Raw genomic sequence first — 70,305 nt, forward strand, 5'->3', positions numbered from 1 at the left:
GAACCAGTGAGGCCATTGTGACCCTGGAGGTCACCAAAGAACCAGGAGAATCATTGTGATACTGTGGGGCCTCATGAAAACAAGAGGCCTTTGTGACACTGCAGGGCTGCCTGGAACCAAAGGTCCAGTGTGACATTGCAGGCCCTCATGTCATCAATGGTCCATTGTGACACTGTTGAGCCAAAGGAGACCATTGTGACACGGCAAACCCTCGGGGTCCTAAGGTCCATTGTGACATTGCAGACCTCATGGAACAGTGGAGTCACGCAACATTGTGGGGCCTGGGGAACCACGGAGAGCACTGTGACACTGCAAGGCCTCATGGAATCAGTGGGAGAATTGTGACACTGCAAGGCCTCAAGGCCTCATGGAATCAGTGGGACCATTGTGACACTGCAAAGCCTCATGGAATCAGTGGGACCATTGTGAGACTTCAGGGCCTTGAGGAGCCAAGGGGACATTGTGACACTGCTGGACCCCATGGAAACAAGACACCAATATGTCACTGATATTTTTTCATAAAAGTCCTTTCTTTGCATTTTTCCTCTTCTGGGAAGCTGAGGCCCCAGAAGAAGAATGTAAACAATTGTTATATGCTGCTGTGGAATGTAGCAGGTGCACCTATGATTGGCCCATGGTCCATGTTTACAATTAAGGGCCAATCAGGACCAAGCTTTCTGGGACAGATTCACAGAGAGCTCTCTTTTTTATTGCTATTCCTATTCTTTTCTTAGCTTAGCAGCTTCTGAACTTTTCTCTCTATTCCTTTCAGTATAGTCATAATGTATTATATATCATGAAGTAATAAATCCAGCCTTCTGATCATGAAGCCAAGATTCTCGTCCATCTCTTCACCCCTGAGGAACCCTTGCAAAGCCATGTAACACCATTATGGCACTGTGGGGCGTCATCCAAGGCACCATTGTGACACCATGGGGCCCCACAAAACCAGGGGAAGATGGAACAGATCTTGCTGGTTTGGCCTCCCAGGGGCCGCCTGACTGGTCCAGCTGACCTTGGAATATTAAGACTCTTTTGTCATCTGCTTCTGAAACACTGGTACTCCGTGCTTTCCTTCCCAATGGAAAAGAACTGTTCTTTTCCGCCAGGCACCCATGGCCAGAATTGGGATTTCACCTCCAAATTTCCCTATATCCAGAGATTGTTCCAGTAGGAATATTGCCAGGACAAGTCTATCTGCCAGTGGTTTCATGAGGGTCACTTCCCATCTGTCCCCAAAATACTGGGGAAGGCTCCATGCTTTCCTTCCTGTGGAAAGAACTGTCCTGCTTCTCCAGGTGCCCATGGCCAAGACTGGCCTTCCACCTCCAAAATTCCTTCAATTCAAAGAATGCTCCCAGACAAAATCTGCCCTTATTGACAAGTCGTCCAGGCCTTGGCCTTGTGAGGCTCTCAGCTGCCTTCCAAACACTGGAGCCCTGTGTTTTCCTTCCTATGGAATAGAACTTTCCTTCTCCTCCAGGCATTGGGAATTCACCTCCAACATTCCCTGTTGTGAGAGACTGGAGGAGACTGTTGGCTCAAACCATTTTTGCACAGGGGAGGAAGGGCAGGTCCAGCCTTCCCCTGCCCTGGAACTCCAATGCTGCTGTGCCCTGGAACCCCAATCCCCCCAGAGCCTCTATCCCAGCCCAGCAGTGTCTGCCAGTCCCTGGCACAGCACAGGCAATGCTCCACAGCCACCTCTGCAGCCCCAGCCCAGCTCCTGAGGGACCAAATGAGCCCAAGTCCCACCTGGGGGAAGGGCCCAGGGAAACCAAGGGGTATTGAAGGCTGACCACAAGGCAAGCACACATCTTGACCCTGCCTCCTCTTGGAATTTCCATCTAAACACTCCTGGAATCCAGGACTTGGTAGCAGGGTGGGTGCTTCTGTATATGATTTTTGTTTTTCTCTTTCTGTGTATATTTCTTCTATTTCTGTTCTCTTGCAAATCTTGAGTAACTTAAAACTGCACAGGCTTAGAGTTTGTGAAGGTGAATGGTCCAATTTAAAGCTTTGATAAGTGGGTTTGGTTTTTTTTCCACTGAATGTCATATTAAACCATTTGCCAAGTTTCCATAATTTTCTAATATAACTAGTAAAAGCTGTCTTGTTCTTTTGAGCTCCTGATGATCTCTTGTCAGAATTTCTGCACTGCGTCCAACTCAGAGGAAACAAACAATTGCAATTCCTTTTAAATCTCTCATTGAGAAAGTTTTTTACTAGATAGGAGTCAGGGCTTGTGTGTCCTGCTTGGCCCAGGCCAGGCAGGGCTTTCCCAGCCACATTCCACACTCCATTTCCCAGCTGGAGCCGCTGCTGCCTCTGAGTTGTGCTGCCCCAGCCCCAGGGACGCTCTTCTTGTCTGCCCATTCCCCCACGGTCTCTGGGCAGGGATGGCCTCAGTGGGGGCTGCTGACATCCTCAGCACCTTGGAGGCTGCTGCTGAATTTTCCTGCTCCAGAGGCTTGTTCAGCCTTCAGCTCTTCAGTGCAGGAATTCAGTGTCCCAGGGCTCAATAACACTCCAACACCTTACAAGCCAAGCCTCTGCGAAATAATTTTATTTCAGTTTCCAAATAATTTGTAGTTACCTAGATCCCAGTAGTGTATTCAAAGTGAATACATGATATTTTAAAAGACAGTGAGAAAACATTTTTTTAGGTCCAATTTAGTTTTGTTTTCCTGTTAATTCATTGATATATGCAATCTCCAATTGACATTGAATCCAAGTACCTCCTCAGGCAGTTTGTATAGAGATGAAAATCAAGACCCTTCATGGCTGACAATCAATCAGACTCTGTCCCTACCCCCACCCCACCATTTCCCCCATTCAAGCCCTGGCACGCAGAGCGGCCTTGTGCAAATCTGAGCTCCCTCCAGCCCAGGCTGCACCTGCAGCTTTCAGCTCCTTGGCTCCAGCTCCCACCTGCTTTCCTTGGAGAAGGAGCTGCCCAAGACACAGAGGGATGTTCATTTCTTGTCAGCCAACAAAGCCAAGGGAAAGCACAGCTCCATCAATGCAAAAGTCATTACTCTGTGGGATATTGAATCCACTTTCCACAGCAGACAGTCTCAGAGCAATGGAAAACCTTCTGAACCCAGCACAGATCCCAAGGTCCCCCCAAACCCTCCCTGCCCCGATTCTGCCCAGATTTGCTCTTTGCACACATGAGTCACACGCTGAAGCCAGGAGCTCCCTCCATGCCCAGAGGGAGCAAAAGAGAGAAAGGGGATGAAGAGCTCTCCTGTGCAGAGCCAAGGTCCACGTGCAGCCCCTGCAGTGGGAACCACAACTCATCAGGTTTGTGTCCTTTGGGCTCAGGGCCTGGTGACACTCAGAGGCACAGAAAGGTTTCTTGCCAACAAACACACGTTGAACGCAGTCTCACTTCCACAGCCACTGGAGCTGACCGGCTGGCTAGCCGCTCCTGGAGTGACCGGTGGAGACTATGAATCCCACCACTCCCAGGTTCTCGGCAAGAACCCCTGAGTAGTGACTCCGTCTGCCGTGTGGTGATGCAGGCGAGAGCAGGACTGCGAAGAACTGAGGTAATGGAATGAAGGAGTGGACAAGTGTGTGGATGCCAAGGCGCCTTTTTAGCCCGGGTGGGACCAGTGACGGTGTCAGGTAAAAACTGTTAGGGAGGCACTTAAAAAGGGGATGGGGGCAACAGAAGAGACACGAGGGGCCAATGAGCAAAACCCAGGAGAGCAGCGAGGGACACAACTGAACCAATAGGAAGGGCCCAGAGGAGAGAAAAGGCTGAAGGGAAAAATCATATTCTAGGTGAGGGATGATTGACATAGAAGATTCTTGACATGAGAGGTGACAGTTACAATGATTGACAGGCAACAGGTGGGAGAAACAAACCATTAGGAGGGAGAACATGGAGGGAACTGAGGGTCAAATCAAATTATTAACTTATAAAAAAGAACCAACTTTACAATAAACCCATATAAAACACACACAATGCTACAGTCGAACATTTGAACAGTTTAATATTCCTCACAGCTCTTTCCTCAGCTCTCTGTGATGTACCAGCAGCATCTGAAATGTCCCCCATCCCCAAGGGATTTCTGTACATAACAGTTTTAGGCAAAGACATAGGAAAAATTAAGTGATAGATATAAACACAATTAAGATGTTGACTAACATGATATTTATTTGAACTTCAGAAATATGGGGCAACTCTCTGCAACTAAAAGCATGAAACCAGTCATTTGACAGGCACTTAAAAGACCAGAGAGCATCTGGAGGAGGAAATCAAAAACCAACAAGGTGGGCATCGATCCAGCTGCTCTAGTGAAGGGGCATCCTTAGACATGGCCATCTAACCACGAGAGCTGGAAACACATGAAGGAAGATTGAGAGGAAGTAATACACTGGATATTGGTGACACAAGTCCACAGGAAGATCAGTACTTGTTCTTCTGCCATCATTACACTTCCAGGAAGTTCCTGTTCCTGGTGGGAAAAATTTGTCATGGCTTAAAAGTACTCAAATGACCCAGGTAACAAAGATCCATTTGTATATTAGGAAACTAACAGGTATTAAAACCTGTGCCACTTTCCAGACAGACATCAGCTGTGTGCCCATGAACAGGCAGTGCCACTTGTGCCCTGAGGTGCCCAGCTGGAACTGGATCTCTCTGAGAGCACGTGAGGGAGAGCAGAGCACCTTGCAGGCTGCAGGTCCCTGACAGCCCCGCAGGGCTCCTGTCCCATCAACATCTGCTCTGCTCCAGTCTGAAAGAGGGCCCAGAATGGTGCCAGGATTGCCAGAGAGCTGAGGTGTGTGCTGGAATTCAATGCCCTCCCCATCCCGCAGCAGCCCTGCATTTCCCTCCTGCAGCCTTGGTCTCCAGCACAGCCATGGAGGTTCTTTGGGCTCTGGAATGTTCCTGCAGCCCCCAAGGGCAGCTGAGCTCTGCCTTTGGCACAGTCAGGTCTGGCCAGTGCAGGCCATGCTCAGCAATTCCCTCTGTGTGCCTGGCCTTGCTGTCAGCCCCGGCAGCGGCTGCGTGGCCCCTTTGTGGCCCTGTGCTGGCCCAGCCATGGTGGCCCAGCCCCTGTGCAGGCCCAGCCCAGGCCAGGAGCATTGCGGCTGGGAACGGCCCCTGTGCCGTGGTGCCCACAGCAGCCTTGGGGCTCTGTGCCCCATGGCCTCCCTGCTGGGCAGCCTCTGCCAGCTCCTGCAGAGCCCGTGGCACCTGTGAGGCTGCACAGACCGCCCTGCCCCGGGCTCTGCCGGCCTCTGGGCCAACAGAGAGGCAGCCAGGGCTGGCCATGGCCGGGAACAGGCCCTGAGCCCCACAGGAGGATGGAGCTGGGCCACAGCCAAACTCAGCCTAGGCCAAAGCTGGGCTCAGCAGCCAGGCCTGCCAATGCATGGGCAGAGAGGCTGGTGCTGGCAAATGTCCTGGGCCGCCTCTCTGCTCTGTCCATGCCACCAAGGGCGCAGAGCAGCCTCCTCTCTGGGCCACTTGCCTGTTTGCAATGCCTTGCACAGGCGCTGGCCCTGTCCCATAAGGCATGGCCTGAGTCCTGCCCCTCTACGCTCAGCCAGGCTGAGATGGACACTGATGGTTTCTGGGACAGGCTCTCTGAGCCCAGCTCAGCTCTCTGCAAGCTCTGCCAGCTGCCCTGAGCTCTGGGCAGCACCAAGGGCCTCTCCCCAGCCCATCCCAGCTGGCTCTGGCCCCACAGCTCTGCTCAGGCCAGGCTGCTCTGGGCACTGCCCCACAGCCTCAGCCCCTGGCAAGGGCACAGCACAGCTGCAGCTGCCACAGGACTCAGCCCCAGCCATGGGGGAAGGTGCTTGCCCGAGGCCAAAGGAGCCTCCCTGGCTGCCCTGCTCCCCTCGGGCTGAGGTGCTGAGAGCTCTGCAGCCCCTGCTGCCATCCCATCTGCCCAGGGCAGCACAAGAGCCCCGGCCTTGGGGCCCTCAAGAGCTGCTCCTGCTCCAGGCCCAGGGCCCATGCCAAAGCTGTGACAGCCAAAAAGCTGTGCCCATTTCTGTTCATTGCTGCTCTGTTGGCGATGGGTTCTCAGCCACTTGGAGGTTGATGATGAATTTTATTTCTCCAGAGGCCTCTTTTTTCTTGAGGTCTTCCGTTCAGAAATTCAATGTAAAAGGTTAATAAATATTTGTTCCAAACACACCTGAACAAGAAAAACCCTTGGGAATAATCTAAGTTTTCAAGTGTTCTTTGGGTAATTAGGCAGATTTCAGAAGTCTATTTAAAGTGAATATACTGTATTTAAAACAATGCAGAGAGAATTGTTTTTTCCTGTTTTCTTATTTTGTTCATAGATTGATAACAGCTATGTCCAATTGATATTGAACCCCAGCACCTCTTCATGCAGTCTGAACAGATATGAAAATCCAGACCCTTCATGGCTGACAATCAATCACACTTTGTCTCTATCTCCTCCCCACCCTTTCCCTCATCCAACCCCTGGCACTCAGAGCAGCTGAGGAATGGAGTCACATCCAGGGGTGTCCCAAGGGCTCAGAACTGGGGCTAGGTCTGTTCAATCTCTTTATTGCTGATCTGGATGAGGCCATCGAGAGTACCCTCAGTCAGTTCCCAGGTGAGCCCAAGCTGGGTGGCAGTGTGGCTGTGCTGGAGGGCAGGAAGCTCTGCAGATAGATCTGGACAGGATGGAGCCATGGGCCCAGGACAATTGGATGAGGTTCACCAAGGCCAATGGCCGGGTCCTACCCTGCGCTTACAACCACCCTAAATCCCTGGCCCTACCTTGTCCCTGATCCCCACATCCTGTCCTGTTTTCTTCACCCCTGCATTGCCAGGGACTTTGTGGGATAAGGGAGCTCTGCTCTGGCTATGGAGGGAGGTCCAAGTTCCACCACTGGAGTGGGAACCACAACTCACTATGTTTGTGTCTTTTGGGGGGTGTGGAACTGGTGTCACTCAGAGGCACAGAAAATTTCTCTTCATGGCAAACAGGCCCCAGTTGAACAGGACACCATTTCATAACAATCACAATCCTCCCTCAGATATGTGCAACATCCCAGCAGCATCTGATGAGTCCACCATTCACAGGTGATTTCCATACTAAAATTAATTTCAAACAAAAGAACAATTAAGTTATTGTATCAGGATGCTTGTCCTGGAGTGGGTGCAAAACAGCTCCAACAATTCCTGATTTGCAAAGCTGTCAGTGGTGGATGGATATGGGAGGTCAGGCTGCTCTTGGTGTTGAGGAAATGCTGAAAGCAGCCTGACTCATTTCATCTCCTCCTGTCCTGGCTGATGTCTCCTCTTTCCCCTTCCACCCATTGGCTTTTGTCTCCCCCCAGCCCCCTGTGACGAGCCTGGCTCTGTGTTCTCCATCCCCTCCTCGCTGGCACAGCCAGGCTGGGATGAGGAGCCCCTCAGCCTTCCCTGCTCCGGGATGGACAAGCCCAGCTCCTTCAGCCTCTGCTCACAGCCCAAGGGCTCCAGCCCCACCTTGGAGGCCCTTCCCAGACCCTGCTCCAGCTGCCAGACATCTTTCCTGCCATGGGCAACCCAATCCAGGCCACAGTGACCTGGATAATCCATGTCCTTGATGTCCTGGTCACACAGCCCTAACCCCTTGTCCCCATGTCAGGCTCTTGGGTGGATCCTGTGGAACATCCTTTGGTGGACTCTGTGGCTCCAGGTGGGTTGGGGGGATCCCGGGGGACAGGGACCCTGCGGGGCATGAACAGCATTGGACTTGTTGGGAGAAACTGTGAGGGGGAGCTGGGGCAGAGTGACCAACCCGGTGACCTCACACAGCCCTGCCAGGATGTCACACAGCCCCTCTGGGATGTCACAGCCTGCTCTGTGATATCACAGCCCATTCTCCAATGTCACACAGCTGATCTCTGATGGTTGGTCACAGCTGGTCACAGCCAACTCTGTGATGTCACAGTCTGCTCTGTGATGTCAGACATCTGCCCTCTGATGTCACAGCTGGTTCTGTGATGTCACAGGGGCAGTATATGATGTCATAGCTGCTCAAACACCTCACATAACCCACTCTGTGATGTCATAGCCTCATCTGTGACCTCATGTTACCAGATGATAAATTGTCTCCACCAGCTGAGCTGACACCTGGACCTTGTTCTCCAAAACCCCAGGCTTATGGAAGCCACACAATGCCCATTGTGTGAGAAGGGGAACTGGAAGTTCAGCAGCCTCAGTGTCCTGCCAGCTCAGCCAGGCCCTCTGGAACATTGGGGTCCATGACTACCAGGGACCACCAGAGAGACCCCAAGACAGAACAACACATGGGTGAAGGGGAGGCGAAATAGGTGAATGATTTTAGGGAAACCATTATCATATTTATGTTTAGTCTGGGACAATCAATGAATATGTGCGCAATATACAGAATATAAAGAGAAACTTTCCTTTACTCAGCCTGCAGGGCTTTGGGAGGAGCTGTCCCCCGTGCATCCCCCTGAATAAATAATGCTGCTTTTTAATGCTGCATTGGTGTAAAGGAGTTCTCTATTTTACTGAATTTTTGGTAACACTCCCACTGCCAAGGCAAGTTCTGTCTGCTGCTGTTCACAAACAGAGAAGGGCTGGTGGCAGATGTGGGGCTTGGAGGTTGCCTGGGGCACAGTGACCATGAAATAATTAAGTTTTCAATGTTCTGGAAAAGAAGCGGGGGCAGCAACAAAACTTCTACAATGGAATTAGGAAGAGCAGACTTTGGCCTGTTTAGGATGATGATTTTGGGAGTACCAAATCAGGTCCTGATTTTTTTTAAGGAAAACATCCCTTAAAAACAAAGAGGTCCAGGAAGGATGGACACACTTCAAGGAAGTAATCTTAAGGGGGAAGGAGCAGCCTGTCTCAATGTGGCAAAAGATGAGCTAGTGCGGAAAATTACTGGCCTGGCTGGCCATGGAGATTTTGTGAGAACTCAAGGGTAACAAGAGGAGCATCAACTTTGGAGAGAAGGTCAAGCAGCTTAGGAAATGTTTAAGGATGTTGTGAAGTCGTGCAGAAAAAAAGTCAAGAGGTGAAAGCTCAATTAGAGTTTAACCTGACCACTTCTGTGAAAAAAAATAGACAATGTTTCCACAATTAAATTAATAGCAAAACATGGGGTAAGGAAAACCTCTACTCTTTATTGGATGCAGTGGGGAATAGAGTAACTAAAGATAAGGAGAAGGCAGAGCTACTTAACATCTCGTTTCTCTCAATTTTCGATATTAGGGCAGGCTGTCCTCAGGACAAGTGCTCTGCTGAGCTGGTAGATGGGCACATGGAGCAGAACAGCCCCTGGAATCCAGGAGGAAGGAGCTGGTGACCTGCTTAGCCACTCAGATGCTCACAGCTGTGTGGGATCAGATGGGATCCATCCCAGGGGGATGAGGGAGCTGGTGGATGAGCTCCCCAAGCTGCTCTCCATCATTTACCATCAGTGCTGGCTCACCAGGGAGGTCCCAGAGGACTGGAGGTGCCAGTGTGAGCCCATCCCCAAGAAGGGCTGAAAGGAGGAGCTGGGGAACTCCAGGCCTGTCAGCCTGACCTGGGTGCCCAGCAAGGTTATGGAACAGATCACCCTGAGTGCCATCACAGGGCACCCACAGGATGGCCGAGGGGTCAGAGCCAGCCAGCGTGGATTCCAATGTCTGCATGGAATGGTCTGGATGAGAGGATTGTGTCCAATATCAGCAAATCTGCAGATGACACCAAACTGGGTGTGAGTTTGGATCTGATAGAGGATGGAAGTAGGAGGGCTCTGCACAGGGCCCTGGACAGGCTGGATCCAGGGCCCAAATCCAACAAGGTGAGGTTTAACAAGTCCAAGTGCCAGGTCCTGCAATTTGGCCACAACAACCCCTGCAGCGCTACAGGCTGGGGACAGAGTGGCTGGAGAGCAGCCAGGCAGAAAAGGACCTGCAGGGACTGATGGACAGCAGGCTGGACATGAGCCAGCAGTGTGCCCAGGTGGGCAAGAAGGCCAATGGCTCCTGGCCTGGATCAGGAATGGTGTGGCCAGCAGGAGCAGGGCAGGGATTCTTTCCCTGTGCTGGGCACTGGTTGGGCAGCACCTCGAGTGCTGTGTCTAGTTCTGGGTCCCCTGGGGTGGGGAATTAGAAGAAATTTGTATCAGGAAGAGTAAAGAAAGCCAAGGTGAAGCAAGGGAAATGCTCAGGGCATTTTGGGAGTGGCTGCCAGGAAGCCCTGGCTCTGAGCAACAGCGTCTGCAGTGGGACAGGAAACTCCCAGCTGATGGGAGCAAACTTTCTGGCTGACTGCAGAGGCCAGGACAAAGCTGAGTGGTTTCCCTGCTGTCCCCCAGCCCTTGCTGGCCCCAGGGGCTGATGGCATTTGTGCTCCCTCAGGTTCATGTCCCCACAGCAACAGCATGGTTGTGCTGCCCCTGCTGTGTGCAATGCAAACAGGGGCTGCTGAGCCAGTGCTGCCGTGTCTGTGCCTGCAAGGATGGGGCACCTGTGTGAGCTGGGGGAGAGGCCAGGGCTGCAGAGGGGGGATGTTGTTGGCAGCTCCATCAGGATGCTCTGGGATGCTGCCCTAAGCTGTGCAGGGCACTGGGGATGGATCAGCCCCTGCTCTGCTGCTCCTTCCCGTCTGCCCCAGGGCCCTTGCAGAGCCCCAGCTGTTGCTGCCCGCAGCTGCCATGGCAACCCTCAGGACAAAGAGGTGCCAGGGCTGTTCCAGGTACAATTGCAGTGACACTCGTTGGTGCCACCAGGTGCCATGGCAACAGCCACGGGGACTGGTCCTTGGTTTGGTGCCATGGCAACCAATGCCCGGAGCCGTTGTGATGGTTGGTGGCCATGGAAAGCTGCCCTGGCCCCGTGCTCAGGGCTGGTGTCAGTGCCCAGAGCCAGAGGGGATCCCTTGCTGGGGGCTGTGCCATGGCCACCTGCCCTGTGCCGCGCTGGCCGCTCAGGCACCAGGAACCAGCAGCCACCGGCACTGCCAGGGCCAAAGGCCAGGTCAGCCAGACAGAAAGGGGCAGGGCTGGGCACTGTTTCCATGGCAACCGGCACTGGGGGGACACCTGGGTCACCTGGCCTGGCAGTTTCCATGGAAACCCCTGGCAGGGACTGAGGGCACAGCCCCTGGCACTGAGACACTGCTGGGCCGGGTGCTGAGCACAGGGCTGGGCACGCAGAGATGGTTTTGCTCTTGCTGAGCTGCAGCACAGCCAAGGCCTGTCCTGCCCCTCGTCCAGCCACGCTGGGGAGGCGCTGGGGCTGCGGGGGAGCTGGGCAGGGGACACAGCCAGGACAGGGGACCCCAACTGACCCCCGGCATAGCCCAGACCAGAGCACATCATGCTCAGGGTGTAAAGGGGGGAACAGGGAGGAAGGGGGGAATTTTGGAGGGAGGGCTTTTGCCTTCCCAGGGAACATTTAGGCAAGAGGGGGCCCTGTTTCACCCGTGGGCAGGGTCACTACCAAAGACACAGACACCAACTTAAGGAATTGTGTCATTTATATCATGCACAGCTGCAGAGATTTACAAAAGGATATGCTCAGCAAAGCACATCATCATTAGCAAAGAATTACAAAAGAAGCTCAGCAATACATCATAACCCATCATTACATTTTGATGACCAATCCCTTGGTGAAACACTAGAGGGTGTTTGTGGCAGACAAAGATTCTGGCTGATTATAAACGTACACCTTACAGACATCAGTAGTACTTTAGTGACACCGTTCTTCATTCTTATTTTTTTAATCTCATTCGAGTTAGGAACAAGAATTCTGTTGTCCCTGGAGCTGGCACCTTTTTAATTCCAGAATAATGCCCCCAGGCCCTTTGCTGTTCAGCTTTCCCATGCTGTCTGTGGCTAACAAGGCTTGGGGGGCCCTTTCCCCTCTGGCTGGAAGGGGCCGGGTCCCAGTCCCTGAGGGGCACCCAGGCTCCTGGATGGAATTCCTGTGCAAGTCCCCCAGTGTCACAGCAGCTTTCCCATGGAGCCGGGTGGATCAGAGCATGTTGCAAAGGGGCCCTTGGGGCAAACAGGGAGATCTGGTCTGGCAGGATGTGTAAAACCATATCCTGGCAGATCTACTTGTTCTCACACAGAATCCTTGGCTGCAGGGACACATTCCCATTGTTCCTGCCCAGGTTTCAGGACTCAGAGTTGTCTTTCCTAGGAGCTGTTCCTTCAGCTGCCTCGGGAGGGCCTTTTGGCCTCTGGACCCACACTCTGGCTCCATTATTAGGGCTGCTGCCCCCAAACCCTTTATCTCCACAAATGGTGGTGACTGGAGGTGGATCTCCTGTTTTCACAATCGTTCTTAAAATTGCAAAATCAGTAATTGTGCTACCCTGTCATGGGGTTGAACAATCCAATCTTGTTTGTTATTGTTTACAGAATTACTGTAATTTCTCCTTGATATTCTGCATCATTTCCTCCTGACATGACAGGAACACTTTGCAAGGCCAAGCTCCAAGGGAGCAGTTACCAAATCAAAGTGTCCTGGAGGAATCTGAATTCCTGTTTCAGGATTGATAGCTCTCATTTGCTTTGAATTTTTCCTAATGAATTCCAATGCATGAAGGCCCAGCCCTGCAGCCTCTGGGCTGGCCCTGCCAGGGGCCATCACAGCCAGAACAATTTCCCAGGCAGCCCAAGTCTCACTGCCCATGGCTGGATTTGCAAACTGGGGGCAGCCGTGCACAGCCAGGGGGTTTCCATTTCCCCTGTGGGCCATTGTGAAGGGCATGGAGCACATCTGGGAGATGGGTTCTCCATGGGCAAAGGTTCCCATCTCCTCATTTTTCCAACTGCTCTTTTAACAACCCCTTCACCCTTTCAACCAATCCTGCAGCTTGTGCATAATCTGGTACATGAAAAACCCTGCAGGCAAAATCACTGTATTTTTCACAGGAACAGACAAAGCACTCTGCATCACAGTATCAGCAAACCCTGCAAAAATAGCCAATTTCCTCCCTTTCTCCCTTTTTCATTGTATACAATCTCAAAAAGTTGACCACTGACATTAGGGCCCTGGCGAATCCTGTTCTGTAGAGTATTTAGTGTTACATCCCTGAGCAGCCAAAGCTACCAAATTAGTATTGTCAGCACTATTTCACATTATTATATAATTTTATACATAGATAGTGATATAGAAATATAGATAGATACAGACATAAATAAATATATATAAATAGATATATTGAAGTCTTATTATACTATAAATACATATATAATTATTATGTATATAGATATTTCACTTGCACAAATGCATCTGAGCTCAAGACTAAAACCTTCTTCTCTTGCTCCATGTGGGAGCATTCCAACCATAACTGTTTCTTCTGATGGTGCTGTTTCCTATGTACTCTTTCCTTTTCCATGTGCAATTACTGGATGCATTTGAAGCCATCCAGGGGTGCAGCTTCTTTTACCCGACTGCCCCACTACTCCCACAGGGCTCCAACCTCAGACCACTCCACAGTCAGGGAACTCCAGGGAAGGGCTTCCCAGCTGGGTATTTCTGATGGGACTGATTCCTCACATTTACACTGAACAAGTGACATTTTATTGGGATCTGGCCAGACTGTGCCAGTTTTGTTTTACCAGTGGCCAAAGTCAGCACCAAAGACACAGACTCCAACTGAAGGAATCAGTGTCATTTCCTGCAGCTCAGAGCAGCAAAGAATCACAAAAGGAGCAGCTCAGCAATGCACCCAACCATCCCCACCAAAGATTGCCTGCAGTGATTAAGAAAGATCCAGCAGCATTTACCCTCAGCCTTTACCATCCCCGAGACCCACAGAGCAGCTGGGGAAGCTGTCACAGCCAAGGGCTGCAGAGCCACTCCTGGGCACTGGGAATTCCTGCAGGTGCCTCCAGCCCCAGGTGAGGCTCCAACCCCGCTGGGAGAGGGCCCAGCTCTGACAGTGCTGAATGAACAAACTGACAGCACTGCTAGTGTGGCAACATCTGCTTTCATCCTCCTCTTGGGTCCCTCCCAAAGCCTGGCCAGGGCTCAAGGAGGAACCAAGGGAGCTGACTTTGACCATACAGCCCCAAACAAGGCCAGATGTCAGATTTCATGGCCTTGTCTGGCTTCTAAATACACAAAGGTCAATCCATGTTTCACTAAGGAGTGGCTACATCTATCACAGTGCTAATGACCATGCATATTTCATTAGGGAGCAGATACAAAGATAACCTTTGGTTGGAAGGTTCATCCAGAGGCCACCTTTGGCTCAGGGCCTGCTGTCCAGGCCTCACTCAGGGCTGGTGTCCAGGCCTTGGCACTTCAGGGACGTGGTTTAGTGCTGGGCTTGGCACTGCTGGGTGAGCGGCTGCACTGGGTGAGCTCAGAGGGCTTTTCCAACAGAAAGGATTCTGTGATTCCATGATTATATCCACTGCATTCAGCTGGGTCTATTTTAGCAGCATTACTTTGCTCCAAAAGCTCCCTCTTGCCCAGCTCCTGTGGCCTGAGGCTTCAGCTCCTTCAGCTCCTTGTGCTGAGCTGCTCATGCTGAACGCAATGACTCGGAGAGAAGAACACAGTCCATGCAATTCCTTCTGGGACACGGAGAGGGGAGGCTGTGCAAACAGGAGCATTGTTTGCTGTGGCCTCTCTCTGCCCTTCACGCCTTTCAGCGCTTTGAACCAGCCAAGAGCTTTCTCCAAGAGTGCAATGGAGCAGCTGTTCCTGCTCCCGGGCCTGGCTCTCTCCAGTCTCTGCCCTTGCCTGGTTCTTTCCCTCTTGCTGTGCCCTCTGTTCCCACAGGGCTCGCTGGCTGCTGCCCAGGACTGTGGCACTGGCACAGATCCAGTGCTCCAGAGCCTCCTTTCTGTGCCCTTGCAGCTGCCTGGGCACAGCAGCCTTTTCCATCTGGAAGCTCCCCATGGACAGGGAGTGCCCAGCTCCGTTCCTTGCACAGCCTCCAGGAGCCCAGGGCTGCCATCTCCAGTCCCTGCTGGCACTGGGGGCTCCCAGGTGCCTCAGGCTGCTGTGACACCGCTGCACATGGGAGGGAAGAGGGGCAGAGGCTGTGCTGACAGTCAGCTCCATGTGCTGCTGCTGCTGCTGCTGCTGCTGTGGAGTCATTTGTGCAGCCCTGGCCCAGAGTCAGGGATCAGATCCTGCCAGTCTCTTCCAGCCCTGGCTGCTCAGAGTTTGGGCCTTGGAGCCTCAGGTGGCCAAAGGCAGCTGCTGCTGGTCCCTCTGTGTGTGCCCGTGTTCAGCAGTGCTGCTCCATCAGTCTGTGCCGAGCAACGGGGAAAAGCCTCAGCCCTGCAGGGCCAGGAGCTGCCGGGCTCTGCCTGAGCAGCTCAGTCAGCAGGAAGGGAGCTGCTCCACACGGGAACCAGGAGCAAAGAACATTCCTTTTGTAGGACATGTTTTCTATTTAGAGGGGAAAAAAAGGAAAAAGGAAAAAAATAGGTAAATTGTAAAAGATAAGAATAAAATCCAAGTGTTAGTGAAAAAACCAAAACATAAATGCAAAGATACATTCTTTGCATTAAGAGGTAAATGATCTTTTTCAACAGAGAACTCAGTCCTTTACATTGTAAATGTGCTGATGGCATGGATTCATCTTACTGACCTCAGCAGCCTCTTAAAAGATTTTGGGCTTTGTTCCCAACACTGGTATTTGAAATTGTGCTCGAAGCAAGAGGAAATTGCTTTGTGCCCTTCCAGCTCCAAGCAGGACTGGGAATGGAAACTCTGTCAAAGCCCAAATCCTTTAGAAGATGATCTTCCTTCTCACCCTGCGAATGAGCTGCACATTCCCTTTGAAACTGCCAGGAGTTTCTTAGAGTCACAAAGTCCCACTTACAGCTTTTTGCTCTGGTTTGGAAGTGCAGAAGGGCAATTCTCCATCCACCTGCTCCAGACTGCACTGCCTCAGGAGCACGGCCCACTCGCCAGCTTTGGCCCACTCGTGGCACTGCTAGAGGAGGAACAAAGTGCAACTGCACAATTCCAGCCAATCAAGAAGGAAGAATGGGACACACAAAACACCCTGTACAGATCCAGGCGTTCAGCCGGGACTGTGGAGAGTTTGGGTCCTTGCCAGTTGGATGTGTGTCCCCAGCTGCAATCTCTGGGCCTGCAGCAGAGTCTCACTCACCTGCCAAAGCAGAAAGCTCAGGCGCTGTGCTCACAACGGGCTCGTCTGATGCAGAGCTGTCAGAGCAATGTGAGGGCAGAGCCAGCCCAGCTGGGCCCAGGGCTGAGCCCAGCAGAGCCCTGGCAGAGCCCAGAGCAGCCTCAGCACCCGCAGAGCCCGGCTGCAAGGAGAGAAAGCAGAATGTGCCCGTCAGCTGAGGGCTCCTGTGCCCTTTTCCAAGGCCTGCGGTGCCTAGGCCATGCTGGCTGTGCCCAGAGCTGTGCCCAGAGCTGCCCATCCCTGCTGCCTTTGGCAGCAGAGCAGGAAGGCAGCACATGTGCTCAGCCTGCAGCCAGCCAGGGCACATCCAGCCCTCAGCAGCTGCCCAGAGCAGGATGCTCCTGTGCTCGCTGCCAGCTCCCAAAAGCTCTGATCCCACCCTGCCAAGCACACAGGGACCCACCTCACACCAGCCACGGCTGCAAGAAAAGCTGCTCCTAAACCATGGCCTCAGCCTTCTCCAAGGGCATGGCCCATCCACGCCACAGCTGCTCCCCAGCACTTCCCCATCCACACTGGACCACCTCGAATGCTTCCTCTGGAATAACAAACAACACAATATTGAAAAGAGTTTAGAGACAAAAAGGGAAAAAAAGAAAAACGGTAATAACTCTTATCTCTGTCAGGCCATTGAGGAAGGCCCAACCCTTACATGGTAGGGAAAAACCCAGCCATGGCTGTGAGAAACCCACACTTTCTGTCTTCCCCCCTGCACTGCCCCCCAAAATCACAGTGACCCCAAAGCAAACAAGGGCAGTGGAGCAGCCCAGCCCTTCCTTGCCTGCACAGCAAAGCAGCTGTGCACAGGTTCTGGAGCCCCACCTCTGCTCCCACCATGGGGTTTGTTTGTGTCGGGCTGGCTGCACCAGCCCCAGCCCGGGGCACGGTGGGTGCTGGGGGCTGTTGGCAGGGTCAGGAGCCCACTCCCATTTCGTACCCACCCCAGCCCATGCCCCAGCCCTGCCAAAAGCAGCAGGGCAGCCACTGAAGAATGAGTTGCATCTGCCCCAGCAAAGGGGGAGCCTTTGGTTCCCCGCCATGCTGGGCAATGCCCAAATCTGGCAGAATTTCCCTGGGTGGGGACTCACCTGCAAATTCCCTGTGGAGTTTGGCTTTGAAGAAGGTGCCAGAATCAAAGTCCATCACCTTCAGCCTCCCGCGGCCAGGCTGAGGAAGAGCTTGTCATTACTGATGTCACCCTTGCTGTCTCCAGCAGCAGCAGCAGCAGCAGCAGCAGCATCCCCACCCGGTACAGCTTCTCCAGGGGCTTCTTCTCCTTCCCTGGGGGCAGACCAGGCTCTCAGCTTTCAGGGAACCAGGACAAGCAAAACCAGCTGGGATGGTGGCCACCAGTGCTGGGCAGAGCAGCTCAGCTCCAGCACAAGGGCTGCGTGTTCCCATCCCATGGCCCCGGTGCAGTGACACAGGCAGCACAAAAAGGGCTGGGTTCCTTTGCTTCTGACTGCCAAGGCATATGTGGAGTAGGAACTTACCAGGGCTCTGGATCAAAGTGTGCCTGTGGCTCTCTCCCTTCTTCTATGGCAGAGGAATATCCCACATCCAAGGATCACAGAACAGGTCTTCCAGTGTGGGTCTGTCCAAAGAGTTCACGGATAAACACCACCTGATCAGGTCTTTGCACTCTGGGGAGAGAAAGCAGAAACTGAAGGTCAGCCAGAGCAGGCTCCTGTCTGCTTTGCCCCACTATTCCCATTCCCCGGCCATGCTGGATGTGCTCAGAGCTGGGCCTAAACTTTCCCATCAATTCCCTTTTTTGGAGGAGAGCAGGACATGTGCCACCTCCTCAGCAGCTGCCAGAGCGGGATGCCCACGAGCCCGCTGCTGGCTCCCAGCACTGGGATTCCCCCCGTGCCCAGAGAAGAGGATCCACCTTGAGAGAGCCTTTGTGGCAGCGGGAGCTGGCCCCAGCTGAGGTTCTGGCCCCTCCTGAAAGGGTGCTCCCCGCAGACCATCTGGTGCAGCAGGATGCCCAGGGACCAGACTGTTGCTGGCTCACCATGGTACCAGCCAAAGTCGTTCCATTCCGGGGGGCTGTAGGACAGTGTTCCTATGGAATACAGATGGAGTTCATCAGGGGGATGCTGCTGCTCCCAGAGCCTGGCCCCAGCATCCCTGCACCTGCAGGGGCTGCATCAGGGGCACACAGGGTGACCACTGCCCTCTCGCCAGCACCTGGGACTTGTGCACAAAGTTAGGGTTGGAAAAGAAGCCTCTGGTGCTGGAAGAGGGGAGCCCTGGCTAAGCCCGACCATGACATGCAAAGGAAAAACCCACTCCATGCTGGGGAAAAAACCTGCCCATATCCTCCCTGCCTGCATTGCCCCAAAAATATTATGAAGCCAAGGGAAACAGGGCGAGTGGAGCAGTCCAAGCCCTTCCTCTCGTCTGCACACCAAAGTGGCTGGGGCACAGGTTCCGCCCTCCCTCTCTGCTACCCCCACCCACGGGGGTTTGGTCGGGCTGGCTGCCCCAGCCCTGTCCCAGTCCTGGGCAGAGTGGCTGGCAGAGGCTGCCAGCAGGGCTGGAAGATGGCTGCCCACCCAGCCCGGCTCTAAAGTAACTCAGCTGAAGATTCAGTGCCCTGACTGGCAGCAAAAGGGAGAATCCCCGCTGCCACAGCCAGCTTGGGCTGGGAGATGTTGGGCCATGAGATGTCAGCAGCAGGAGCACAGCCCTGGGTAGGCTCACCTGCAAAGTGAGTGTAGACTGTGTCCTGCAGGTAGGTGCCACAGCCAAAGTCAATCAGTTTGGCCTGCCCGGTGTCCAGGTCAACCAGGATGTTCCCTGGTTTGATGTCCCTGTGCAGGACCCCGCAGCTGGTGCAGTGCCGCACAGCCTCCAGCACCTGGTGGAACAGCCCCCGCGCCTCCTCCTCGGGCAGGAACCGCCGTGCCCGAATGAAACGCTGCAGGTCCTGACACTGCTCTGGCCGCTCCAGCACCATCACGATGCAGTTGGGGAGCTCGAGCCACTCCAGCAGCTGGACCACACCGGGGAAGCCAGTGGACACCTTGGCCAGCAGCACAACCTCCAGGGGTGCGCTGGTGCCGTCGGGCTGCGGAAGGAGCACGACGCCGTCAGTGGGGCTGATGCCGTGCCAGGCCTGGGGAAGCCCTCAGCCAGCCCGGGATGCTCTGCGCCCTGCGCTGGCCCCACGCCCACTCTCCCTCGGGGCGTCCTGGCGGCTCCCACCCTGCCGGGCCTCGGCTCATCCCCGGCCGGCAGCCCCGGCTGCTGGCCCCGCTCACTCACCAGCTCGCCCCAGTGCCGGACGCGGTTCCGTGGCACCCTTTTGATGGCCACCTGCAAGCCAAGGGCAGCAGCGGGGTGAGCTCGCTGCCCGCACTGCGAGCCCCATCCTCCGCCCTCCGCCCTCCTCCTCCTCCATCCCCTCCTCCTGCGCCCGCCGCCGGCCCCGCCGCTCACCGGGGCGCCGTCCGAGAGCCGCGTGGCCGCGAAGACTCTTCCGAAGCCGCCGCGCCCCAGCAGCGATCCCAGCCGGTGCCGCTCCTGCAGGGCCTCCTGCGCCGTCCCTGCGGGCGGGACGCGGCGGTCAGCGCTCGGCCCGGGGCCAGCAACGGCCCCCGAGAGCCCCTCACCCGCCCCGGGCCGGCCATGCCCAGGCGTTCGCTCCCGGGAACGCGGCACGGGAGGCTCGGGGCCGGCGGCCGCGTTGCCGAGCGACGGAGCTCGGGCCGGGGAAGCCGCAGCGCAGGCGGCGGGAGCGGCCGCGCCGCCTGTGTGCTCCGCAGGCCCCGGGAGGAGCCGGGGCCGGCGCCGGGGCTGTGGCCGGGGGCGGGGCCGAGGTCGGGTCCGGGGCCGGGCTCGGGCCAGGCGGAGGCAAACGGGGAGGATGCCGCCCCAGCCCCAGGCACTGATGCCCGCCCAGCAGCGCCACCGCCAGTACACCCAGAGCCGGGCGGAGGCGAGACCGCGGCGGGACGGCCGGGGCCGGGCACGGGGCAGCCCCGCCTGGGGCCGGGGGCGGGCCGGGGGCATGGCCCGGCCCTGCAGGGGGGAGGGAGGAGGGGAGAGGAGAGGGACGCCGGGCAAGGGACCCCGAGAGAAGGGTGCCCGACAGCGGAAAAGGGAGAGAAAGAGAAAGAAGAAGAGAAAGAAAAAGAGAAATAGAAAGAGTGTTTAAAACTATCTGTTTGCTGCTGCTGCTGCCGCTGCTGCTGCCGCTGCTGCTGCCGCTGCTGCAACTGAAGCACCGGGGCCGTTCGTCCCCGTGTCCGTTCCCCGCTCGCCCCACGAGCCCCACGTTCGAGCCCCGCGCGCCCCGGGGACAGCCCCTCCGTCTGCCCAAACACGGGAACTTTTCAGCCTTGAGCCCGGATGCAGAGCCCTGACTCCTGCACTCTGGCACAGCGATCCCCCCCCCCGCTCACTGCTGGGCGTTGTCCTTGCTGAGGGTCAAACACTGTCGGGGCACCTTCCCTTGGGGTAGGATTCCTACCTGAGCCCAGCACTGCACTTACATCTCCAGTGTTGCTTTGCAGTAAAAACAGGGGAAGGAAAACTGTGTGTGGCTCATGGTATTTTAGTGTCTAAAAATCACTACGTCATCAATCTTAGAGATGAGATGCATCTGGAATTACTGGGATGCAACATGAAAATGGGGAGCATAGAAATAGGTAAGGGAAAACATCTTAGATTGTTTCTTTCATTTTCATTTTACTTCTGGAAAGCTGTTTCAGTTTTCCAGGAATCTTCTCCTGTCTGTTCTCCCCAAGAACCTCTCATGGAGAACGAGGTCAAGTTTCTGTTGCAAGATTTTCCATCAGGGTATTATGCCACATGTGAAGTTTTCATTGTGACTGTTCTGGTTTAGGGCAAATTTTGGGAGGAAATCTCCAAAAGGGGTCCATCTAGAAAGCAAGTTCAAGCGTCCCCTCCCCGACTAGTTCAGGAAAAGACTTCCCTTGAGAAAAGTGAAAAACCCCAGTTTGTTTAACAAGTAAAGTATTCACAAGCATGAAAAATGAATAATATTAAATAAAACCTCTGACAGTGCTGAAGAGATGGCACATTCAGAAAGTCCTTTTTGTGGGTTGTAGTTGGCTCCCTCGGTCTCTTCTAAGTCCCTCTGGTTCTGGAATGCAGCATCCCAGAGCTCAGGGGGCCACAGGTGTGAGCTGCTGCCAGTGTTTGTCTGGGTTTTCAGTCCAGAGCAGGTTTAAACAATTCCAAGAAAAAGGAAAGTCACAGTCCAAGGAACTTCCCTGCTCCAGCTAGCTAAAAAACAATTGCTAGACATGGGCTGTGAAGGCATCAGGAAGTTTCCAAGTCTGAGCACTGGCGGTCTCAGCTAACACCAGAGCTGGATGGTGCTGGAGCCAGAACCTGCAGATTTCCAAATTTTGGCTTTCTGTGCCAGCAAATCGCTGGACTTGGGCTGTGCCAGCACTAGGAAGTTTTCAGATCTGGACACTGGCACTGCCAGCAAACACCAGATCTAGGTGATGTCGTTGCCAGTGATAGAAATCTGCTGGATTTGTGCTCTGCTGGCACTGAGAAATTTCCAAATCTGGGTTCTGGTTACATGAAACACAAGATGTGGGTGGAGCCAGACCCAGTAGCAGGAAGCTGCCATGGGTTTTGGATTTCTGTGCCAGCAAATTGCTGCACTTGGGCTGTGCCAGAATAGGGAAATTTCCAGATCTGGGCACTGGCAGTGGCAGCAAACAGCCCATTTCAGGCTCCAGGCTCCAGGAAGGACTGGGTCTGAATGCCTTCCTCTTTGTCTTCCTTCTTTCCTTCCTTATTTCTTGGGATCCTGCGGCCAGCAAACTCCAGATTGTGCAGTGCTGGCAAGGGGAAATTGACAGGTTTTAGCTTACTTTGCCAGCAAATTCTGGACATGGGTGGTGCCAGAAGAGGGAAATTGCCAGATGTGGGCACTGGCAGTGCCAGCGCACACCAGATCTGGGTGGGGAATGTGCCAGCACCAGGAAATTGCCAAATGCTAACTTTCAGTGCCAGCATATTGCTGGAATTATGCTGTGCAGGAAACCTGAAAAATTCTGGATCTGGGCACTTGTGGTGTCAGCAAACACAAGACTGGGTTGCTGTAGGTACCAGGTATTTGCAAGGTTTTGGCTTTCTTTGCCAGAAATTACTAGACTTGGGCTGTGCTGGCACCGGGAAATTCCCGCATCTGGGCACTGGTGGTGCCAGCAAACACCAGATCTTGGCATTGCCAATGACAGTAGCAGGGAATTGCCACATTTTGGCTTTCTTTACCAGAAAATGGCTGGACTTGGCTCTGCCAGAACAGGGAAATATCCAGATGTGAGCACTGGCAGTGGCAGCAAACACCAGGTCTGGGTGCCTGTATTGGCATCAGGAGATTGCCGGATTTTGGCTTTCTGTGCCAGCAAATTGCTGGACTTGGGCTGTGCCAGGACTGGGAAATTTCAAGATCGGGGTGCTTGTGCAGCAAACACCAGATCTGGGTGGTGCTGGTGGCAGCACTGGGAAGCTGCTGGGATCTGGCTTTCTTTGCCAGAAAACTGCTGCATTTAGGTTTTGCTGGCACTGAGAAATTTCCAGATGCTAATTTTCTGTGCCAGCAAACTGCTGGAATTAGGCTGTGCAGGCATCTGAAACATTCCCAATCTGGGTACTGGGGGTGTCAGCAAACCCGAGATCGGGTTGCTGTAGGTACCAGGTCTTTGCTTGGTTTTGGATTTCTTTGCCAGCAAATTGCTGGACTTGGGCTGTACCAGAATAGGGAAATATCAAGATCTGGGAACTGGCAGTGCCAGCAAACACCACATTTCAGGAAGGATTGGATCTGGACCCGTTCCCTCCCTGCCTCCCTCCTTTAGCAAGGTGCCAGAGTGGCTGGACAGCAGCCAGGCAGAAAGGGACCTGCAGGGACTGAGGGACAGCAGGCTGGACATGAGCCAGCAGTGTGCCCAGGTGGGCAAGGAGGCCAATGGCTCCTGGCCTGCATCAGGAATGGTGTGGCCAGCAGGAGCAGGGCAAGGATTCTTTCCCTGTGCTCAGCACTGCTTGGGCAGCACCTTGAGTGCTGTGTCCAGTTCTGGGCCCCCAATTTAGGACATGGAGGGGCTGGAGCGTGTCCAGAGAAGGGTAGCAAGGCTGGGGAGGGGTCTGGAGCACAAGTCCTGTGAGGAGCAGCTGAGGGAGCTGGGGTTGTTTATCCTGGAGGAGAGGAGGCCCAGGGGAGACAAGGCGGTTTCAGGGCACAGGGTAGACTTGATGATCTCCAAGATCTTTTCCAACCTTGCTAATTCTGGGATTCTCTGAAAGAATACTTGGAGCAGTTGCAGGAGGAGCTCTAGGCCTCCTCTTCAGAAGCTCCAGCAGCCCAGGTCCCTCAGCTTCTCCTGCCAGCCCCAAAGCCCATCCTGTCAGTCCTGCAGAGCCTCTGCAGCTCCTCCTCACTGCCCAGAACAGGGAGCCCCAGAGGCAGACACAGCAGCCCAGATGTGCCCCCCTGCCCTGGGGTGCCTCTGGCAAGGGAGCAGCACCAGGCACTGCAGCAGCCTGCAGACAATTGATCTGAAGGCCAAAGCTCCTTAGCTCCTTCTGAAAGAGCAGGAACAGTTCCTCATTCCAGTGTGGTGGAATGCTGGGCACCAGAGCTCCAGGTGAGGACTGGACACAAGTTTGCTTCCACTGAGTGCTGTGATGGGTTCTGCAGGAGCTCTGGGCTCCTGTGCTTGCCAGGCACAATGAGGAGAGAAGGAGCCAAGTGCACTGATGTGGGAAATGGATTTGTAGAAAGTTTTTAGAGCCTAATAGAAGGCCCACAAAGTATGAATCTGTATATAAATCTTGAGACAAGAAATGCTAACTTTAAAATTTCCATGGAATAGGACAGATATTGTTGAGAGAGAAATGCAGCTGGAAAAAAGTTTCAAAAGATGGCCTTGCAAATAAGATTTTGGAAAAACAGAGCTATGAAAGATGCATTGTAGTGGGACCCACAAAGAGTAGTTTTAAATAATTGGCTTTAAGGCATCTACAACATGGCATGGCAAAAGGCTGATAGACCAAGAAACGCTTATAATGTATTATAATTAGGAAGTAGTTGGCTTCTGATTGTGATGGCGCGTATTATAACATCTGTATTGTCTCACCCTTCTCATGAGACTGAAAATGGAACAGAAGTTTTTAAAACACCTTTCAGTTGCCCCATCTCTAGGTCAAGAAAAGAGTATTATCCAACACACTGACACACCTTTGCCTCAAGCATAGCCCAGCCTGGACCAAACACACTGAAAGGTTTCCCCTCTGGCCCATGTCTTGAAACATCAGGTATGCTGTTTGACAATTCAGGTTGGTTTGGTGTCAAGGAGTTTCTCTCAGAAATACTGGGTTTGTCTTCCTCTGTGCCTTCTCCTCAGCAGCCTTGTGGATGCTCCTGTGTGAAGCCATCTGTCTCACACAGTTTGAGACAACTTCAAACAGGATATTGTGCAAGAAGTCGTCTCCTCTAAAGGGTTCCAACAACCCCTTTCCAGCAATAGGGAATTATTACTGATAGATGAAAGTGGAAAACCCCCAACAGTTTATTATCAAACAGAATCCCCCCATGACACGCGTTCCAAGAAGGCGCCGGGGTCTCTCTCGGAAGAACAGGAGCTGTCACGGAGCAGTTCCAGCAGCTGATGGAAGCTCGGGGACTCATCCGGTGTCGGCTTTCTCCCACGGCAGAGCTCCATGGAGCGGGCAGGGCAGTGAAGCAGCTGGGCTGGAGCCCCTCGCTGCCTTGTCTCCCCGGCGTGGCTCAGCTCACAGACTCTCGGGCTGGGAGCGGGGCCGCTCCGCTCCTGCCGGCACCGTGTCCCTGGGCTTGGACAAACAGTTTCCTGCCAGGAGAGCCCTGCACACTGCTCCACAGATCTTTCATAAAGGCCCAAACCAACTCCAAACACTCTGTCTGCAGCAGCTTTGCACAAAGGGCTGCAGCAATCCAGGACAGCTGCAAGTGAGTGTCGGAAGGCTCTTGTCTTGTTCCTGTCAGCAGAATTCTTGATGATCTGATGCAATTTTATTCAGATGTAACATGAGAGCTGTTTTTTTTTTTTTTGTTAAAATATTTCATGATGAGTAACAAGCCTTGGATGCATGAGGTACAGGACTGACATGCCAAAGCATGAGCATATCCTCCAAAGTGGCCAGTTTAATTGCCCATTTTATTACTCTTGTATTTACTCCACACTAATAAGGAAAACCAAGCTTTGCTTGGAGGCAAAACAGGCATGGGATACACTACAGTCCCTCGCAGGCTCAGCAGGGCTGGCAGTGACACAGCAGGCAGTCTGCTACATTGTGAACCACTACAGAGCTGCATTCCAATCTGGTTTAAGTAGCATGGTATTATTAAGAGCTCCTTTTCTGCATGAGACATAAAAAAGAGATCCCAAATGATCTTCATGCAAGCATGCAGTAAAGAACTGCTCCTGCTATCCTAACAAAGCGTTTGCTCTGGCAATTACACTCTTCACATTCATCTTTTGATGCAGACACTTCAGGTTTTTCCCCCACACCCCTGCAAGGCTGGCAGTCGCTGTTTCCCATTTCCTGTTCTTCCCTAGAGATGGTGCAGTGGCTGCTTTGAAACAAAAAGCCCTGGGATCTGGGCAGCTTGAAGGAGCATGAAATGCTAATTAAGTGCTCATATTGGTAATACCCAGGCCTGCACTGTCCAGTCCTCTGCAGCAGCAGCAGCAGGACCATGCATCATTCCTGTTGGTGGATGTTCATGTTTCTGATGTGCAAGAGCAATGACTTTGAGGAGGGACAAAAATGCCCCTATTCAAACAGTGGGTGTGCAAGGAGATGTGAAGTTTCACAGCCTTTTCCAGGATATTTTAGAAAGATCTAAGAGAATATTGTGGCATGGAGTAGGTCCCTAATTTTGTCTCCAGAGGAATCCCCAAAGGGCACATTGACTCTGCTGCTGATGGCAACCCCAGAAGCTCATGGACCAATTTTCCCTGCAATGTGCCACCCTGCCTGGGCTTTACTAGGCTAGGATAGACCCAGAGCTAAGCAAACACATGCAGCCAGGTGACATTGTGTGACATCAGAAGCTGGCAACCGTGAGGACTTTGCTGTCGAAAGGTTTAAGTTTGCACCGGGCCCAGAAGTGTTTTTCCCTAAGGTAAATCACATTGAAATGTGAAGTTTAAAAGCTTCAAATTACTATGAAAGGAAACTGCAGAATAATTTCTGGAAGGGCAGCATTGTCAATGATCATGCAGCCTACCAACAGCTGGAGCTAAATCCAGATTTGCTTCTTCCAGCTGTGTAGGAATTCATTCCACTGGCAAGCACTGGTCCCTGGGAACAAATGATCCCCTAGCTCTGGGCTGAATGGCAGCCAGGATGCAGTGCAGATTTGAGGAACCCTTGCCACTTGTTATTGGCCTCCCAGGGCACTCATCCTTCTGCAAACAAGGTGCAAACAACACAGCTGCACTGCTGTCCCGGGTAAATATACATACAGGTGACTTTGCCAAAGCAGTGCATCATTTCCCAGTGAAATCCATGACCTCGTCTTACCTATGGAATTGTGATTGAAGACACCTGTGAGCCAGATCTGTGGGAGATTGCAAAGGAGCAAAGCTTTGGGATTTGGGCACACTTCTCTTGGTTTCTTTGCTCAGGCCTTTAGTGAGCACAGAACACACCTAGGTAGGAAACCTTTGACTAGACAGGATCTTTTGGATCCATTGTCCCCCAAACATGTCAATGTGTGGCCCTGTTACAATGACAAGTTTAAAACGGCAGCACAAATGACACAATGAAAAAATGGCCAAAGAGGAAGAGGAGAGGCCCAATGAGGAAAGGATGTGGTGAGACACTGGCACACTGAGTGAGCTGCACTCCCATAATCTCTAGGCTAGCAGGTCCTGGTCTCACATTCTCCTCTTGGTTTATTTAAATGTTACTTATTTTTTACTTTTTTTTCATCATCAAAATAAAATATATACAATTAAAAGTGTGTCATCAAATTTTAAAGATACAATCAAAACACAGTAATTCAATCTACATCTAAAGATCAGAACATATGTACAGCTGTAACTATGAAGCCTAATGCATCAATCCTATTCTTCAAACACTCTCCATACAGGCGGCAGCTTCTTCCTGAGCTTGGAGGAAAGAGAGCTCTTCTGGACGGGAGGCGAGGACTTTGTGGGTGAGGGAACATCAGAAGTGTCCAGAGAAAACTTTTCGGTAAGACTGTAACCAGTCAGATCTGCAAAATGGAGACACAAAGTTTAACAGAGGCCTCCATGCAAACCTAAAGCATCTGAAGCTCCCCATTTCCTGGGACACATTTCCTGGAAATGTCCAAACAGCTGCACAGGGAAACATGCTCCTGCTGGCAGACACTGAGGCAGGCCAGGGCAAACCCTGAGCCACTTGCCCAGAGCTGGCACAGGCACAGCCAGGCCTCTGGGCTGCCCTGGGACAGCAGGGAGCCCAGAGCCCTGTGCTCCCCAGGAATGGCTCAGCTGCACATGCACCCTCCTGCTCCTCTGCCTGCCCCACAGCTCAGCAGCCCCACAGCTCCAGGGGCACTGGCAGCAGCACAGCTCATCGCAGGGGCACGTGCAGGGCACAGCTGTTCCCTGGCAATGTGCACAGCCTCTCTGGGCTGCCACAAGACCCTTCCTCCCAGCAGAGATTGGCCCAGCTCCCCCCTCACCTCTGTGTGAGGCTGAGCCATGATTGCCTTCACCTTGTCCTCCGTCTGGAGCTGCTTCAGGCCCCCCATGCCATGACTAGGAAGAACAATGGAGAGAGTAGGGGCAGATGCACACCACAGAGACCTGCAGCAGGATTGAGGCTCTTTTCACCCATGTATCCCAAAATCTGCAGAACTCTGGAAAACAACAAATGCAGGTAAAACATGTTGTGGGCTGTGAAGTTGCAGAATATCCAGCAATGCAGCCTATTTCTTCTGTGGGGCTTGGCAATGGATCCATCTGAATGTTTTACCCCATTGCAAAGCTGAGGAAAGGGTGGCAGGCAGTTTAGCCAGGCTGTCCTGTTCTAGAGAGTGTCTCTTGGGAACTATCAGGCCCAGCACCAACATTTAAGGCAGCATTTGCTTCAGCTGTCCCATGGCTGTCAGCCTGTGGAGGTGCCTGTAGAGTGATTCATCTTCTCAAGGCTAACATGGAACATCAGTTTGCATAGAAAGTAGAGCTCTAAGCCAGGACAGTCATACAAGACTCCTTTGGCAGGAGCTGCACCTGCTGTGCAGGCTGTGCCACACCCAGCAGATTGTCCCCCATGTGCTCCACGCCCCAGCAAGGACCCTCCTCATTTCCCAAGTCAGTGGCATCATGAGGAGACATGGTTTTCCCAGGGCCTCTGTGGTTAGCACTGTGAAATACCAAACACTGCTCACAGCTGCAATTGCAATTGCCCCTCTGCCCACAAAAGCACAAGGCTCTATCCTCAGCATTTGCAGGCACTTTCACTTCCCCATCAGTCACCACATCTAGGAAAATCTGACAGACTGGGAGAACTCCAGGAAGCAGCAGGAAACTGAGTCAGAGGAGCTTTAGTCTGGATATCAGGAAAAAGGGTTTTTCACCCAGAGGGTGGTTGGGCACTGGAACAGGCTGCCCAGGGCAGTGGTCACAGCACCAAGCCTGACAGGGCTGAAGGAGCATTTGGAGAAAAATCTCAGGCACTTGGTGTGACCCTTGGGCTGTTCTGGGCAAGGCCAGGAGCTGGACTCCATGGTCCTGATGGGCCCATTCAACTCCCCATATTCTACACTTCTGTGATTCTGAGAACTGATGGGCTGCAGGAGGGCAGAAATAGGTGACGAGAGGACAGAAGTGAGGTTGGTTGGAGAATCAAGTCACTGAGTTCATAGAAGATGCAGGATATAGGACCCTTCCCTCCAACCATTCCCATTCTCTGTCTCATCCCTTCTCCCTCCCACACACATGAAGGCGAAGAATATCACTAAAAGAAGAAGAACCTACTTGACTCCCATGTCCATGAGAGCAGTCATTGCTCGTGCAGGAGTCACATTCTCCACCAGGATCCCCAGGGTCTGACTGGCTGCTTTCTGAACAAATTCTGGGGAGCTGGACACCATCTGGAGAAGGACCCGAGCAACCTCATCCACCTCAGAGTCCATGTCTTTCTTCAAGGTCACAGAGAGCTCTCCCAGAGTGACAATGGCAGAGCAGGACACCTTGGAACGGAGGTTGGTCACCTGGGGAAGCCATGAGGGGAAACATAAGAATCACCTGGAAAAGAAAACCAGTTGCCTTCAACAGAAGTCCCAGGAAATGACAACACATCCCACTGTGTCCAGAGGAACACACAAGTACAAGAATAGCAGGAGAGCACAAGCACAGAAAGGCGCTTACTCTGGCACCAATTTCTGGCTTCTATGCCAGGAAACAGAAAACACAGGCTCAGGTCTACAGAATAATTTGCAGCGTTGAATTATAGCTTGGGCAGAGACTGGAACACTGGCAAATAACATCATTAGTGTCTTAGTTTCTGCATTTGCACATTGCATTATGAAGGCACCACAGTCAAAGATGAATGTCAGATACCCAACCTGCCAGTAAATACAGCTGCATGTACCTACAGATCCTACAGCCAGCTGACAGACATTAGAAATGTCAGGTCTAAAACCAGAAATGAAGGCAGACCCTGAGCACACATGGAGATGAACAAGCACATACCTACTCTACACACCGTGTATGAAGTATGGGGGACAACTCAGAACAATGTTCTCACCTCGCTGGTAACTGCCAAGCAAACTTCACCAAGTCTTCAAAGCAGGACCTCTGAATGGGACCCAGCCAGGTGTTGGATGGTGAAGAGTCCCTTCTCGTTCAGCTCCCTGAAAGGCAGAAGATTGATTTTTCTCTCCACCAAGGCAGCACCCTCTGAAATGACCAGGCTGGCAGCTCAGATGAACAATGGGAGGTGCTTTTCAAGGAGTGCTTAATGAAATCGTGGAACGCGTTACCCCAGGATGCTGTGGCTGTCAAAAGCATTCACAATCCCAAGAAGCAAAGAGAGGGGTTTTAGAGTGGCTATTTGAGAAGACAGCCTTTCTGAAACCTCTGGCACATGAGGCCCCTCTGTCACTGCTTCCTAGAGGCTGTGAGACCGGGCCATGCTGCTGTTTGTTGTCACCTCCCTGTACCTGTCCCTGAGACACAGTGCCACCGGGCTGTTATTGGGGCATTTTCCTTCTTTGCCAGCCCCAGCAGGCATTCAGCAGGGAGAGTCTGCACTGCCACTCTGGAGCTGAGTTTCCACTCTATGATCTCGGCCTCTCTGTCACCCTCTCCACTCGCCGTCACACATTCCCCAAAAATGCAGCAGGATATCTGCTGGCACCACCTCAGCCTGCAGGAAGGCCAAGTGCACAGCTTTCTTTCATCCCAGCATGGAAATATAAAAACTGTAGGATCACATCACACAGAGGGCCAGGAGCTTTTTATTTTGGCTGCAAGTGTCCACAGGGCTTTGGGGAAGAGGAGAAGAAGAGTGTTTTGCAGCAAGCAACCCGGCTGCTCAGGCAGGATGGTAGGAAAAGTGTCTGGAAGCTGCTTTTTAGGACTTTGGTTGTTCTGCTGAAGCTTCTGACAGAGCTAATGGGCAGATCCCAGAGCTGGGGAGAGTTCCTGGGAAATTTGTCCTTGGATATGTCTACGAATGCTCTCCCAGCCATGAACTGCCATCTGTGTCCTGTCCATATGTTATTGCCTTGACTGTTGAGTGTCTGAGGTGCCTCTTGAGGCTGCCATGGACCTCCTTCACCAAGGAATGCATTGTGATACAACATCCCTTCCTGCTTCTATTTGGGCATTGACAGAGTCTGGACCACTCTGGCTTGAGCTTGGGCTCTGGCCAAGCAAGATTGCTGATGAGAGCAGCTCAAGGTCCTCAGCTCTTCCCCGCTACTGGGACAGACAGACATGGCCATGGGGACAGAATGGAGCTGCCCCATCTGCCAGGTCACTAAGAAGGATGTGAATTCTTCTCTGCCCTGTCACCACCAATTCTGCCTGGGCTGCATCCTGCAGTGGGAAAAGAGAAATCCAGCATGCCCACTCTGCAGAAGAATGATAGAAGCTGTCAGGTTTTCTGAGTAGGATGAACAGGACTACATACAATGTGCCATCAGCTCCCCCAAACAATTGCTAGAGTCCAGCAGGGAGAGAGCCTGGCCACCTTGCTGAAAGCAGCCCCCAAGACCCTGTGATGGCTGCTCCATCTTCCCCACAGGGAGCACTGTCCCCAGCTGAGCAGGGGCTGCAGGACCAGAGCCTGTGGATGGCCTCCTGCCCAAGGTATGGGCTGAATTTTTCAAATAACAATGTCATCTGCTGGCCCAAAGGTGGCCCTGGCTGCAGCAGAAGCTGGAGGGAATATGCCAGCACCAGAGATGGCTGGTTAAGGAATTCACAGAGCAGCATCCTGCACGCCCTCTGTGCCTGTGGTCAAGTTGCCAACTCTTGGTGCCAGTACTGCAGCTTCTCCTCTGTAGCAGTCTGAATTGCTGCTAGCATAGTCCAGGGTAAAGAAGCAAAAAGGACCTTTGCATGATCTCCACAGATGTTTTATTCAGCTGTGCAGGGAGATGTTCAGCTCCCAGCACCCACACACAGAGGGTCTCACTTTGTCTCCACAGGGGCCTGGGGGCTGACCCTGATCTCGGGGCAGTACAAAGATGAGGGGGCCAATCAGGGAATAGGGAAGGTGTGGCTCAGGAACACAGGAACAGACATAGGAACAGGGCAAGGAGCCAATGGGGTCTAACAGCTTTTTGAGGGGAGCTTCTTGTGTCTCCCTAGACCAGGGAATGCCCCCCCAGGGTCTCCACAATTCCTCCTGTTTTATATTATTAGGAAAGCTTCTCTGAAGGATCAACTGAATCAACACAAAATGACAAAAACCATCAAAAGCGCTCCTAGGACAATTGTTCAAAATTCAAACAATTCTGAGTTCCCAATGTGCCAACAGATTTCTTGGAGTGTCTTAGATCTGGCAGGAGGGATGCAGAGTTTTCTTAGCACAGTTTATCAGGAAACTGAGTCACGCATACTGAACCTCTGGTCCATGGCCTCCTCAGTGCCATGGTGCAGCAAGGAGGCCCAGAGGCTGCTGTGCTCTGGGCCTGTCAGGGATGAGCACAGCGGCTCTGTGGCCAGTGTCAGCTCCAGCTCCAGCAGCTCACAAGAGGAGGCTCCTTCCAGAAGCTCTGCTGGCTCAGTGTGGCAGACCAGCAGAGCCCACTGGAAGCCCCCCTCCATTGCAGCCACCCCCAGCTGCACCCATCATCACTGCAGAGCAGGAGCTGCCCCAGAGGAGCTGCGGCAGGAGCTCGTGGCAGTGGCAGGTCCCTGTGCCCAGGGCAGAGCCACAGAACCTCTGCTCCTGCCTGGGACAGGGGCTGCTCACCCTGGTGTCCCACCGAGAGCAGGGATCCTGGGCCCCAAACTCTGCCCAGCCCTGCAAAAGGCCACCCCGCCAGCAGTGCCAGCAAGGCTCCTGCAGCCATTCAGCCAAATCAGAGGAAACAAATGTCTCTGTAGCTGACACAGTCTCTGCACACAGCTTTCTCCCCCTTCTCCTGGTGCCTTTCCCTGACTCCAGGAAGAGCTGCAGGAAATGCTGTGTGAGCCATGATGATGGAAGAGCTACTGATAAAAACAGTGGGGTGATGCTTTCAGGGGAGTCATGAATGGAAGATTGACCAACTTTCCAGCCAATGGTGTGCCGAAAGTTTCCATTCTTGAAAAAATTGACTGCAATAAATTAGTAAAAAGAAAGATATGGAAACTAGTTAAATCTCCCAAGGCTGCTGGCTTTCCTCAGGCCCCATGGTCTATGTATTGCTAGACTCACTTCATTTAGGCAGAATATTAACTGCCCTGACTTGCTGGAGACAGACCACAAGGTCTCATCTGTGGTGAGCAGTCACTAAAATTAGCTCAGCAGAGGCATCTTCAGCTGTCCAAGTGTAGCAGAAATACATATTCTTACCTTCATGGCTGTGTGGCAGCAGCTGCTGGTGTGGGTTTGTCAGCGTTGCTTCATGGATTACCCCTGGGAAGGAATTGTGTGCACAGGCACAGTGTGATGGCTTCAATCTCCTCTAATTACTCCAATCGGATGATGGCCAGAACTTTTAGGCAAAAAGCATCATGACAGAATAATTTACAATATTCTCCAAACTACTCCTGTGGTTTTGATTTTCTTACTGATTAGGTTCAGTGTCTGGCCTCAAGAAATCAGTCCAGAAAGAACAGGCAAACCTCAGCTTGCAATTTAGGGTGCAAGTCTTTAATCTGCCATTTTTGCAGCCAGTACAAACAACTTTTCAACATATTTGTGAAAAAATTTCTTTGTTCTTGCTATACCTATCCATAACCTGACCCTCTCCTCGTTTTATTTTGATTTGAAATCCAAGCATGATTTTTGTCTGGACAGGGAAGTAAGAACGAGCTGCAAATACAGACTACAAGTGTGAATCTGTACTGCAGGAACTGAGCTGTAGCTTGGAATTAAAGGCAAGAAGGGATGCCATGGTAAATGTGAACGTTTAGTGCTGGCATAGGAGCCTTCTGCAATGCTCCACCAACCCATGGTTCACATTGCTACAAACTCTCTTTCTGATGTTACAAAGAGTGTTGAAGAGCTGTCTGTAAGTAAAAAAATAGCCAGAATGTTAATTTTTGTTAATATGGTGGTAATTAGATATGACTATCTAATAATTCAGAGCTCATAGAAGTGAGTATTCAGATTTCCACTTAGTATGTGCTGGCAGTTTTAATTTGAAATCAACAGGTTTATCCAAATCAAGTTATCCATAGGAATTAATTTGCTCTATGATCTACCTAAAAATGCCTCATTGTCTGATAAGTTTAGTAGAAATTTGCAAAGTCAACAGTCCACAGATTTTCATTTCTTGTTTAGTGGCTATTCTGCAGGAAAGCTTTCACAGACTAATCAGTTTGCTTGTAATTAAAATGCCAGTACATTTCATCTGGCCATTTTGGTATTAGAACAAAACCATATGACTGCACAGCCTTTTAAAAAATATTTTAAAATAAATTTTCAAATCAACAGTCTGAGTAGGACTCAGAATAAAAACTCTACCAAACTTCAACTCCATTGGAAGATTCCCTTGTCACCCTGTGAATGAACTCTACATTCAGAAGATTAAAAATCCCAATTATGGTGGTTTTGGTATGGTTAGGAATTGGGGAAGGGTCTTCTTCCTTCTCAGCTCCATGCTGCAGTGCCTTTGGGATGTGGCCTGCTGGCCGTTGTTTGTGCAGCCCTGGTGTTTCTCCATGAGGCAGAAAGTGCAATTGCATTTCCAGCCCAAAGCTCATGAGGAGTGGGGCGTGCAGAGCTGTGCCAGACCCAGGCCAGCAGCTGTGCCCCAGAGGGTTTTGGTTCCTGCCCAGGGCAGCTGGTGCATCTCTGCCGTGAGTGCCTCCCCTTCCAGGTGACCATGGACAGCAGGTGCAGGGTTCTGCAAGGGGCATGGAACAGGGTGGGGGTGTCTGCTGGCAACAGAGTGCAGCGGAGAGCAAACAGTCCAGGATGGTCCTGGAGTGTGTGACAGAGAACTCCTGACACAGCTGGGGACTGAGCCAGTGAGGGAAGGCACTGCTGGGCCTGCTGTTTGTGAGGAGAGAAGGGCTGCTGGGTGACAGGAGGGTTGGAGGCGGCCTTGGGCTCAGTGATCACAAAATGCTTGTGTTTGATTCCCAGAGAAGGAACGAGAGATGTTGGGGAAGTGTTGACGTGCAACAAATTGTGAATTTGTTAAGCTTTAACAGGCAGTGCTTAGTTGTACCTTCCCTCATGCCAGTGGTTAATGTGTGCAAGTTGATGTCAGCCTTGAGAATAAAGACAGTGGGCCTACTGAGGAGGTAGCTGCAATGCATTCAAGGAGAAGAAGGCTCTTAACCATGGAAGGAGAATTTGAGGAACAGGATATTCACCACATGACTACCAGAGACCCTCAAGAGACCCCTACTCTAAATGTCAGTAATTTTGGGGAAGTGATTTAAACATGTCAAATACTTTGTGAGATGTTTAGCCTGTGAGTTTCAGCAAAGTAATGAATAAAAGTAATGAAGGTAATGTCTTAGTTCCATGGATACTAACGCGTGGGTGTGCATGTTTCAGGGAAGTGATTCCTCACACACCCAGCACTGAAATAAAGTAATGCCTCTTTTCTCACACTGAGCTGGCAGTGTGGATTGGGCCCTGCTTGGTAGCTTTCATTTTGGTCATTTCTATTGAAGCATAAAGAATGGTTGAAATGAAATATTCTCCACCTGTTTCCCTTTGGTTTACCAGTTTGAGGGTTAAAATTGTGTGCTGCAGGTGTGCTGGGTGTGTGCAGAGCAGTGCAGCCCCAGAAACGCCTTGGCTTGCCCACAAGTTGTCATGCCTTGCTGCCAGGTGTGCCCAGCTGTGGCAGGAGAAGGAGCCTGCAGCGCAGTGGGCACCGTGCCCTGCCCAGCCGGGGCTCTCTGGCACAGAGCAGCAGCAGCGCCAGCACCGTTCAACCCGCTCCTGCCTTGGCTTCCCCTGGCACACAGAAGCCTCTGGAAATCAGCACCGCCAGTGGCGTTCCCAGCTGGGAGCAGCTGCTGCTGGCGGGCAGATGCTGCCAGTTCAACTGCTGCCAAAGGGGAAGAAAGGCAGAGATGTACACGCACCGGAGCCCTGGGCATGTCCAATAAAGGTGCAAATATGTGGGGAGATTTGTTAGGAAGCATTTCAGCTGTGATGCCAACAGTGGCTTCTCTCCTGGTTCTGTGTGTTCTAGACGAATAATGCAATGGTTGGCTCTGACAATTAAGAAGTAGATGCTATGTGGATGTTCAAATGTGTAGTGATGGTAATGTAATATATCCTCCCATAGTCCTCTTTCCCGTCCCCCTTGAAACTCTTGGAGTTCCTCTTGGATCCCTGAACAACAGGGTTTGGCCCATGAAGGGAATTTGTGCTGCTTTGTGACAGAGAAGAACTTCCCAGGCTCTTTTGTGTTTGCTGTAGGGAAGGTTGGTTATTGCTTGGCATAAATTCACAGACTGACATGGAATGTTTGCTTTGTGATGTCAGGGCATGGTTGCCACATTGTCGTAGTGACATCAGAAGGTGGCCTTGGTGCACGGAAGGCCTGAGTGTCAGAGCAGCCCTAGTGCTTGCTCGTATCAGGAGAACCCTCCTGGTTGGGGAATTTGTCAGTGGGTAGCTGCCCACTGACAAGAGCCTTGTGTTTTCTAGTGTTGTGGTGAACTCTCACAACACTGCTACCATGCTTCACCATCTGGCCACGGCAGCTTTTGCTGCTTATGGTGTTTGTTTTTCCGCCTATTACGTGACACACTTTGTTTGTAAGTAGCGTTTTCTATTCTACTTAGGTTAGGGTGTATCCTAACCTTGCTTTTGTATGTCTCCTTGCTCTTTCTTGGTGGCTGAGTTACTGATTTTGAAAGAGAAAGAGCATTAGGATGCCACTGGTTTGGTCAAGCTCCTGTTGAGAGGTTCAGCTAAAAAGGGGGTGTCTGTAGCCACAGGGGCAGCATTTGCAGGGGAACCTGCAGGGCTTCCGTTCCCTCTGCGGGAGAGTCTGTGGCAGCAGTGTCTGTCATTTCCCCAGGTTTCTGGGACAGGCAAGACACCTTTGAAAATGTAGAACTGGCAGAGCTTCTTGGAAGGCCTTCTAAAAACTCTGCAGTTGTTCCCAGAATCCAGAGAAAGCTTATTTCTTTTTAAATTTTGTCATGAAAGGATTTGACTGTCTAACTTGACCTTTTACTGAGTGCTAAAATAGTGATTCCCTTTGAAAGAAAGGAAGTGCAAACTCTAAAAGCAGTGAGTGTCTGCCACAGCTCAGGGGAATTTTGGGAAGCTTTTCTGAGCAACTGTTTCCTGCAAGTTAATGAGAATTGGTGCGTGTAACTGATTAAAAATAAAAAGGACCTGAAGGAGAGGATTTCAGAAGCTGTTTTATGTCTTTGGTAGAACAGGAGCATTGAGTGTTAAAGAACAATTTGCATTTTCTTGATCATATTTGTATTCATTTACTGGCTACACAGGCCGAAGTGTAGGCACAGCCAAGAATATCGCCGTGATTCCTTGCTGGCTGTGTGAATGAAATGTGTCTGCTGGAGGGAAGCTGTGAAATGGGAAATCGTCTCTGGTTGCGTTGACTTGTTCTGTGGGATTCAGAGGCCCAGGCAGTTTTCTGACAGCATCTGGTTCATTTTCCCTTCCCGCTACAGGTCACCTGAAGTGCATATTCAGCAGTGCTGAAGATCCTGACGTGAGTGTGTTACCTTCTCAAGGCGTGGCGACCTGGTTCTTAGTCCAGCATGGTGGCCCTAACCCCAGGGTCACTCAGTCTATATGCTCCTGACACCAATGTGGTGGACAGCAAATTACGTTTATTGAGGGGTCACAAGGGTTTTTATAGCTTGGGCAGTCAGTGTCATTTCCTTCTGCTCACGTCCGGCTGGGTGTGGCCAGGTACGGAGCAAAGGTCTGACTGCAGGGGGGGGATGTCCTGACTGACCGTACAGCCCGATTTCTTCCGCATGCATATCCCTAACTGTCCACATTTCCTCCCTCCCTCATGATTAGTAAAAATTGCATAAAATTATAAAATGTAGAGGTTACAAAATTTCATGGTTAGTAAAATTAGTATAAAATTGTAAGTGTGTTAGTAACTGGCACGCCTTAAAGTAATTGTTGGCGCTCGACAAACATAATATTAACCATTTCTAAATGCTTTTTAATGAATAGCACCCAGTTTGTTTAATTTGCAAGGCCCGAAGATTAGGGTTAGTAAGATTATAGTGAGTGGGCCTATTAGGGTAGAAATCACGGTGGTGAGCCATGGGGACCAGTTGAACCACGACTCGAACCAGCCTTGTTGAGCTTCTCTGTCCATTTTTCTTAGGTTTAGTCGGTTTCTCAGTTCAGCCATGGAGTCTCTAACGACTCTGGTGTGGTCCACATAAAAGCAGCATTCCTCTTTCAAGGCAGCACACAGGCCTCCTTGCTGCATGAAAAAAAGGTCCAGTCCTCGCCTGTTTTGGAGGACAAGCTCTGAGAGCGAGGAAAGGGATTTTTCTAGGGAAGGAATGGATTTCTCGATCCTCTGCAAGTCCTCGTCGACAGTCATCTGCAGTTGTGCCAGTCCTTGATGTTGTGTTGCAAGGGCCGAGATGCCTGTGGCAGCGCCGGTAGCTCCTAAACCGAGGAGCATTGTGATGGTGATGTCTGTTATCACTTCTTGTTTGTGGAGCCGGTCGGGTTCCTCGAACAAGTGGTACACCTCTTCTTCCTGGCGATACAGGACTCTGGGGACAATTAAAACTTGGACACAAAAGTCAGTAGAATGATCGAATTTGTTAAGGAGTACACATGGGCTTACCCCGGATCGTTGACAGACCCACATTCGCAATGCAGCTGGGATCACCCACTGGAACTTCCCTCCCTTAAGTTTGACGAATTCCTGGCAGACGTTGCTTGTCTGCTTTGCCAAGGTTGCATTGCCAAAGAATTTGCCTTGGCCCATAACCTGACTTAGGGTAATGCCTCTCTGGGGGGTGCCCCATCTGCATTGGTGTGGATTGTCTAACTTTGAGAAGATGAATGGGAGATCAAGGGCAACACCTTCGTAAAAAGGGGGTTGTGCATCATAGCATAACCAGCATGACTCTGTGAGGTTCGGGTTGGATTGGTTTAACGATAAGAAGGTAGCATTTAACACGCTTAAGAATGGATTGGAAAGGGTTGGTTTGGCTAAGAGATTGGATGGGGAGGTAAGTTTTAGCATCTGTGTTTTGTGGCTAGAACTGCCCTTAGCTGTGATCCCCTTCCTGGGTCTACTCATTGCAAGAATCGGATTGGGTCCGACTGATTGGGATATTGGAGGTGGGAATCTCATAATTTGTATGCTCACCCAGATGCGGCGAGAGAGATAAACAAACGCTGTCCACACTTTTCCCGTGGCCCAGCCATGATGGGTCGGCTGCAGGATTGTCATTATGTAGCCTGTTCAGGTGTGCTGTTTCCTGCCTTGGGGCAAAATCACGTACCCATCCATATAAAATTTTGGTTTGAGATAGCCGTGGGGAGTATACCTAATTTTCAGGAACTTATCAGGCTGTTGTGGTTTCCATCTATTGCTTGTCACAATAGTTTCACACCCCCAATATCCACAATATCCATACCCTGTGTAATTACAGTAACTTTTTCCTGGGTTGGAAGCTGGGCACCAGTAGGTCTGAAATAATGTCATCTCCTCAAATTTTGGTGTGCCCTGTATGCGAGGGAAAAATGTCTTTTAGCCTGAACTCGAAAGATGGGGTGTCGGCCATAACAATTTCTTTGATGACCCTTCACCTGAGAGATGGCGTAGAACCCACCTGAATGGCTGGTGAGGGTAATGTTTTGTGTCTGCCTGTCCTCCACCTGCTAACCTTAGAAACAAGATCACACAGAGATACCGTTGCCGCTTTGATTTTAATGGTGCGAGCTTCTCAGGTGATGTCAGGTTGCTCGGTGGTCTCTCTCTCTTTCCTGGTAGTGGGGCATATAGGTTGCAAGGGCGTCCAATGATCCAGTCCTGCAAACAAAGTCTCACAATGCTCATGAGTTTCACTCTGAAGGTCTGGTTTAATAGATTTGAGTGGACACCATTTCATGTCCCCATGTTTTTTAACGGCCGCATACCCCTGCCCCGTGTGCACTAGTCTCCAACCTTGTTCCCACTCCCCTAGTTCATTTTTGATCACAACCCGTAGGCCTTCCTCTAGTGCTCGAGTGGCCCAGTGTCTCTGGGCAGGACTGTTTGTTTCATCCCCCCTAGGGAACTGATTTAACGCTAGCAGTGCAGTTGCTAGTATGCGTGCCTGGTCACTCGGGGGAATGGTGTTGGTGAAGCCTTCTGTCTTTGCTAGTACTTCCAGTTTAGTTTTCAGAGTCTGGTTTGCTCTTTCAACGATGGCTTGTCCAGTGCTGTTGTATGGGATGCCATGTACCAAGGCGATGCTCCATTTTGAGATGAATGCTTGGACTGTCTTTGAGATGAAGTTTGTGCCGTTGTCTGTTTTGATTTGTTTTGGAACTCCAAGCCATGCCATGGCTGTTAGCCAATGTTGGATGGTCGCTTTGGAATCGGTCTTGGGATGCTGTGTGGCCACAATCATACCGCTGTACGTGTCTACGGTAACTGCAAGCCACGCTCGAGGTCTCAACAGCTGGCATTTTGTAAATTCTGTTTTCCATATTTCTGAGGCTTTGAGACCTCTGGGGTTGACGCCACTTGACCGCGGTGGGGGCACGTGGCGACAACGTGCTTTGCGTGTGCAGTAGAAATCCCGCACTTTTTCACAAGTGCTTTAGCTCCGATGTGAAGGGGTTCGTGCAACTGACAAGCTTCTTTCAGTGTCCATACACCTTTTATGGCTGCGTCAGCCTTGTCGTTGCCAATTTGGTAGAATCCTTTGATCGGGTCATGGCTGTTGACGTGCATGACTGATATAGTGCCTTTCCGTGAATAGAGTGCTTCCTCCAGCATCGTTGCCACTGTGGACACTGACACACCTGGTCTGGACATGGCTAGGCAGAGCTTGGCCACAAATATGAAGTCAGTCACAATGTTAAGGTGTTCTTCTGGGAACAGTCTGCACGATAGCACTACGGCTGCTGCTTCAAGCTGTTGGACTGAAAGCGTGGGGTCAGTTTTCTTGACACATTGCCACTGTTCTCCTGACTGCCATACTGCTGCTGCGGTGGAGGCCACCGATGATGCGTCTGTGAAGATGGTTGGTCCTGCCTGCGGTCAGTTGATTATCTTTGGTGGGAGGTCGATGTCGATGACCGTGAGCAGCCGACTCCAAGGGGGTTTTGCCGCGTAGCGAATCTCTCCTCCAAAGCCTGCAAGGGCCATGGCTAGATATTCAGATATTGTTGTTGACTGCGCAGAGAGCTGTTTGCGGAAGGGCAAGTATATCTTGGAAGGTTCGATGCCCAGATGTCTTAGGGCGAGTTTCCTGCCTTGCATGATGAGGCTGCTGAGGCACTCGACTCCCAGGGAAAAGGCACGTGACGGTTTCCCCAAGATCACCCATAGTATCGGTTGGGCTTTGTCGGGGGGTCCTTTGGCTAAGGCTCCCACTCCCCCCTTTTTTGTGAAGTGGACATACAGATCAACTGGTGCACTTGAATCCCATCTGGTAAGCATGCTCACTGACATCTGGCGTTCGATGAAGTTGAGCGAGCTTATCGCTTCCGGTGTCAGGGTTTTCTGCTCCCATGGGTTCTTTCCTTTCAAGAGGTCATTTGGAGGGTCCATGACCTTGGGAGGAATCAGGACGATGTTGCGGAGCCACTGTAAGGACCTTTCCAGCTGCTGCATGTTGTGGAGCGTCTTGATATCTCGGCGGATTTTCATCTGGAGAGGAGTTATGTAGGAGCTTGTGATTCCTACTCCTAGGAAGGTCACGCACGGTCCCTTTTTTATTTTCGCACTCACTATCTCAAAGCCATTTGTCTTTAAGGTCTCAGAGATGGTTGGTACCAGCTGGTCTACTTGTCTTGTTGATGGTGCCGATTGATAAATGACACAAAACTCGGATAAGTTTTGTGGGTGCTTTATTAAGGGCCCGGGGAGCTGGGGGACTCACGTCCCAAAGCCCGAGCCCCCAATTTCACGTATGGGTGCTTCCCTCTTATACATGCGATTCACAACAAAGTCTCCAAGAAACAGTTCCCCGTTCCCCTTGCCTAGTCACAGACCCCTTGTGATACATTCCTTGGTTCACAAACAAGATCATTAATCTTCTGCTTATCTTACTCTAAGAGCATTGTATGCTGCCTCCAGACAGGTTAGCATTCTTACTTTCCTGCACTAGTTTAAATATTTACTAAATCCCTAAGACTACCTGCTAGGTTACACACAAAACCCAACACACTTTCAACGACTACAAAACTACTTTTTAACAAACCAGTTCACACACAACTCACTATAATTAAACATTTTGCTAAATTTCATTTCTTTTCCAACATTTCCCCCCTTTTGAGCATCCTTCAGTCCTGCTGCAAGGATGCTCAATCAACAGTAATATCTTCATACAGAGGTGGGGAGTGTTCTTCATTCTGCCGCCCACGGGTCATTGCCTTCAGCAACCGGAGAGATCGCTTCTTTTCCTTTTCGATCACACCTAAGAGGCATCTATATACAATCCATATAGTCACTAAAAATACTAAAAACATTAGTACATACTGTATAGCAGATGTAATCCAGCCAGACAGGTGAAGCCCCAAAGAATCAAATACTGTTCCTATCCAATTATGCTGTGCTTCCCTTTCAATTTCCTTGGTTTTTGTTTCCACTTCTGCCAGTTGAGAAATATCTTTCTCAACTTCAAGTGTAACATTTGGAATGTGTACACAGCAATGATCTATTCTCCTACTCAGGTAACCACAAACTCCATGTTCCTTTAACAGTAGCAAATCCAATGCCATTCTGTTTTGTAGGGTCATTCTTGATGTAGCTTGCAATTGCAAATTTAGATCTTTAAATCCCTTCTTAGTAGCTTCTGCCAACCTTTCTGTCTGTCCTAACAAATTGTTGAGCATTTCCTTGTTTCGATATGTCGCTACCGGAGGGAATAATGACTCCAATATCCATCCAAATTGTACTCCTGAGCCAGGTTCATGCCACTGTTCCTCTAGGGATTCTTCCCTCTTTCTGAATCCTTTCCTTTGGATCAATCTACTCTGTTTCCAGTATGGACACAATGTGGGAACCACAAATGTGGGTGATTTGTGTTACTGATCCATCTAGAGGTAAATGTGTGGTCCACTGTCCGTGTCCCAACACCCAGACTAGATTTCCAGGGCTATGCACAGTAGTATATCTGCAATCTATAGGTCCATCCATGGACTCTCTGCTAACCGTGTGATCATACCCCCTACACTCGCATCCCCACTTTAATGCAATTTTCACCAGTAACAATCCGATTCGGTCTTCCGGTGTATCACATGTAAAAACCTCAGTACAATTCCAATCCTCTTTCTGCGGTCTGAACTCTCGGGAAGATGTAGACGTGATAAGGGCCCTATAATGTGACTGATTCTTTACTCCTGACCATTGGATGCACCATTGTACTTCCCCAAGGTAATTATAGTGCTCCAAAACACTAGGTCCCCATAATGTCTTCCAACTATTCCAGGTGTCAAAATTCTGTGCGACATTCTGACAACTCATCTCATTTCGGTGGGATTTCGTTCTTATTCGTACTGTATTGCATGGCTCATCTATTGGGGTTGCAATTAAACACCTCCTGGTATTTTGAATCCAACCATAATGATTGGATTTCTTTTCACATTCCTCTCTGCTCATAGCCCGAATGGTCATACACAAATCCCTCCATACCTTTACTGGTTTGGGAACTGACTGGCAGGACCATGACGCATTCTTGAATGTTTCAGGCATTTTGGTTACCAGTATTATTCCCCAGGGAATTGGTTCACCTGCAGCCTGTGGTAATGGCAGGCAAGCTGTTATTTTAGTCACGTTCTGCATGATCCCAAAATCTCTGATTAATCCTACCACTAAGTTTTCCTGCTCAGTATTTCGTTCTATTGTATCATTAACCTCCCGTCTACTCCTTCTACTGTGTCTCTGTAAGGATAACATCATTCTGTCATGCCTCCACCATGCATTTCCTATTCTAGGATTAGTGACACTCGACCACCCACAACCTTTGCCTTCCTTCCCCCACCAACTGGTCCCGTCCTCTATTCTGTCCCAGGTCAGTTCCCTATTTTGCTTCTACCATTTGACCCAAAGGTTCCTTTGATATCTTGATCTTACTAGGAAGGAACAATTTATTCTGAGAGGTGGCCCATCCCACATGTCCACTGCCATTGATACTGGATTAACCTTTATGTTTTCAGCACGATCCCCTGTCCATGGCAAAGCCCTCATACTCACTCTTTTGTAATCAAAACTATCCCGTATTTTGACCAAACCTGTATATTCCCCTGTATCGTTTGTGGTTACCTTGGTAAGATTCAGTACCATGTTTCCTTATTATTTATCCTGATCCCAACCGACTCCTATCTTGCCTCGGCTTCTTTCAGCCCCCCGTTGCCATATTGCAATAACTTCAGCGGCCTCAACTTTCTGGCTGTCAAATATAACACAAGTTAATTGAACTTCCATCCCTTCCATGACTGTAACCTTTGTTTCTTCAACCTGTACTAGAGTAGACCCTTGAACGGGTACTAGTCTCATGATTACTAGCAGTAATATAATTAAGAAGGCAGCTTTGCACGGAAGATCATCCGGGTTGGAGACACTATCTGGGTTTCCCATTGGAACGGTGCCTTCTTTACCCTGGTGTAATGGATCCAAGCATCCATCCCCTGGACCTTCACCGCCGTGTAGGTCGTCATCATCACCTGGTGGGGTCCGCTCCATGATTCCCGTAGCGGATCCGTGATCCACTTCTTGACGTACACCTGGTCCCCAGGCTGGATGTCGTGGACAGAATTCTCCAGCGTGAGCGGTCTATTCCACTGTAACGTATTTCTTAAAGAATTCAAGATCTTATTAAGTGACATAACATACTCTGCAATCGCCTGGTCCCCACTCACATGTACCTCCCCTTTTAACACAGTTGCATGATATGGTTTGCCATATAATATCTCATATGGACTTACGCCTACCTTTTCCCTTGGTTTAATTCGAATCCTGAGTAGGGCCAAAGGCAAAGCTTGAGGCCAGTGCAGTTTAGCTTCCTGGCAAATCTTTTTGATTTGTCCTTTCAGGGTTTGATTCATCCTTTCCACCTGCCCACTAGACTGAGGTCTCCAGGGGGTATGCAAATTCCAGGTTATATCTAACAGTCGTGCTAATTCCTGCACTACGTTGGCTATAAAATGCGGACCCCTATCTGATGACAATCCTAAAGGTACTCCAAATCTTGGTATTATTTCTTTTAACAAGGTTTTTACCACCTCCTTAGCCTGATTAGTTCTACATGGAAAAGCTTCCAGCCACCCTGAGAACGTACATACGTACATTAACAAGTATCTGTATCCCTGTGCCCTAGGCAATTCAGAAAAATCAACTTGCCAGTAATCTCCCGGTTGTGGCCCGACTTGCAACTTTCCCATTTGTATTTGTCTCCTAACTACTGGATTATTTTTCAAACATACCGGGCACATTGCATTAACTCTTTTTGCCATTGTTAACATCTGATTAGAGATTATCTCATTCTTCAAAAATTTTACCAATACTTCTGCCCCCCAATGACATTTATTATGTTCTGATTCCAAAATAAATTTCATTATGCGAGTAGGTACCACTATTTGTCCCATTGGTGTAACATATCACCCAAGTTGATTCCTCTGTGCCCCTAGCAAGTTTATTAGTTTTCCATCTTCTATTGAATATTTGGGCTCCTGATTCAGGTATGGGGTAGCCGGATTTGTTCTTACCAGTACCAATGCCATTTGAGTCCATACTTCCCGTGACACTTGCCGTGCTGTAACATCAGCAAATCGATTTACTCTGTAAACGTCTCCTTCCGCAGTCTGATGTCCTCTAACATGCATTACTGCAACTGCTTTGGGACTGTGTATTGCATCCATTAGCTGTAGCACTTCTTCCCGGTGCTTGATGTTGCTTCCCTGTGAATTCAAAAGCCCCCTTTCCTTCCATAACGCCCCATGTACATGAACCACACCAAAGGCATATTTAGAATCTGTCCAGATATTAACCCTTTTGTCCTTGCTCAAATACAGGGCTCTGGTGAGTCCAATCACCTCTGCCTTCTGGGCTGAAGTTCCAGGTAACAAAGCCTTTCCCTCTATTACCTGATCCAATGTTACCACTGCATACCCGGCATAGCGAGTCCCATTCTCGACAAAACTGGATCCATCAGTGTATAGTTCCCATTCAGGTTCTTCCAATGGTTCATCCTTTAGGTCAGGTCTGCTGGCATATACTTGTTCAATTACCTCTACGCAATCGTGCACCACTCCCCAAGCCTCCTGGTCACTGCGTAAAAACTCTGCTGGGTTAACATGATTAGTAGTCCTTATTTCAATATCATCCTGTTCTCTCAGGATGGCCTGGTACTGCAACATTCGACTGGATGATAGCCAGTGACCCCCCTTTTGCTCCAAAATGGCCATGACCATATGGGGAACAAACACTTTCATTTTTGCCCCCAAAGTCAATTTCTGGGCCTCTTGAATAAGAATTATTGTTGCCGTCACGGCTCGTAAACACGAGGGCCACCCGGAACTTACTGAATCCAGTTGTTTAGAGAAGTATCCCACTGGCCTCTTCCAGGATCCCACCTTCTGGGTGAGGACCCCCAATGCCAGTTTTTGCCTCTCATTCACGTACAACTGGAATTCCTTGGTCAGGTCAGGGAGTCCTAGGGCTGGGGCCTCTTTTAGTGCCTGCTTCAATTCCTGGAAGGCCTTCTTTTGCTGTGTCGTCCACTCCAACCGATGCTGCTTCAAGGCCTCATACAGTGGCTTGGCTAGGAGACTGAAATTCACGATCCACAGTCGACACCATCCCACCATTCCTAGAAAAGATCTCAATTCCTGATGGTTATGAGGCAAAGGAATAGCACATATTGCCTCTATTCGGTTTACTCCCAAACGTCTCTGCCCTTGTGTGATCTCACAACCGAGATAAATAACGGTATTTTTGACCAATTGAGCTTTTTCCTTAGAAACCCGATACCCTGCTTGGCCAAGCATGTTGAGTAATTTAATTGTTAATTCCACACACATTTCCCTTTCCTTAGTAGCCAGAAAAATGTTGTCCACGTACTGCAGGACTACATACAAGGATGGGGATATTGTTACCTGGGTTATCTTCCATTCCTCCAGCTCCTTGGCCAGTTGGTTTCCAAAAATAGTAGGGGAGCATTTAAATCCCTGTGGGAGTCTCGTCCATGTAAGCTGCTTCTTTCTCCCAAAATCAGGACTCTCCCACTCGAAGGCAAAATATTTCCTACTCTCTACTGCCAGTGGGATGCAGAAGAAGGCATCTTTAAGGTCAATCACTGAGAACCATTTAAACTCCTCCAATACAGATGTTAACAAGGTATAAGGATTAGCAACAACTGGATGTATGTCTTTCACTATTTCATTAATAGCCCTTAAGTCCTGTACTAAACGGTACTTACCATTAGGTTTCTTTACTGGAAAAATTGGAGTATTATACTCCGATTCACATTCCTGTAATATTCCTTGAACCAAAAATTGTTTAATTAACAGGGCTACTCCCCTCCTTGCCTCAAGCTTCAAGGGGTATTGCTTTACCCTCACTGGTTCGGCCCCTTCCTTTAGTTCCACCTTTACTGGCTGCGCAGCTTTAGATTTTCCGGGGACCCCTGACTCCGATATCCAGGGTACTACAGTCTGCTCAATTTCTTCTGGAATAGGAGAGGCATCCACTTCCTTGATCACAAAAATGCCTGCTATTTGTTCCTCAGGTATTTCCAATTTCACCCTTCCTCCCTCAAATATTATTTTCACATTAAGTCGGGACAACAGGTCTCTGCCAAGAAGGGGTGTGGGGCAGTTTGGCATATAGAAAAATTGGTGATCTAATTCCTTCCCCCCAAACCTAAAATTTAAAGGTTGTAAAAATGGTTGTTCCTCTAGCTTCCCTTAACGGCGCAATTAACTGTGGCCCCTTCTGCCCCTTCCTTCCCTGGCGAGTCCGCCCTGTTAACGGAGTTCTTTTAACACTCTCATTCTTTTCACCATCATTACCATCAATATCACTCTCACTAGATCCCGTTTTATAGCTATATCCGCAGGGGGAGCATGGGGCACATTAGGAGCAACCGGAACCCTCGAGGGTGCTATACAATAGGACAAATCTTCCTCTATTGAAGGATACAAATTACGCTCCTTTCTTTCTTTACATCCCACACACTCCCTCTCATCATTCACTTCTAAAACCAAAATACCACACTCCTTTTGCCATTCCTCTTTCCGGTATAAAACGAAAAACAAATCCAAATATGGTATTTCATCCCATTTCTCATTTCTCCTTAAAAATTGCATCAAAGATTCCATTATTCCCAATTCCAGTGTACCATTCACCGGCCATCCCGCTTCCCCAATCTCATATTCAGGCCACCAAAGATTACAATAATCTATCATTTTACTTTTGTCCAATTCTTGATAATACCCCTCACTTTTCCATCGTTTCAATATACAACCTAATGGTGTATTTCCAGGTATTTTACCATTGGCTTGCACTAAGGTTTTAAAAGTTTTAAAAGACATCATATTACAGCCTTTAATTCCACCTTTAATCCAAATAAACCAATATACCTTAAACCAATATACCTTCTCGCCGTCCTTCCCTAAAAAAAAACAGGAGGCGAGTTCCGGTCCTGCGTCCTTAGACGTCTTATGGCCAGAGCCTAGGCTTTTCTACCAACCACCAAATCCAAATCCAATTATCACCTTTTTTCAATATAAAGCACCTTTGGGCTTACCTTAATGCAGTTTGTCCGACAGGCGCGGGGGGTCGGGCACGACCGATTACTCCCCGAGAAGTGCTCGGTGCCAGCTTGGAGTGGATCGAGACGCGAACCGTCCCAGCAACCCTTGGAGTCCTGCCGCGGTCGCCAGAAAACTGTTGCCCGATTGATAAATGACACAAAACTCGGATAAGTTTTGTGGGTGCTTTATTAAGGGCCCGGGGAGCTGGGGGACTCACGTCCCAAAGCCTGAGCCCCCAATTTCACGTATGGGTGCTTCCCTCTTATACATGCGATTCACAACAAAGTCTCCAAGAAACAGTTCCCCGTTCCCCTTGCCTAGTCACAGACCCCTTGTGATACATTCCTTGGTTCACAAACAAGGTCATTAATCCTCTGCTTATCTTATTCTAAGAGCATTGTATGCTGCCTCTAGACAGTTTAGCATTCTTACTTTCCTGCACTAGTTTAAATATTTACTAAATCCCTAAGACTACCTGCTAGGTTACACACAAAACCCAACACACTTTCAACGACTACAAAACTACTTTTTAACAAACCAGTTCACACACAACTCACTATAATTAAACATTTTGCTAAATTTCATTTCTTTTCCAAAAGGGAGAGGCCTTACGATTGTCCCCAGTGTGGGAAGAGATTTCGGATCAGCTCCCATCTCATCCTGCATGAGTGGATTCACACTGAAGAGAGGTCCTTCCACTGCCCTGACTGCGGGAAGGGCTTCCAATGCAACTCCCACTTCATCATCCACCAGTGCATCCACACCGGGGAGAGGCCCTACGAGCATCCCCAGTGTGGGAAGAGCTTCTCACACAGCTCTACCTTGACCCAACACCAACGGAGGCACCGGTAAGGGAAGCCCTGTGCGTGCTCCAACTGCAGGAGGAGCTTTGTGCACTGGTGCAGCTTCATCCCCCATGGGAGGACATACACTGGTCAGAACACTGGTGACCCGCATTCCCAGTGATCCATGTTGGAAGGACACCTGGCTGGTTATCCTTTTGGCCCTAATTTTCTTCTGATTTGTCTTTATCACTTAAAAACACCTGAAATAGGACTAAAATGAAAGTAATTGATCAGGGATGTCTAAAGTCGCGCCATTTAACAGGTATTTGAGGTGGAATTTATGGTTTGTGAACATTTGTTCTGTAGGATTTGTGGGTTCTTGGGGGACTTCAGCAAGTGTTATCCATATCTTTGCACTCCAGAATTCCAGATAGATTGGTCTGTCACCTCAAAATGATTCAATCCCATTCAAAACACCTCAATTTTACCCCAAAATTGACCAATCCATGTCAAAATTCCTTATTCCCACCGAAGAAAAACTCAGTCCCATGACAAATCTACTTGATTCCACAATGTCCAGGGTGAGATGGGGTTGGAAGGAGATTGGGAGGAGTAGCATCCAAATTTGAGGGTGTGGGATGGCGATTTTGTGGGGCTGGATGTGTGGCCTGTATTTTGATAGTAAATAAAACTTTCAGAATTATTGATTTCTGTCCCATTCATTTTTTGTCAGTTCCAGTTTGTTTTTCAGAGTGCCACCTTCACAGCTGATTGTGTTTGTGCCCTTCTTTCTCTCCTGCCTTTCTTTGCCTGCTCTGTTTCTCTCTCAGTGTCTCTCTTGACCCAGGGCAGCTCCCACCAAAGACCCTGCCCTGATTTAATTCCCACTCCAGGAGCTACAACAACCATGGGTGAAGCTATGAAGGCTGGCAGTGAAATGTCACTGTAAGATCTTGCTCCACTTGGCCTTTTTCTCCTTCTTAAGAGCTTTGCATTCCAGGGCAGGAACATCTTTTCCTGGCTGGGAACTGAAATTCCCACCCCTGGGAGTGTATGCCATGGATGCCAGAGGGGCATTCCCGAGGCTCCCAGGGTGCTACTCCGGCCATGCCTCCCAAGGAGCTGTGCAGGGCAAGGGGACAAGGTCCAGTAGCTCTGTTGGTTCTGCAGTGCCACAAGGGCCACTGGTTCAATGAGTTTCCCTACTGCCAACAGCTGTTCCTTGGTTCCCATGATGCCCTGCTGTGTCACCATAGATATTTGGTGCCATGAAGTTCTTCAGTGTCACAATGGCCTCCCTCACTCCATGAGCCTCCGCAGTGTCACAATGGCCTCCTTGGATAGGCAGTGTCACTATGGACCATTGCCTCCATGCAGCCTTGCTGGGTCACCATGGACTCTTTGGTTCCATGAGGTTCTGGGGGTGTCTCCATTGTCTCCTTGGATCCACAGTGTGACAATGGACCACTGGATCCACGTGGCCCTGCTGTGTCACCATAGCCCCTTGGTTCCATGGGACCCCAGGGTCACAATTGACTCCTTGCTTCCACATCGCCCCCTCAATGCCAAAATAGCCTGTTCGTTCCATGAGGAACACAAATGTTTTGTAGCAACTTTGAAAAATCGTGCTTAATACACCTGGGAACATCTGTTTACATTCAAGAGAGAGGTAAAAGGTGAGGATGGCACCAGCAGCTTCATCTGAACAGAGATCCAGGGAAAGGACAGGGACAGAGAATTCAGCTGCAAGACTCAGAGAATTCTGTCCCCAGAAACCATTTCTGCTCACACTGTCCCTTGGAGAAAGGTGACATCATTCCAGGCAGCCTGGACTGAGCAGGTGGTTTCTGAGCTGGGTTTGTTTTTCAGGAAACCCACTCAGGCTTTTCCATTTGTTCTGGTTTGAAAGCAAAATGAGAGAGAGACTCAATGTCAGAAATACAATTTATTAGGAAAAAAAATCAAAAATAATGCAATAATGCAAAAGAAAACACACTGATAAAGTCAGTATATAACCTGTCACTCTGTTGGTCAGGGTGTTGATAGCAGTCCAGTTGTAGTAGCCTACCTCTGAAGACCCAGTGGAAAAGGTAGCTGTTGCTCTGGGGAATCCAGTGGAAAGGCAGTTTGTTTTGTCCCAAACCCCAGATAATATCCAGGGGGGGGATGCTTAGCTCTTCCCCCCTGGGTGGAGCATCTCACAATGGGCTGATATCATTCTATAAGTCATGAGGTGGGTTCATTAAACAGAAATGGCTCCTGGAGGGCATTATCTCTGAGTCATGCAGAAAGGCATTGATGGGCCTATTAACAGGAGATAAGGAATAAAACAATACCCCTCCTGTTTCTACCGCTCTTGAGGATGGGAATAGAGTACATCTTTATGTTGTAACCTAGCTCATCTCTCACCAATGGAAGGGTGGGACAGAATAACTTCATATTTGGTGTCATTTCATGCTCTGCTGGGAGTTTCACGAGGGCTGGTAGTGCTGCTGGCTTCAGGAACAGTTTGGGTAATGGCTGTAGGACTGAGGGCTGGGAAAAAAACCAGAACAGTATTCTTGTATTTATAATCTTTTGCTACATGTCCAGTTTTCCTGCAGTTATTACAGTTTCCACTGCCTTTATTACATTCTGTATTGTGGGGAAGCACGTTTGCTGACACCAGCATTTCAACTGCACCCTGGCTGGAGTCACAGTCTGAGACTGCCTGGCAAAAACAAGCATCAACCATCTGAGCAGTCGTCGGCTCAGGGTCAAGGGGGAGGCTGTGAAGAACCTTTCTGCAGTCAATACTGGCATTACAGAAAACTAATTTGCTAATAAGATAATCCTGGACCTTTTTATCATCTACCTGTTTTTCCAAGGCTTTCATAAGGTGCTTTATGAACTTGATATAGCTCTCATCCGGGCCCTGGTGAAAGTCAGTGTCGGGTGTAGAAGCATCAGGTGTTTGGAGGAGGGTGGACCGTGCAGCGCCTTTGAGATTTTCCAGTACTGACTGGGGGATGACTTCAGCCTGCTACTGCAGTCTAGTACAGTCTCCTTCCCTGGTAATGTGGTCCATTGTGAGGTGTTGTCGCCCTTCCTCCCCAACATAACCTTTTGGTAACTCATTAACTTTATTTATCCAAACTCCTTTCCAGAAAATAAATTCATAAGGAGACAATATAATTTTTATACATCATTTTAAATTTTGTGGTACCATTGTGTGGGTAGTAAATGGCAGTCCAGTGGCAGCCTTTACTAAGTCCTTCATTTCCCTATGGAGGTAGGGAATCCAAGATTCAGGTGGCACCTGTGCAGTATAAGCAGGGGCCAAAACCTAAATGGGAATCCATAGGGAATAGATTCCCATTTAGGTTTTGGCCCCTGCTTATACTGCACAGGTGCCACCTGAATCTTGGATACCACCTCCCAGTCCCCCTCCTTTGCAGCTTTTCTCCGCATCCTCTGCCAAGAATCCTTGGGCTCATCCTCACTCTCAGATAAGCTATCACTCTTTTCCTCTGTAGAGGAGGCAGGTCTGCTGGCAGAGGCGCAGGCCTTTCTGCCACCTGGCAATGCCTGGTGTTGAAGGCCTTTGGTAGCCAAAATGGCTTCCTTCCAGTTGGCCCCATGTCCGGTTCCAGTGATGTGGGAACTGGAAGAGGCTGGACTGGAGAAGGGGTCTGGAAATAGAGAGGTGAAGCCCGTGTTGGGGAAGAGCTTTCTGATGACAGGGGAGGGACCCAATGCAGTGGTGGAATTCAACATTAAGGTGAGACCCGTCACAGAGGAGGCACCTGGAGCAAAGGCGGGAAATGGGGATGAAGGTGGGAGGGAATCTAAAATGGCGGTCTCTCTAACAGGAGTATTGCCATTTTGTGATTTATAGGAAGGAGGATTAGAACTAGGGAATGAAGGAATGTGGGTGAGGGAATATTTCAAGGCAGCATGGCCACTACCACCCTGAGGAGAGGACAGAAAAGGAGGGGAGATGGCAGACAGCAGATGGCTTGTCTGTGCCAAAGGGCGGGCTCCATCTCCCATCCTGTTCTCAGGGAACCTGGGTTTGGGAACGTGGAGGGCGGGTTGAATAAACCAGGGCAAAGGGTTGGAATCATGAACTCATTAAATGATCCTATAAATTGAATGAAACAACAGATAAAATTTCCCAACTTTTAAAACCCTTTGTGTTTGTAAAATATAAAACTTTTCCCCGACAGCATCCCAAAATGATAACTGATAGATAGAATCAACAGAGATATCAGGAAGCTCCTCAAATAACCATGAACAATACCTTTTAAACTCCCTTCAGAAAATTAACTCCCCTCTAAATTTAAAACTCTCCAAAACTTAACAAAAACATCCTTTTCAGCTTGGGAATGAGTATTTCCCGTAGCTGCCCCCAGTGGAAGAGGGAATGCACACCCACAGGAACAGAAAATCAGAAGCCCTGGGAGCTCTCTGCCACTCAGTACTCACTCTCAGTCTCACAGGCACAATCTCCAGCCAAAGTGGGGCTTGTGGGGATGTCAGAGAAGCTGGTCCCACGGATGTTGAGGGGATTGTCAACTTATTCTTCAGTGAGATTCCATAAAACTGGAGTCTCACTTCAGTGTTGTGGCTGACCCAAAGGGGTACAGCTTCCAGTGACGTCTTGCTGGCAGGATCACTGCTGGAGACACTCACAGGGACCTCAAGGAATCTGGTTCCTCTTTGGGCGCCATAGCATCATGGCCCTACTGAGGCCCTTGGAGCGTCCAGCACTCATGAGCCCAAACCTCACTGCTGCCTTAGAAAGCTGACAGAATGAGCAGGATGGGTCTTCATATGATCTCCAGCAAACTGGGTTTATTGGTACAGAACAGGCTACACAGCTGAACAGGGTCCAGGGACGAAGGCAGGGTGTAGACTGAGGGAACAGGGCCTTATATGGGGTAGTGAGGGTGTAGCTGAGGGTCAGGGTCCAATGGATATGGGGGAAGATGGTGCAGAGGAGGGGTCAGAGCTCAGGTCAGCCAATAGGAAACAAGGGCGGTGGAATACAGCAAACTAGGGCCAATGGAGGGACGGAGAGAGAACTTTCTAGGGCCAAACAAAAGTGGGCAACAGGTGTTGAACTAGGGTAATTAGGCCAATGGGCCAATGGGGTAACCTAACGTAACATAAATCAGCATGTGTCTGCAAAGATCAATATGAGAAGAAAGCATCTCACCCTAACCTGAAAGCCTATTCCTCTTATCTGGAACCAGTCCTCCATGTCTGGGGGATTGAGACTCTGATGGTAGGCCTCTGGGCCTCCACACATCCTCACAGCTGGCCCAGGGCAAGTCTGGAGTGCTCTTGGTGGCAGCTTGGGCTTGGCACACACTTGAGGAGGGTGTCTGTTTTCAACAGGGAGCTTAGGAGTTTTAGAGTGCTAACAGAAAAGAAAAAAAAACCTTCTTTGCCTGAGAGCAGCCAGTTCTCCAAGCTAAGCTGATGCCAGGTGAGTGAGGAGAGACAGGATGGAGTTTGGAAATGTGGAGCAAGGCTCTCCACACTGTGTCAGATCTCAAGACACAGCTTTTCAGAGCAGGCCAGAGCTCCTTAGCAAAGTCAATATCAGTCACAGAATGCTGCTATCATTTCTTCTCTAAATAGAACCATACACCCTTAAAACAGGAATGTGGATTTATTAGAAGCTCTTTGAAATATTTCTCCATAACAATAGAAAAAAAAACTTCCTAGTGAACTGCACTACAGTAGAGGGAAATCAAGGCAAAACCATGGTGTGTCAGGACTTGCTTGATTCTAATGAGCCCCATGGTGCATTTGGAGCTGAGCCCTTGAATCTCAGGGTCTGAGAGGAGATTGCACAAACCTTTCCAGGAGTCAAAGACAGAAGAAAACCCCAAAGTGTCTCAAAGCATGAATGAGTCCCACTGAGATCCCTCCCCAAACATGCTCCTCATGACTCCTTGTAGGAGAGAATTGGAGGCCAGATGGCACAAAAACCTCTCAGAAGCCTCACTGAGGAAAGGAAATTCCAAAGCACCTTAAAAAGCTTAAAGCACCTAGAGAAATTATTATCTCAAAGTATTAATGAGTTCCACTGAGTGTCAATACAAAGCTCTCAAGGGACTTGTTAAAGCAGATAATTGAGGCCATGATTGCACAAATCTCTCACAGAGTCTGTATCAAAAGGGAAACACCAAGTAACTAAAAATAACTGAAGTACCTTGAAGCATTAATGAGCCCCACTGAGTGTTGTTACTGACAGAGCCTCTCCAGGGACTAATTACAGCAGATAATTGGAAACCATGATTGCACAAACCTCTCAGAGACTGCAAGGCTAAAGCAAAACCCAAAGTCCTTTGAAAAACCTGCATTACCTGCAGGGAGCATTAAGGAGCCCCCAGGACCATTCCTGAGCAAGGCTCCCCAGGGACTCCTTCCAGCAGATCCTTGAGGCCACTGGGATGTGGGCTAGGGAGGGATGCTGAGGGCAGGACAAGGGGCTGACAGTGCCCAGCCTGGCTGGGGCTGTGCCAGGAGGCCCCAGGGCCTCACAACAAGGTGTTTCCTCACAGCCCTTGGTGGCACAGACCTTGCTGTGCCCCAGGGCACCAAGGCTTGGCTTCTCTTTGTCCCCACCTGCCATCAGTGCCTCCAGTTCTCTGCTCTGCCTGGGGCCTGTGGACACTTTCTCAGTTTTGTCCCTCAGTGGGACCCATTACAAGCCCAAGAAGTAAAAATAAAAACTTTGGAGTTGGATTTTGACTTGGAGTTCTGGTGAGGTTTCTTCAGCTCCCTCTTAGGGACTGATGTTCAGGGCCTTAGCACAAAGCCCCAGAGGCTCATTAAAGTTCTTGTCTGTGCTGCTGAGCTGGGCTGGGCTCCTGGCCCAGAGGCAGCTCCTGGTAAACAAGAAGAGCTTCAAAAGCACATTTCTCTTGATGAGCAGCTCTTCTGCCAGCCCAGCAGGGCTGGGGCACTGCCTGCAGCCACCCTGGGCACAGCAGAGAGGCACAGAGAGCTTCAATCTGTCAGGGCTCAGAAGGTGCTGAGAAGTGCCTGGGGCACAATCACTGCCAGCCCTTGGCACAGGAACCTCTGGCTGTAGGACAGTGCAGCTGCAGTTCCTGCAGTGATCTCCTAAAGCTGGAACATCCCAATGCCTACGGACCCTGTGAGTACATTCTCTGATTATCTCTTGTGCAGAGCAGCCAGGGGTGCCCAGGGCTGTCCTGCAGAGCAGGGTCCTGCAGCCCAGGGCGCTGTGCTTGGGCAGGGACTCTGCTGCCTGCCAGGGACAGCTCTCAGCCAGCCCTGGCAGCTGCTCCCAGCACTGGGGGACAAGATCTGGGTGGGAGGAGACAGCTGGTAAGGATTGGAAGTGTTCTCCTTGTGTGGGGAGGATGCTGCATTGTTCAGGACTGCTCTTAGCATGGCATTTAACTGCAGCACATTTCCAAGTAGATTATACAGGGAGCACAGCAAGGCAAGGGCTGCATGAAAGGGGATATCCTGCTTTATTAATCCACTACTCTGGGTTGGAAATTGCACATAGATATTAATCTCTCAGTTCAGGTTGAGAAAAATTTAAAAAATTCTCTCAGATCTGAATAAAGCAGGCAGCAACAGCAATCACCACAGGACCCCTTAGAGGCTGCATCCGTGTCATTTTTCCAGTCTCCTTGGGGTTACTCTGATGTTGCCATCAGAGCCTGCAGAGCGAGAGCTGCCCCTGGGCAGTGCCTGAGCTGGGAGGGGTCTGCAGGGCAGAACTGAGCCCCCAGGGCTGGGCTGAGCTCTGGCAGCACCGGCAGGGCCCAGCCCTGGGCACAGGGAAGCAGCTGCTGGCAGGGAGAGCCCTTAGCAGGTAGTGGGGGGAAAGTGTCCCCAAGCTGTGCTGGGATATTTAAAGTCCTCTCCAAGCCCAGATATCCCATCATTTATTTTTTTACAGATCACCATGTAAAGACAGCACAAATGTCCAACAGCAGCTCCATCAGATGCTTCCTCCTGCTGGCACTGGCAGACACGCGGCAGCTGCAGCTCCTGCACTTCTGCCTTTTGCTGGGCATCTCCCTGGCTGCCCTCCTGGGCAACGGCCTCATCATCAGCGCCGTAGCCTGCGGCCACCACCTGAACACGCCCATGTTCTTCTTCCTGCTCAACCTGGCCCTCACTGACCTGGGCTCCATCTGCACCACTGTCCCCAAAGCCATGCACAATTCCCTCTGGGACACCAGGAACATCTCCTACACAGGATGTGCTGCACAGCTATTTTTATTAATCTTCTTTCTTGCAACAGAGTATTCCCTCCTGACCATCATGTGCTATGACCGCTACGTGTCCATCTGCAAACCCCTGCACTATGGGACCCTCCTGGGCAGCAGAGCTTGTGCCCGTATGGCAGCAGCTGCCTGGGCCAGTGGCTTTCTCAATGCTCTGGTGCACACAGCCAATACATTTTCCCTGCCCCTGTGCCAGGGAAATGCCCTGGGCCAGTTCTTCTGTGAAATCCCACAGATCCTGAAACTCTCCTGTTCCAAATCCTATCTCAGGGAACTTGGACTTCTTGTGGTTACTAGCAGTTTATCATTTGGTTGTTTTGTGTTCATTATTTTCTCCTATGTGCAGATCTTCAGGGCTGTGCTGAGGATCCCCTCTGAGCAGGGACGGCACAAAGCCTTTTCCACCTGCCTCCCTCACCTGGTTGTGGTCTCCCTGTTTCTCAGCACTGGCTTTTTTGCCTACCTGAAGCCCCCCTCCATCTCCTCCAGATCCCTGGATGTGGCCCTGTCAGTTCTGTACTCAGTGGTGCCTCCAGCCCTGAACCCCCTCATCTACAGCCTGAGGAACCAGGAGCTCAAGGCTGCAGTGTGGAGACTGATGACTGGATGATTTCAGAAACAATAAACTGCTTGCCAATTTCAGCAAATCACTTCTAACAAAGTCATATTTGATACTTTCTGTTGGTTTGCTTGTGGAGTATTTTTTTCCTTGCTTTAGTTTTTAATATTTTCCACAAATAAATGTCATTGTTTGTACCATTATTCATTGTGTTTCTCTCCACCTTCCCTGTGGCCACAGACTGTGTCAATGGGGGACTGCACTCTTGGTGTATTTAAAGGAAGTAAAGGACGTCCCAGCAAAGTTTTCTGCAGAGATGCCCTTTTGTTGCCTTCTCTACAACTGCAGCAGCAATGTCTGTGTGCAGAGCTGGGGGCAGATCAGTGCTGGCCCAGCAGCTGTGCCCAGCAGCAGCAGCAGCACTTGGTGTTGCCAGTGCTGCTGCCATGGCCCTGCCCCACTGCCCTGGTGGCCCTGGTGTTGCTGTAGGGCCTGAGTGCTCTCGGGGCCGGGCACAACCCTGGGGGTGGCAGTGCCGGGGCTGCAGCAGGGACAGGCCATGGGCACTGCTGTGGCAGTGCTGATGCCTCAGGCCAGGGCCTGGGGGCTGCAGGCTCCTTGCCCAGACTCTCTCAAGAACACGGCCAGGCCAATGCTCAGCACAGAAAAGCCCCGTGAGAAGCCCCAGGCTGGCTGTGGGCAGGCTGGGGAGAAACAACATGGCTGGGGCCTGGGGCAGATGGGAAGGAGCAGCAGAGCAGGGGCTGATCCATCCCCAGTGCGCTGGACAGCCCAGGGCAGCGTCCCAGAGTGTCCTCATGGAGCTGCCAACAACAGCCCCCCTCTGCAGCCCTGGCCTCTCCCCCAGCTCACACAGGGGCCCCATCCTTGCAGGCACAGACACAGCAGCACTGGCTCAGGAGCCCCTGTTTGCATTGCACAGAGCAGGGGGAGCACCCCCATGCTGTTGCTGTGGGGACATGAACCTGAGGGAGCACAAATGCCATCAGCCCTGGGGCCAGCAAGGGCTGGGGGATGGCAGGGAAACCACCCAGGTTTGTCTTGGCCTCTGCAGTCAGCCAGAAAGTTTGTTCCCATCAGCTGGGAGTTTCCTGTGCCACTGCAGACGCTGTTGCTCAGAGCCAGGGCTGCCTGGCAACCCCCCGAAACTGCCCTGAGCATTTCCTTGGCTTCACCTTTGCTTTCTTTACTCTTTCCTGGTACAAATTTCTTCCTATTGCTCACTCCAGGGCTCCTAGAACTGGACACAGCACTTTAGGTGCTTCCCAACAAGTGCCAACACAGGGGAAGAATCACTGCCCTGCTCCTGCTGGGCACATCCTTCCTGATCCATAGGAGTGCCACAGGTTGGATGAGTGAAATGGTGGGGAGAGGGTGGGGACAAAGTGTTATTGATTGTCAGCCATTAAGGGTCTTGACTTTCATATCTGTTCTGACTGCACTAGAAGTTGCTTGGGGTCAATATCAATTGGACATTGCTGATATCAACCTATAAACAGGAAAAGTAACCACGACAAATTAATTCTCACTGCATTGTTTTCAATAGAGTTTTTTGCAGTCTCAAAATGGTCTCCTTGGTTCAATGAGGCCTTGAAGGGTCACAATGCTCTCCAGTATTCCATGAGGCCCTGCAATGTCACAGTGAACCTTGGTTCCTTGAGTCCCACATTCTTCCATGAATCCTTTGTTCCATGGGGCCTTTTAGTGTCACAATTGTCTCCTTGGTTCCATGGTGCCACACTGTTCCACACTTGCCCTTTGGCCAAACAGGGCCTCATAGTGTCCCAATGGACACCTTGGTTCCATGGTTCCATGGGGATGCAAAGTGCCACAATGGCCCTTTGGTTTCACAAGGCCTCAAAGTGTAAAAATGGCCTCCATGGTTTCATGAGGCCGTGCTGTGTCACAGTGGACCCTCAACTCCATGATGCCCCATAGCTCAGCAATGGCCTCCTTGGTTCCACAGTGTCAGTATGGCCCCTTTGTTCATGGAGCCCCAGAGTGTCACTGTGGTCCCTTGATTCCATGAGGCCCTGCCGTGCTACAATGGCCCCTTGGTTACAATGGGTTCCAAAGGCTCATAATGGTCTCCGTGTTTCCATGAGGCCCTGCAATATCCCAATGGACCATTGGTTCCAAGGGGGCCTGCAGTGTCACAAGGCTGCCTTAGTTTGACAAGGCCCTGCAGTGCTTTAGTGGCCCCTTGGTTCCATGAAGAAAAGCAGAATCAGAATGGCCCCTTGGTTCCATGGAGTACCACAGTGTCACCATGGTCCCATTGATTCCATGGAGCACCACAGTGTCACCATGGTCCCATTGGTTCCACAGGGCCCCACAGTGTAACAATGGACCTTTGGTTCCATGAGGTTCCACGGCATCACAATAGATTTTGGTTCTGTGAGGTTCCTCAGTGTCTAAATGGCCCCTTGGCTCCATGCGGCCCCAGTGTGTCACAGTGCCAGGTGGTTCCATGAGGCCCCATAGGGTCAAAATGTTCTTCTTTGTTCTGTAAAACCCTACAGAGCCACAGTGGACCCTTTGTTCCATGAGGCCCTGCTGTGTCACAATGGACCCTTGGTTCCATGAGCTTTCACACTGTCAGCAATGGTCTGAGTTCCACAGGGTCACCATTGATCCTTTGTTCCATGAGGATCTATAGAATAACATGACCGCCTTGATTCCAGAAGGTTCTGCAGTGCCACAATGGACCATTGGTTCAATGCAGCCCCAAACTCTCACAATGACCCTATGGTTCCATGAGCTTCCAAACTGTCAGCAATGATCTCCTGGGTTCCATGAGGCCTTGCTCTGATACAATGGACTCTTGGTTGCATGGGGTTCCACTGCATCACAATGGATCCTTTGTTCCATGGGGTTCCAAGTATCACAGCTGGATCCTTGGTTCTGTGAGCCTCTGCTGTCACCAAATAGCCAAAATATCAGAATAAGACTCCTTAATACTAATCTGATGTTAAAGAGAGCATCATTTATTCAGGCCTGAGGTGCAGCAGGTGATGACTCCTTACGTGGACAAGTGACTCTACCAGTGTATCGCCTATATACAGTCCCTATGTGTGTATTAAAATGTACCCATTTCCATAAAACCCACCCCAAGTTCCCAGATTCAGCCCTTGCTTTTTCTATCACTGCATTCTTGAGCCAGATGTCTTCATGTACTCTTCCAACCATTCCTGCTGGGAAGGGAGCCCCTGAATGCCTTGTTTCTCTGCTCAAAGTTCATAGGCACAGTAAAATTTGAATTACCCCTTTTGGTATCAAGGCCAAGGCTTTGTGTGGGCAGGCAGAGGCAGGCAGGAGGCAGAGCTGTCAGCAAAGGAAGGGCCCAGCCAGGTGGGGCAGCCGGGGGATGCCGACAGCCTGCAGGGACAGAGGCGCAGGGCAGGGACACCGTGGGACAGCCTGGGCTGCACAGGGCACAGGGATGGGCAGCAGCTGCAAGACAGCCCTGCCAGAGCCAACTTGGGCAGCACTTTGGCCATGGCTGCTGGCCCTGGGGCCAGGAGGGGACAAGTGACCCTTGCAGGCCTGGGGCCTCATTGCCTCCTTGTCCCTGCTCAGCAGCCTGGCAGGGGCCGCCCCATGCTCCTGCCCCTGGCATTGCACATCCCCACATGCCAGTGCCCATCCCGGGAAGAGCCCTGAGCAAGGAGGGAGGGACAGGATCTGCCTGGCCAGGGGCTGGGGCTCAGGCCTTGGCCCTTTGCATTCCTCAAACACATCCAGGTTTTCTCAGCACCAGAGACACCTTTGCCTTGTTTGTCTCCAGCTGTCATCACCGCCTCCAGTGTTCTGCTGTCCCTGGAACCTGGCGACACTTTCCCAGTGGTGTCCCCTCTGTGTGACCTATTAAAACTTCAAGAAAATTTGGAGTTTAAATTTAACTCTGTGCTATTGAGAAGTTTTTTGAACACTCTCTCAGGGACTGAGTTTGATGTAAACAGCACCAAAGCCCCAAAAGCTCATTAATGTCCTTGTGCTGTGTCTGTGCTGCTGAGTTGGGCTGGGCTCCTGGCACAGAAGAAGCTCCTGGCAAACCAAGAAGATCTTCAAAAAGACATTTCTCCTGAGGAGCAGCTCCTCTCCTAGCCCAGCAGGGCTGGGGCACTGCCTGCAGCCACCCTGGGCACAGCACAGAGGCACAGAGAGCTTCAATCAGTCAGGGCTGGGAAGTGCTGAGAAGTGCCTGGGGCAGAATCACTGCCAGCCCTTGGCACAGGAACCTCTGGCTGCAGGACAATGCAGCTGCAGCTCCTGGAGTGATCTCCTAAAGCTGGAACATCCCAATGCCTACAGATTCTGTGAGTAAAACTCTGAATATTTCTGGTGCAGGGGAGGTGAAATGCTCATGAAGCTTTGACATGCTGAGGAATGCTGGTCAGTCATAAAATATTTCCAATACAAGGATTTCATTAAAAATTAGGACATTTCCAAGGACTTCGGATTCCTAATATTGGAGAATGGCAGGGAGTGGGGGCAATAATATTAAAGATTGATTATGAATTATTAATTACAAAATTTTAAAAGTTCCTGAGACATTGGAACTGTTATTTTTGTGTTCTGTAGATTCACAGGAGATCCCTAATGTACTTTCAGCCACTCTGCCCATGAACAGCACCAGCATCCCCTTTGCTGAACCTATCAGGCTCAGTCTGAGCTGTCCTTTATCCCATCTGCAAACAGAACCTGCCCCCAGCCAGTGCCCTGCAAACAGGCAGGGTGCTGTAGGGCCAAGGAGAGTGCACAGAGATTTGGGGTCTGTCAGTGCTGGCAGGGAGAGATCAGGCACTGGGAAACACCTGCTGGAGGGAAATCTGCAGGAAGCAGAGAGAAGATCAGGCAATGAGAGAAAACAAACCCCAGCAATGCTGTGGCAGGGAGAGTTTAGAGATGCCCACAGGATCCCCTCCAGTGCAGCCCCTCCATCTGAACAAGCTCCCTCCCTCCTGTGCCCCCGGCCAAGCCTCTGCCCTCAGGGCCGGGGCTCCAAGGCGTGCAGCCCCTCCTGTGCAGGCAGAGCTGCAGCAGAGCCGTGGAGCAGCTCTGCAGCCCCGGGCCCAGTTCCCCCTGCAGAGCACAGGGCTGGGAGCAGCTGCCCGGCACTGGGGGCTCTGGCAGAGGACACAGCTGGCTCAGGGTGATGCTGTCCCCGGTGCCCGGCTCTGGGCAATGCTGTCAGTGCAGCCAGGGAAGGAGCTGCATCTCCCTTCATCCAATGCCATCATAGGGACACCTGGAATCTCCCTGAGATTTCCGTCCAAACTTTGAGCTTCCCTCCAGGATACAAACCTGTCTGTAGCATCTCTGTGTTATCTAAAAGCCCCACAGTGAGACACAGAAGGTCTATGATGAGAAAATGCTGTTGGATTGGTGAAATGAGCCCTGTCCTGGGTACAAATGTGGGGCTGAGACCTTGAGAAGGGGATGGACATTTGGTGGACTGTGGGGATCCATCTGCTCTCAGCAATGTCAGGATGGTTTTTAAGGGAAACATGGGAGGGTGATCATCCTCTGTCTGGGAAAGGTGAAAGCCTAGAGAATCCTGGAACAGGACAGGGTGACAGACGTCCTCCCCTTCTTCTCCACTCACCACCTTGTCTCAGAGAACTCACTGTTCTCCCTGAGGGCAGCAGAAATGCAGAGAGTTTCTGACATCCAAAAATAATCAGCAGGGGAGATGAAGAAAAGCTGTAAATAACACTAGTACATTCAAACAGACTTTACCATTCCTGTTCTCTGGCAGTGGGAGGGCAGATGCTGACAGGGCTGTCTGTGTTAACAGAGATTCAAAGAAGAACACGAGGACAGGTCCCTGTGCCCCTCCTATGTCTGCACAGCAAGGCTGAACTATAAAAACCTCTGTGTGTACCTGCCCTGAACCTGAAGTCCCAGTCAGGCAGCACCAGCCAGGGCTCCAAACTTGGAGCTGAAGAAAAATCTTCTGGAAATTGAAAAGGGTGTCAGAGTGTTACAGGAGAAGGGTCTATGGAAAAAGGCTTTGATTTTGCTGGAAGAAGTTTCTCCTAACCGGTCACTGACTTTTCTCCATGAACAGCTCCCAATGGCCAGAGAAATCAAATGTCCAACAGCAGCTCCATCAGGCACTTCCTCCTGCTGGCATTGGCAGACACGCGGCAGCTGCAGCTCCTGCACTTCTGCTTCTTGCTGGGCATCTCCCTGGCTGCCCTCCTGGGCAACGGCCTCATCATCAGCGCTGTAGCCTGCGGCCACCACCTGCACATGCCCATGTTCTTCTTCCTGCTCAACCTGGCCCTCAGCGACCTGGGCATGATCTGCACCACTGTCCCCAAAGCCATGCACAATTCCCTCTGGGACACCAGGGACATCTACTCAGGATGTGCTGCACAGCTCTTTTTTTTTGTGTTTTTCATGTCATTAGAGGTTTCCCTCCTGACCATCATGTGCTACGACCGCTACGTGTCCATCTGCAAACCCCTGCACTATGGGACCCTCCTGGGCAGCAGAGCTTGTGCCCACATGGCAGCAGCTGCCTGGGCCAGTGTCTTTCTCTATTCACTGCTGCACACAGCCAATACATTTTCCCTGCCCCTGTGCCATGGCAATGCCCTGGACCAGTTCTTTTGTGAAATCCCTCAGATTCTCAAGCTCTCCTGCTCCAAATCCTACCTCAGGGAACTTTGGCTTCTTGCTGTAAGTGTCTTTGTAGCCTCAAGCTGCTTTGTGTTCATTGTTTTCTCTTATGTGCAGATCTTCAGGGCCGTGCTGAGGATCCCCTCTGAGCAGGGACGGCACAAAGCCTTTTCCACCTGCCTCCCTCACCTGGCTGTTGTCTCCCTGTTTCTCAGCACTGGCTTTTTTGCCTACCTGAAGCCCCCCTCCATCTCCTCCCCATCCCTGGATCTGACCCTGTCAGTTCTTTACTCAGTGGTGCCTCCCACCCTGAACCCCCTCATCTACAGCTTGAGAAACCAAGAGCTCAAGGCTGCAGTGTGGAGATTGGTGACTGGGCAATATCAGAAACATTAAACTGCTGGCCAATTTCTGCAAATCAGTTGAAATCAATATAACCTTTCATTGTTCTAGTTGGGTATGGTGGTTGGTTTATTATTCTCATTATTTTTATTTTTATTTAGTATTGTCCAAATGAAATGCTACTGGTTTTGCCATTTCTCATTTCATTTCTCTCCATCTTTGCTGTGGCTCCAGACTGTGTCAATGAGGAGCTGTGCTCTCAGTGGCTCTAAAGGAGCTAAATGATCTCCAAGCAAAGTTTTAACCAGAGTTCCCCCTCTTGTTGCCTTCTCTGGAGCTGCATCAGCAATGTCTGTGTGCAGAGCTGGGGGCAGATCAGTGCTGGCCCAGCAGCTGTGCCCAGCAGCAGCAGCAGCACTTGGTGTTGCCAGCGCTGCTGCCATGGCCCTGCCCCACTGCCCTGGTGGCCCTGGTGTTGCTGCAGGGCCTGAGTGCTCTCGGGGCCGGGCGCAGTCCTGGGGGTGGCAGTGCCGGGGCTGCAGCAGGGACAGCCCGTGGGCACTGCTGGGGCAGCGCTGACGCCTCAGCCCAGGGCCTGGGGGCTGCAGGCTCCTTGCCCAGGCTCTCCCAAGAACACACCCAGGCCGACGCTCAGCACAGAAAACCCCCGTGAGCAGCCCCAGGCTGGCCATGGGCAGGCTGGGGGCAAACAGCATGGCTGGGGCTCTGCAAGGGCCCTGGGGGAGATGGGGAGGAGCAGCAGAGCAGGGGCTGATCCATCCCCAGTGCACTGCACAGCCCAGGGCAGCGTCCCAGAGCATCCTGATGGAGCTGCCAACAACATCCCCCCTCTGCAGCCCTGGCCTCTCCCCCAGCTCACACAGGGGCCCCATCCTTGCAGGCACAGACACAGCAGCACTGGCTCAGGAGCCCCTGTTTGCATTGCACAGAGCAGGGGGAGCACCCCCATGCTGTTGGTGTGGGGACATGAACCTGAGGGAGCACAAATGCCATCAGTCCCTGGGGCCAGCAAGGGCTGGGGGACACCAGGGAAACCACTCAGCTTTGTCCTGGCCTCTGCAGTCAGCCAGAAAGTTTGTTCCCATCAGCTGGGAGTTTCCTGTCCCACTGCAGATGCTGTTGCTCAGAGCCAGGGCTGCCCGGCAGCCACTCCCAAACTGCCCCGAGCATTTCCCTGCCTTCACTTTTGCTTTCCTTCCTCTTTGCTGATCCAGATTTCTTCCAACTGCCCATTGCTGTTCCCTCCCCTGCAAACAGCCTATCCCTGTTTTCCCTTTCCTCTCTGGCCTCACTCCCCATTGCAGTTCCTGACTTGGCACCATGGGAACGTCCCTTGGGCAGCAGGATCATCCTACAAGTGCTGCAGGAATTGTCTGCAGGCTCCTGCAGTGCCTGGTGCTGCTCCCTTGCCAGCAGCACCCCAGGCCAGGGGGGCACATCTGGGATGTTCTGTCTGGCTCTGGGGCTCCCTGTTCTGGGCAGTGAGGAGGAGCTGCAGAGGCTCTGCAGGACTGACAGGATGGGCTTTGGGGCTGGCAGGAGAAGCTGAGGGACCTGGGCTGCTGGAGCTGCTGAAGAGGAGGCCCTGGGCTCATCCTGCAACTTCTCCAAGGGTGGTTTCAGAGAATCCCAGAATTAGCAAGGTTGGAAAAGACCTTGGAGATCATCAACCAATCTTTCCCCTGCCACTGCCTTGTGTCCTCTGAGCCTCCTCTTCTCCAGGAAAGACAACCTCAGCTCCCTCAGCTGTGCTCCAGACCCCTCCCAGCATTGTTGCCCTTCTGTGGACACACTCCAGCCCCTCCATGTCCATCCTAAATTGGGGGCCCCAGAACTGCAGACAGCACTCAAGGTGCTCCCAAGCAGTGCTGAGCACAGGGGAACAATCCCTGTCCTACTCCTGCTGGCCACACCATTCCTGATCCAGGCCAGGAGCCATTGGCCTTCTTGGCCACCTGGGCACACTGCTGGCTCATGTCCAGCCTGCTCTCCATCAATCCCTACAGTTCCCCCTCTGCCTGGCTGCTGTCCAGCCACTCTGTCCCCAGCCTGTAGTGCTGCAGGGTTTATTGTGGCCAAAGTGCAGGACCCAGCACTTGGACTTGTTAAACCTCACCTTGTTGGGTTTGGCCCCTGCCTCCATCCTTTCCAGGAGCCCTGCTCTCAGCATGAGCCCAGTTGTTGCCCGTGTGCTTCCAGTTTACTTGTCACTCCCAGGATGATCCTGCTCACTTCCCCTCACTCCTGGCAGGATCCCTCTTCTTCCCAGTATGAGCCCAGGCACTCCCAGCCATTCCTCTTTATGATGCAATTTGTACCCAACACGGTCCCATTTGCTCCCAGTTGCTCTCACTTTCATCCAGTGTGTTCCCCATTCTCCCAGTTGCCCGTAGTATAGTCCCAGAAACTCCCAGTATGATCCCAGTCTCTCCCAGCAGGGCCCCACTCACTCACACTTGCCCCCAGTTCCCCCAGTATGATCCCAGTCACCCCCAGCACATTCCCAGTGGCTCCCAGTGTGGTCCCAGTCACCACCTGCATAGTCTCAGGCACTCCCAGCACATTCCCAGTTGCCCTGAACATTCTCGTAGTCATTGCCAGGCACTCCCAGTTACCTCAGTGTGGTTCAGCTGCCCCCAGTTTCATCCCAGTCACTGCCAGGATATCCCAGTTGTCACCAGCATGCATCCTGTCATTCCCAGTTTTTCCCAGTTCCTCCCAGTGTGTGCTCAGGCAGCTCCCAGCATGGGCCTGGTAGCTCCCAGTAATCCCAGTCAGGGTCTATTGACACCCACTATAATCCCAGTGTGATCCCAGTCACTCCCAGTATGATGCCAGTGGCCCCCAGTGGGATCCCAGTTGCTCCCTGTCAATGCCAGCAGGACCCCAGTAGCCTCCAGTATGATCCTCGTGACTCTCAGTCTCTCCCAGTATATCCCAGTCACACCCAGCATGCTCCCAGTCACTGCCACTTCCTCCCAGTGGCTTTCAGCATCATTCCAGTTGCTCACAGCCCCTCCCAGTCAATCCCAGTATGATTCCAGTCACCCTCATTGTGATCCCAGTCTCAGCCAACATGGACCCAGCTGCTCCCACTGTGATCCCAGTATGAACCCAGCTGCTGCCAGAATAGTCCCAGTTGTTCCCAGTTCCTCCCAGTATGATCCCAGTTGTCCCTCGAATAGTCCCAGTCCCTCTCAGCATGGTCCCACTCACTGCCAGTTGCCCCCAGCATGGTCCCAGCTGTTTGCAGTGTGGTTCCAGTCCACCCGGTATGGTCACAGACACTCCCAGTATATCCCAGTGTGCCCAGTAATGTTCTGGTTAGCTCAGAATGATCCCTGTCTTTCCCAGTCCCTCCCAGTTTCTTCCAGTATGATTTCAGTTTCTGGCAGTTTCCTGAAGTAAGGTCCTAGTTGCTCCAAATATAATCCCAGTTATAGTCTCAGTTGCCTCAGCATGGTTTCAGTACCTTCCAGATGATCCCAGTTGCTCCCACTGTGCCACATTTTCCTCCCAGCATGGGCCCAGTAGCTCCCAGTACCCCCCAGTCAGGATCCATTCTCATCTGCTGTAATCCCAGTGGCTCCCAGGATGATCCCAGTTGCACCCAGTCACTCCCAGTATGGTTACAACCACCCCCAGTATGATCCCAGTCACTCCCAGATCCTCCCAGTATGATTCCAGTCATGCCCAGAGTGACTCCCTGTCACTCCCAGTGTGGGCCCAGTTGTTCCCAGTCACCTCCAGCATGGTTCCAGTCACAGCCAGCACCTTTCCAGTCACTCCCAGTTTGGTTCCAGTATGAACCCAGCCACTCTCAGATACTCCCAGTACTATTCCTGTCAATCCCAGTATGATGGCAGTCAGTTCCAGTATCACCCCAGCATGGGCACAGCTGCTCCCATTATCATCCAGTGTAGTTCCAGTTGCTCCCATTTACCCCAGTGTGATTTTAGTCTCTCCCAATGTATCCCAGTTGTCCCCACTATGTTCCCAGTCAGTCCCAGTTGTCCTCAGTTGCTTCCAGCCTGATCCCAGTTGCTCACAGCCACTGCCAGTCACCCTCAGTGCAGTCCCAGTTGCTCCAAGTAAGATCCAGTATGATCCCAGTCAATCCCAGCATGGGCCCAGCCTCTTCCACTGTGATCCCACTAGGACACCAGTTGCCTCAAGCATGATTCCAGTTGCTGTTCCTGTTCCTCCCAATGTGATCCTATTTGCCCCCAGTATGGTCCCAGTCACTCCCCATATGATCCCAGTTCCTCCCAGCATGGTGCAAATCATGCCCAGTTGTCCCCAGTGTAGACCCAGTCACTCCCACTCCCAGTTTCTCCCAGTTTGTGGTCCCAGTTCTCCCCAGAACAGTCCCCATTGTTCCCAGTGTGTTCCCAGTCATCCCCAGTGTGGTTACAGACATTCCCAGTATACACCAGTTGCCCTCAGCATGTCCGTGGTCATTCCCAGACACTCCCAGTGATCCCAGTAAGGTGCTTGTTACTCCAGTATGATCCCAGTCACATCCAGTATATCCCAGTTGCCTCCAGCATGCATCCAGTCATTCTCAGTTCCTCCAGTTTGCTTGTAGCATGATCCCAGTTTCTCTCAGTTGCTCCCAGTAACCCAAAGTGTGATCTCGGTTGCTCCCTTTCAACACCAATATGAGCCCAGTAAGCTCCAGTAGGATCCTTGTCACATGCCAGCAGTCACAGTGTGGTCCCAGTATAATCCCAGTAACTTCCAATCACTCCCAGTATGGTCCCAGTTGCCTCCAGCTAGATCAACCCAGTCAGTCCCAGTATGATGCCGTTTGTTCCCAGTGTGTTCTTCCCAGTTGCTCCCAGTCCTCCCCAGTATGGAGGATGATGTGCAGGGTATGTTCCTAGTCACTCTCAGACTCTCCCAGTATTAGTCCAGTCCCTCCCAGTAGGATCCAGAGAT

General features: G+C 51.0%; 3 protein-coding genes across 3 annotated transcripts; 2 read left to right on the forward strand and 1 right to left on the reverse strand.

Moving 5' to 3' along the window:
• Positions 1–17,668: 17,668 nt before the first annotated feature.
• Positions 17,669–32,448, reverse strand: LOC132085199 (serine/threonine-protein kinase pim-2-like). The gene is made up of 8 exons (XM_059490568.1): positions 32,246–32,448; positions 27,849–27,924; positions 22,783–22,875; positions 19,580–20,161; positions 19,406–19,456; positions 18,842–19,208; positions 18,024–18,200; positions 17,669–17,775 (listed from the first exon to the last, which is right to left on the reverse strand). The coding sequence occupies exons 1-8, from the start codon at positions 32,446–32,448 to the stop codon at positions 17,669–17,671; spliced, it is 1,656 nt and encodes a 551-aa protein (XP_059346551.1).
• Positions 32,449–57,483: 25,035 nt separating this feature from the next.
• Positions 57,484–58,401, forward strand: LOC132085156 (olfactory receptor 14A16-like). Its single transcript, XM_059490531.1, has one exon. It carries the CDS (start codon positions 57,484–57,486, stop codon positions 58,399–58,401), a length of 918 nt encoding a protein of 305 aa, XP_059346514.1.
• A 6,060-nt stretch (positions 58,402–64,461) lies between these two features.
• LOC132085200 (olfactory receptor 14J1-like) lies at positions 64,462–65,397 on the forward strand. The gene has a single exon (XM_059490569.1). It carries the CDS (start codon positions 64,468–64,470, stop codon positions 65,395–65,397), a length of 930 nt encoding a protein of 309 aa, XP_059346552.1. The 5' UTR covers positions 64,462–64,467.
• The last annotated feature ends 4,908 nt before the right edge of the window (positions 65,398–70,305 follow it).

Source organism: Ammospiza nelsoni, chromosome 29 (assembly GCF_027579445.1).
Source record: "Ammospiza nelsoni isolate bAmmNel1 chromosome 29, bAmmNel1.pri, whole genome shotgun sequence".
Taxonomy (NCBI): Eukaryota; Metazoa; Chordata; class Aves; order Passeriformes; family Passerellidae; genus Ammospiza; species Ammospiza nelsoni.

Bases quoted from the DNA above. Each gene is read 5' to 3' on its own strand.
- LOC132085199 (XM_059490568.1), bottom strand. From the start codon at position 32,448: ATGGAGGGGGGCTTCCAGTGGGCTCTGCTGGTCTGCCACACTGAGCCA. The intron at 22,876-27,848 runs GTGAGGGGGGAG...ATTCTGGTACAG, and splicing joins TGGCTCAGCCTCACACAGAG to CCCAAGTCCAGCAATTTGCT. The intron at 18,201-18,841 runs GTGAGCCTACCC...TGTATTCCATAG, and splicing joins AGTCTACACTCACTTTGCAG to GAACACTGTCCTACAGCCCC.
- LOC132085156 (XM_059490531.1), top strand. From the start codon at position 57,484: ATGTCCAACAGCAGCTCCATCAGATGCTTCCTCCTGCTGGCACTGGCA.
- LOC132085200 (XM_059490569.1), top strand. From the start codon at position 64,468: ATGTCCAACAGCAGCTCCATCAGGCACTTCCTCCTGCTGGCATTGGCA.